This window comes from Dermacentor silvarum, chromosome 2, assembly GCF_013339745.2.
Source record: "Dermacentor silvarum isolate Dsil-2018 chromosome 2, BIME_Dsil_1.4, whole genome shotgun sequence".
In the NCBI taxonomy this organism is placed as follows: Eukaryota; Metazoa; Arthropoda; class Arachnida; order Ixodida; family Ixodidae; genus Dermacentor; species Dermacentor silvarum.
Genome location: NC_051155.1, coordinates 10,357,898 through 10,429,986, shown reverse-complemented (window position 1 = coordinate 10,429,986; position 72,089 = coordinate 10,357,898).

The window sequence follows — 72,089 nt, the reverse complement described above, 5'->3', positions numbered from 1 at the left end:
TACATGCCAGTGTTCAGGTGACCGTGTGCAGTATTCTGTTATATTTCTAATTAACTGCGTTAAAGACGTAATGTATGACTGATTTTGTTTCACGTCTTTTCGATAGGCTAACGACAGTCTAAAGTCTAACAGAGAGTGCAGCGTGAGTAATTTAAGTTGTTTGAAGAAAGGTGCAGTATGATAATCTGCTGGAGCACTGAAAATAGTACGAATAACCTTTTTTGCAGCAGCAACAATCGGTTTATGTTGGTAGCAGACGTTGTACTCCACACCAGACAGCAGTAGTGTATGTGACTCAGACAGCAGTAGTGTATGTGAAGAGCCTATAAAAATGTCTGACTCTAAGTTGAAGCATTTATTCTTGGCTTGAAATAAAATAGCTTTGGTTTTGTCAGTATTAATTTTTAAGCCATTATCCTGTGACCATCTGTGTATTTTAGCAAGGACAGAATCTGCAGTTGAAGTTAAGCTTGTAATATTTTTCGACGAAAAAAGCACAGTAGTATCGTCTGCGTAGATTATATATTTTGGCTCACTATCTACGAGAACAAGGTCGTTAACATAGACGTTAAAAAAAGGGGGGCCTAATATGCTCCCTTGGGGAACTCCAACTTTTACGTGTTTGATTTGGGAGCAGACGCCATTATTTCAACAAGTTGACTCCGCTGCTTTAAATAAGATTTGACTATATCTAGATCAATACCGCGAATACCGCAATACCGCGATCAAGATGCATAAACTGAAATTGACGACTGCACTGGAAAGTTCGCAATGCCAAGTTTGGAATGCAGTCCTCAATTTCAAGTTGCATTCGCTGGCAGTTGGAAAAATCGGTTTTATCGCGCAATCGGAGTCATAATGGCGGGCCTCCGCCCGAGTGAAGCATCTGCCACCATGGTGTGTGCGTGCCATGTTCTGGGGAAGATCGTGCAGGGGGCCATTCTTGTGGCGTACGTGCGTGCTCTTCCATCTGTCTGAGAGGTGCAGTCGGGCAAGGAGACCCGACGTGGCATTTGGTTGGTAAGATGAGCTTCCTCCCGATACGTATTCACCAGGCCCAGAAGGCGCTGACCGGGAGGGCCCGCTCAATCATCTTTCGGAGGATGACCTCCTCATGCTTGCCGAGATGGAGCTCGATTCGACTAGTCACAAATGCATTGGCCAGCCGCAAGGCATCTTTGCACCCCGCGCTTGTTGGAAACCCGGCGGACCATGCGGCCCACCTTCCATAGCGTTGTGTCGGACCGGCGGTGTTGGTTGATGAAAAGTCCCAGGACTCCGGTAGTTGAGGGATTCGACCATACTCTAGAGAGAGAGCAATTTTGGACGTGCGAAGGGCGGAGATGCACGAATTCAGACTTTGGGGGGAGCATTGGAGGCCACAGGCGTGAGCATATAATAATAATAATAATAAGTTTATTTGCCATCATACATATTAGATGGGAGGACGGAGGGAAAAAAGCTGCTCACATGCAGCTTTGGCCAGCCCACAGCCCCTGATTTATTTATTTTGGCAGAAGCAGCATATCAACGCATAAAAGTATACACAAAATTGTCACAGTAAGTGAAATGTAACAAACAAGGTAATGATGGTGTCTTGAACAAAATCAGATTCTATGAACAATACAAACGTACGGTCGCCGCTTGCTGCAGGATGGCCTGCATGTCTCCCAAAGAGCCTTGCGTGGCCCAGATGGCGTCCGAGTAGAGTGCGTGTTGCACCCCGGGATGGGCAGGCAGGCTCTTCATGGCCAGATTGAACAATAGGAGGGTGTGGTGTACCTCAGGTGTGTATGGGCCGTGTCCTGTATGCGCAAGTATACGTGTCTCTGTGTTAGAAACTGTAAGACGTACTGAAAAGCATTACGGTCACAGTTGGTTTGAGAGAGATGAGTTAAGATGATTTCATGAGGGTCAAATGCTCCCTTAAGGTCCAAGGCCAGGACCACCTTCTCGTTATAGGGGCATTCGATGTGGCCTAGGATTTCCCGACTCAGTTGGAGGGGGACACCCTGTGAGGATTTGTGTGGGCGAAATCCGAACATGGGGTGTGATAGGAGATCTCTGTTTGTTTCGCGTTCTGTTCAGTTGCGGCAACGTCACTAAGCATGCAAAATTTGTGGCAACGGGAGGCAGCCAAGCGGCAAACTCCCCGGACGACAAGCGGAAAGCGTCGTTTTGGTTAATGCGCTCCTGTGATTACGTCGTCTGCTAGGAACGCGACGAGAGATGTGAATCATACAACGAAAAGACGCAACACAGGCGAAATGAAACTTTACCCGAGAAAGCATCGCAATATATCGCCAAGCCACACATCACACCACCCCAGATGAGTCAATAGGAAACGTGTGCTAGTTTAAAAAGCACCTAAAAAATTCAAACACCACTGACGTAATTTTACAGCGCCTGTGTGTCCGTGTCTCCCCTTTGTGTGGTCGTCTGTTTGCGCTGTTACCCAAAGTCTCAAGATGTACCAACTCGCCCAAAAAGAAGTATTGATGACGTATCGGTAATGCAGATATCTTTTTTTCTTCTTTTTATAGAATATGCCTGATGCATTTCTCGTGCCATCACCTCGTTGCTTCTACCCAGAATGCTCATCTTCTTAAATCTTGATTTACATTTTCAGGATTTCCAGTGCACAGGTAAATGTGCAAAGGCACGCAAAGTGTCTCGAGCGGCCAGTCGCGCGGCAATTCTGCGTGTTTCCGCGGGCTTCGTTCACACTCAGAAAAACACATTTATGTAGCACGTATTGAGCAACAGAAAGCTGTATCGGGAGTTTCTCATGTTCCTCTACAATTTTCTCATTGACACTTTGATAATTAGGACAGTACTTCTCGAGTTGGATAGTTAATTACAATTGCCTAAATAAATCTCAGTAACGAAAAAATTACTGGCGGCTACTCACCTGTACTGGAAACAATACGCACGAGGTTTGCTTCGCGTAACGCAGTTCCTCTTTTTTTAAATCGTGCTGCGTGATAGCTGGGACACCTTGTATATTTAACGCGACAAGGCGCCTGCACGCAAATGCGCGAATCGAGCTGTAAACTGAGGTCAACTGAGATTGAAGACGTCATTCCTGCGTCTGAAACATGCCTGAAACATGTGCCCATCCCCACTATTTAGCAAGCTTACATTAGTCTTTGAAAATCCGCTTTTCAGATTACGGGCACTGCAGCGACAACAGGAGGTTTTTGTTATTATAAGACGCCTGGTTAAGCTGTTCAACAATCGAGATCGTACAAGAACGTGGACGACACATAAGATAGGCGGGCGGCAGGCCACTTTTCGAGATCTTACACCCGCTTTCTCGAAGCGCGACTGAGCCTTTAAGGTGGCCGTTCCAATCCGGTGGCACGAGCCCACCGTTTTGGAGCAACCGTAGCGGCTCTTCTACTTAGGATACAAATTTGTCGTATATACCATACAAGAGCCTAATTCTTCTACATTCTAACTATATATATTATAAAAAAATTAATTGATGTGATTTAGAAATAAATGTTTACGAAGAAGCATGAGTTACATGGTTTTTGTGAAATGTGTCTTAGTTGTGACCATACTTAGAAGAAACTACCGCATTTACTGCATTGCGGCTTGCTCTGTAGCTTTAGGACATGTTTATCTATTACCTAGACGCAGCAAAATAATGTTGAATTTTTGCTTTTTGGATAATTTGCTTTTGAAGATTGCCAAATATCGCAATTCTTGTTGAAAACAGCCCAGCAACTACTCGTTCAAGAAATCTAAAGTTTCGATAAATTAGAGTTCAAGGAATTTCCATTTAGGACGCAAAATTGCATTCATGTACCTTTATTAGTTTTCCTAGTAATACGACCGAAATTAAGCAATACCTAGAATTCTGGTTCTACTTTTGCCCATTTTTGCGGGAAGGTACTAAAGCAACGAAGCTGCGGTTTAAAACTAATAAAGGTGCATGAATTAAATTTTGCGTCGGAATGGAAATTCCTTGAACTGTAAATTATCCAAAATATAGCTTCTGCCGGGCTGTTTACAACAGAATATTGAGATATTTGGCAAACTTCAATAGCAAATTATGCAAAAATAAAAAATTCAACATTATTTTGCTGCGTCTAGGTAATAGATAAACATGTCCTAAAGCTACAGAGCAAGCCGCAATGCAGTAAATGCGGTAGTTTCTTCTAAGTATGGTCACAACTAAGACGCATTTCACAAAAACCATGTAACTCATGCTTGTTCGTGAACATTTATTTCTAAATCACATCAATTAATTTCTTTATATTATATATAGTTGGAATCTACAAGAATTAAGCTTTTTCATGGTGTATACGACAACTTTATATCCTAAGTAGAAGAGCCGCCACGGTTGCTCCAAAAGTACTGAAAACGGGGGGCTCGTCCCACCGGAGTGGAACCACCACCTTAAACGCCTATCAATTGCAGCAAAACTGATGATTCAAAGTCGACTAGCCGGCCGCTCGTCTTCTACGAGCGGCCGATATCAGATCAGTCGCGCTCGGTGGTGAAAGCTGTTGGCGTTGCTGGCTTTTTTAGGTTATTATTATTATTTGTGTTATGTTTTCGTCCAGTAAACTCCGTGTGTCATCGTGCGAATTTTGCATCATGGAGGTCCGTGCGCCCCGTGGTGTAAAAGCTGTGAACTAAAGACGATGTCCGGAATTGCTGGCGTTGTATTATATTATACGCTGCTGAAACTAACGACTTTTTCCCGGTCAAGATATCTGGTCAAGGAAGAGAAGATGGTAGCACATAATGCCATGCTTGCACCGCAAACAATAATAAAAATGTGGCCGTTATGGACGCCTCTCCTACTGTTTTAGTTTTTATAAGTTAATACAGTTAGCGCGGGTTAAGTCGTAGGCTCGGTTTGAGCGGTGAATTAAGTTTCATGCGTAAGTGTCAAATCACCCATTGAACGAAATGCAGCTCCACTGACGTGAAACCTGGGGAGGTGCGAAGCATGCAGTGAGTGATGCACCGCTAATGGGCTCATACTGCCTTAAGCAATGGGCGCGTTAAGTTAAGGCGCTCGAGCGCGCTCTAGCCAGCAGAGCGCGCTCTTTTAAACTTAACGGCTAAAAAGCGACTTCCGGTGCGTGATTACGGAGCGCGCTCTATGCGCTCCACCCTGACTACGGCTTCCGGAAAAATGACGTGTTTCCGACTCTTTCCACTTCTGCAAGTCCGTGCTCCTTGCCCACTCGTTCCTGCGGCCGCTGCGCAGCCGGGCGTCTGCACTAAGGCATGATCGGGAACTTCGCGTGTTGACGCGGTTTGAGCTTATCACGAACCAAAAATGCCGGCCCGATCATTACTTGCCAGACGCTCAGGTACGTAACCGAACAGTCGCAGTTTGGCGCCTTCTCGTCGTTACGTTCATGTGTATGACTTCCTCAGATCCTCATGTTATCATGGACGATGTTGGGGCACTGCTCTTTGAATTGTGTGTCCGTGTATCTGGGCACAAGGTTGATCACATAATCCTGGATGCTTCGGATCATAAGGCTTTCTGTACTCTGGCGATCATCAATGAGTCATCAGTCAGCATACCGTGGAGCAGAAATAAATCATCTGAGGGGGTACCTCTGAGAACAGCACGAACAGCTTGCATGGCATACATAAGCCGCTGCTGCTGCGTCCGTCGCCGCGCGTCAAGTTCTTCTAGCTCTTCATCGTCTATCAAGAACTGCAGGAGGGTGTTTATCGGCGGCGCCATCTTCAAAAAGCGCGCGCAATGCGATAGCGGTCGCGGAAGCAACATAACATTCGCGAGACGGCGCGTTCGTGCGCCCAAAAGCAGTCGTCGAAAATCGCCGTTAAGCTCCGAAGGCGTCGCACTCGAAAGCACTCGAGCGTGCTCCTTTGGAGTGCGCTAACTTAACGCGCCCAATGGTTCATAACCCCGTAAACGCGGCTGCCCCATTACGACGACAGAATAGAAGTGAAATTCTACGGAGACAGACGTGACTCCACATCGCTCTGTCCATTTCGCCCTATTTATGCCGCAAATCGGCAGGATTGCCACCGAAGTTTGTTTGCAGAGACTCCCTTACATCTGGAGACCAAGTGGATCAAGTCTGAAGCCAGCCGGGCTGCCAAAACCATTTCTCCGGCAAGGTTTCACCTGAACTACCTGTGTTAACCCTGACGAAGAACAGAGAACGCTGCGACGTTCTTGCGAGCGCGGTCCCGACGCGCGCCGCGTCGATACAGCATGGCTCCTAAACTCGTCAAAGACGCCCACTGCTGGATCTCCAAGGCCCCGCGCACACCCAAGGGTAAGCCTAACCCCGAGAATTTCCTTACTTAGGGTAAGCCTAACCCCTTAATTTCCTTAAATCCTGCCAGCAGCAGGATTTAACTTAGCGGTCGTCCGTCCACAAGATCTGCACGCTAGTCTGGCTCTATCGGCAGGCCTCACGAATTCTGAAGCAAGCTCGACCACTCTCAGAATACGCAACTAGAAGAACTTGGGCGTGATAGAATGTGCCGATGTAGCCGCAGCCAGGAAGTTGCAAAACGCTGAATCATTCACCTACGACAATCAAACGTACCCTTCGAGGATCTATGCCATGCCGCCACCTGATTCATGCAAGGGAATTGTACGCAATATCGAACCCAACACATCATCGGTGAATCTAATGGAAGGACTCCGGGCTCCCAACTACGAAGTACCTAGTGCATGCATGATGGGTGCCACCGCAACGGTCCTCGTCACGTTTCGAGGCACGTACATCCCATATGAAGTTATCTACAGAGTGGGCATCCTCCGCGGTGTTCCAAACCAACCCCGAGCCCAATTTTGCACCGCCTGCTTAGCTTTCGGCCACAGACTGGATGTCTGCCCCAACAGCAATGTTAACCGTTGCAAGATTTGTGGGCACACAACGATCGACTCGAACAGCCCACACGACTGCCAACCTGGCTGTCCCAACTGCGGAAAGGACCATGCGGCAGATGATCCAGATTGCGAGACCCGCAAGACCAAGCGGTGAGCCGAGCAGCCTACCTCAAGCGACTAAGACATAGACAACATGCCAACCCAGATATACATATTCAAGGTGACACACCACCTGCGCCTACCCACAATGTCGTCATTCTTCGAGAGGAAAGCCAGAGCCCAGAACACAACAGGAACCGCCGCAACAGGAGCCGCAACACGAGCCCCAGTAGCAGCCGCAGTAGAAGCCGCAGCAGAACCGGCCCCACTGTCCAGGGACCCATAGTGCGTAACACCTCTATAGCCTCTGTGAAGGCCCTCTCTGGAGCCCCAGTACAACAAGGAAAGCTAAGGTGTGTCAGCCACTCGACACCCCTCCTTCCCAAGGCCCCTTTTCAACCCGTACTGTTAAATCACTGACAAAGCAAGCAACACTCGACTATCGTCGCGCTCCCATGAAAACGGAAGTCGCACCGCCACACCCTAATACACAAGACGCACGAGCTTTATCCAACACAGCGGACACGCCATCAGACAGCATGGACACAACAAATACAGACAACGCGACAAATTCTACTGCCGAAACTGCACTGCCTGCTCAAGCGGTTGATGTAGATACACAATCGCCGGCACCAAAACCAGCACGATACCAAGCTACAACGATTCAGACACTCGAACAGCGCCTTGAACAGTTCGACGCCATGATAGTTGCTAAGATAACAGCAGCCTTAGAAGAGTTGATGACGCGCCTTATGCCAAAGATCAAATCCCTCATCGGCACCATTATAACCAGGAAGTTAGGTACTCTAGTCATGCCGCAGCAGCAAACTGAAACGCTACGACGAAGCAGAACTTACTAGGTCGCGTAGGCAAAAAAAATGTCACAGCTTCGCCCTAAGGGCGAAGCAATGAATGCGACAGCAACACAGCAATGTCATACGAAGTAAGGTGAGCGGCTTTGCTGGCAATATGAATTGTAGTAAACATGAGCTGATTAAGTAAGCAGGTGTGCTGCGGCGTAAGTAGACCGACATGAAGAGAGACTCGATGACCACAAGAAGGCGCGTGTGAAACGGTGGTGTTGATGAGAAGCGCTTCCCGTGGGCAGCGCGTGCGAAGGGACACACCTGTAGCGCTGCACTGCCGATCCGGGCAGCATTGCATGTGTAGCGTGCGTTGGAAAATGTGGCCCGACTATTACTAACTGAATAAACAAGCGTGGTGTGAGCGCGCACAAACAAACATGAATAGATCACACTGAATGACTGCAGACAACGACCGTCAAAACTCTGGCAGCAAGCGGATACGCCGCAGCGGCGAAGGTATGTGCGGTCTATCGCTTCAACGGAAACTGAGCGGCGAATGCACGGCGCATAGAGGTCAGAGCCGTGTGGAGATAAGAGACGGTGCGAGCGAGCGACGAGCGCGGTTGTTGGCAGAGTGGAAGTGCGCCCCCCCCCCTCCCCCCGCTCCCTCCGGAGCTGGCTTCCCGCTTCCTTGCTTGCGCGTGGGAGATTGAGTGCGTTCGCTCTCCGTGATAGCGCGCGTCCCCGCACGCTTCCGCTCGGGCATACGGCACGCGGCGAAGATTTTATCTATAGGGAACCTCATGGCGACGGCGACGACGACAGCGACGACGACGGCGACGCCGACGGCAGAAATCCGGTTGAAGTGTCCATATAATTGCTATCGCAATAAAAGTCACAGTTTCGCCCTAAGGGCGAAGCAATGAATGCGATAGCAACACAGCAATGTCATACGAAGTAAGGTGAGCGGCTTTGGTAGCAATATGAATTGTAGTAAACATGAGCTGATTAAGTAAGCAGGTGTGCTGCGGCGTAAGTAGACCGACATGAAGAGAGACTCGATGACCACGAGAAGGCGCGTGTGAAACGGTGGTGTTGATGAGAAGCGCTTCCCGTGGGCAGCGCGTGCGAAGGGACACACGTGTAGCGCTGCACTGTCGATCCGGGCAGCATTGCATGTGTAGCGTGCGTTGCAAAATGTGACCCGACTATTACTAACTGAATGAACAAGCGTGATGTGAGCGCGCACAAACAAACACGAATAGATCACACTGAATGACTGCAGACAACGACTGTCAAAACGCTGGCAGCAAGCATACGCCGCAGCGGCGGAAGGTACGTGCGGTCTATCGCTTCAACGGAAATTGAGCGGCGAATGCACGGCGCATAAAGGTCAGAGCCATGTGGAGATAAGAGACGGTGCGGACGAGCGACGAGCGCGGTTGTTGGCGGAGTAGAAGTGCGCCCCCCCCCCCCCCCCCCGCTCTTTCCGGCGCTGGCTTCCTGCTTCCTTGCTTGCGCGTGGGAGATTGCGGGCGTTCGCTCTCCGTGATAGCGCGCGTCCCCGCACGCTTCCGCTCGGGCATACGGCGCGCGGCGAAGATTTTATCTATAGGGAACCTCACGGCGACGGCGACGCCGACGGCAGAAATTCGGTTGAAGTGTCCATATAATTGCTATCGCAATAAAAGGGCTGCGCGCACCACCCCATACCCCTCACCAAATGCAATCCAAAATGAGTGAAAGCACCATGGCCGACGATGTCATTGTGTGGAACTGCAGGGGCTTCTCTAAGAAGCGAGGCTTGCTCACGCAGTACATTGCCCCACAGGATCGTCGCCCAGACGTTTTACTCAGTCACCCAACTTATCAGGCTACAGAATTTTGTGCACCCACAAAGAAAATGCGCCGATCGCTATCATGGTTCGTAAAGACCTCTCGGCAGCAGATGTTCATGACACACCGCAAAGCCTAAGCATTAGGATATATCCCACACAAACAAATAAGCCAAGTAGCTCTCATCACCTGTACATAACAAATGTGTACAGTTCACCAAAAAAGAAAGCAGATTTTCTCGCGTAACACATATGCGCCCTGCAAGACATTTCACACATTTAATTTCTGGAGATTTTAACGCGGCCCATGCGTCTTGGGGGTAGTCAAAAAATACCCAAAAAGGCACCTACGTCAAACGGATCATACAACAGGAAAACTTCACGTTGCTAAACGATGTCGACTCACCCACGCGACACGGAAACTCTGTCGAGCGCGACACCACCCCTGACCTAACACTACTTAAAGGCCCCATAAATGCATCGCGGATCAATACACACGACACACTTTCCAGTGACCATACCCTGATAAAAATAGTACTGCACACATGATGTTATAAACGAAGAACGCGCAAGTGCCGCTTAACAGACTGGACTAGCTTTAGAAAAGAACAATTGGGAGATATAACGGAGCATACACTACTGTCATGGAGCGGGTCTCTAAAGAAGCGCGTGAAAGCACATACCACAGAAATTAGTCAAACAGAACGCACACCCTACTTAGATACGCATCTTCTTCACATGTGGGAGGCGAGACAGAGCCTGATAAAAAGATGGAAAAGAAAATGAATAGGCGACTCCGAAGGCGCATAGGTCTACTAAATGAAGAGATTGCTGCGTATTCAGACAATCACACCCTCGAAAGCTGGCATGCTACATGTGACAATCTGAGCAATCTTAGACACCTGGGGTCGGCTTGGCACCTCTTTTAGACCCAGCACAGACTAAAACCGAAACAACAAGCTCACTCCGCAAACTGCTTGATGGCTACCAAACACCGGAAGATCTATTCCAAGAACTACATGATGAGCACATAGCCACAGCATGTAAACCTCAGTATGCCAATTACACAAGCCAGGAGCCCACAAACCCTAACCTTAGTTGCGAAATGACACTTGAGGAGCTCAAGCAAGCTATAGCTGAGACAAAATTCAATAAAACTCCCGGGCCCGATCAAATCACAACATCGCAGCTTCGAAATCTCACCAATGACGACTATGAATTCCTCCTTCAACAAATGAACAAAGCATGGGATACAGGTCAGCTCCCACAGGAATGGAAGATGGCTAGGATAGTGTTCATACCGAAACCGGGAAAACCCCTAGCGGTTGAAAATCTCAGACCAATTTCTCTTACCTCTTGTGTGGGGAAACTATTAGAGCGTATAATACTCAATAGGCTCTGTACACATCTAGATAGAAGGGCATATTTGCCACACTCCCTTATAGGATACCGGCAGCACATATCTACACAGGACGTGTTGCTCCAACTACAGGAAGATATCACCCGAGAACCCAGCATGGCCCAACTAAGAGCCATCCTTTCAATAGATCTTAGAAAGGCTTTCGATTATGTGACACACGACAGCATGCTACAGGAACTTGCAGCTACTGAATGTGGCACAAAACTATACAATTACGTCCGTAGCTTTCTGAAGGAGCACACCTTCACGATAAGCGTAGGTAGCATGACGTCAAAGGCTTACCCGCACCCTCAGAAAGGCATACCGCAAGGATCAGTCATATCCCCCACGTTGTTGAACCTCGCCATGTGTAGAATACACAGGACACTACAACAAGTTCCAGGCATCAAATACACAATTTATACCGATGACATCACGATCTGGATAAAAAGAGGATCCCCAGGTCTCATACCCTTGTATGAGACCAGACCAAGACACAGGCTTTCAACAACGTTCAGACTGCGGCGGCACGAATTGTACTTCGATGTGCTCCGGAAAAATGTGGACTTCTAGTGCACAACCCCAGGTAGAATGCATCACAATTATGTGTGATAACACACCCATACCTCAGCCCAAATGTCTGAGGATTCTAGGGCTCCTTGTACAGAAAGACGGTGGTGCCGCCGCAACTATACAACACTTGCTTAGACAAGGAGAGCAAGTTCTTCACGTGATGCGAAGGGTATCTAATAGAAACCGGGGACTAAAAGACGCGCTACTGATATCCCGACTTCGATACCGTTTGCCTGACACCAATCTCCGCAAACAAGATACGGCACGCATCGATGCGTTAATTCGCAAGGCTACCAAGCTAGCATTGGGACTCCCCGTCAGCACGAGCACACAACTGCTTACCGACGCGGGATGTCACAATACCATCACCGAAATAATCACCATTCACAAACAGAGGCAAGAACTCTGACTCCAACAGACTGCGCAGGGTAGACACATACTTCAAAGTGTGGGCTTTCAACCATCACCCACACCCATGCCAGCCACACTGTCACTTCCACCGCAAGCTAGGTCACTGCTCAAGATGGCACCACTCCCCAGACACATGCACCCCGTGATTAATAAGGCTAGGCGGACACAGCGAGTGGCACACTTCAAAAGATATATAGGACGCAACCCGCACGGCACATATTACTATACAGATGCTAGTGTTCAAGACAAAGGCACTGCTATAGCGGTGGTAGATCACACACTTCGGACGGTACACAGTGAAATAATTTCAAACACTGATACGACCACGGCAGAACTACAAGCGGTAGTAGCAGCGATACATCTGCCAGTAACACTCATCACTACACCCATCACATTTACTGATTCAATGTCAGCATGCAGAAAACTCATACATGACGACACACCCAAACATATCACACAACAGTTACAAGAATGTCTCCATCGGCAGGTAGAGATTGTCTGGATTCCTGGTCATGAGGGGATGTTGAGGAATGAACGAGCTAATCTGCTTGCCCGCGATATGATACTCCTGGCTCCCAGCATCCCCCGACCAAATCTATTCATCTCACCAACGCCTCCACCACAACTGCACCCATTTAAGGACGAGCGCAGGATATACCCTAAGCTTACAAGCACGCAGGGCACACTCATCCGACAAGCCCAGATGAACACCCTGCTCACTCCAGCACGGAAACACCTCCTCCAAGGCATACTTACTGAAGACCTCCCTCGCTGTAGCCACTTTGGTGCCTATCCTCCCAACACATCACATATCCTATGGCAATGCCATCCAAAATGATCACCCTTACCCAAACCTTCATCCCTCCCATCTACCCCTTCCTCCGAGTGACTGACCGCCACGACCAACGATTCCTTGCGGACTTGATCGGCCTAACGCTTAATGACGCCGCAAGCGACGCCCTGGACTGTCGATGCATTTTTTAAATCGCAGAATAAAGTGATTTCTCTCTCTCTACGTTGGAATGATGAGCGGCAACGCAGCCAGCTGTGGAAGACGACGACGAACGCGAGAGCAGTGGCACGAGCCGGGACGACGACGACAGGAGACGCCGCTTCGCACCTAAAAGAAGCGAACCTTTGGCTTTATGGCTGAGAACAAATACGTTAGAATTAAACATTATTTTTCGACCACGAAACCGTTGTGTTCTCCGCAATACGCTGCTCACATTTAGAGGAGCTTTGATTGAATGCGTTTAAACTCAAAAGTTACTAGGCGTTATCTTTCACGAAACATTGAGTTGGTCTAATCAGATAGATAAACTTAGCACCCACATATCGCGGTCCATTGGTATAATTTGAAAAATCAGACGCTTATTGCCCCTTTGGGTGACAACGCAGCTTTACTACACTTAAGTTTACTCGCGCATACATTATAATGCCTATTAATGTGGGGCTCAACAGCAAAAACAAATATAGTATTCGCAGGCTGCAAAAAGGATTGTTACGTATAATCGAAAATGTTGCGCGCCGAACAGCTTCTGCACCACTTTTTCATTAGCTTAAAATTCGAAAATATGTTTTATGTAAAAACTAGTGACAGTCATCTACGATCTAATTAAATTGAACACCGATACATTTAAGGATGCTTACTCCCGGAAGACCCAAGCACGTATAATTTTAGAAAAACCACCTATTACAGCGAATGGATTTGGGCCAACTACGCCAGGCCAAAACTAACACAGCTTATTCCTTTGTTTCTAAACAGCATGGCCGTGAACATAGTGAATGAAAGCCGGTCAGTAGCAATTAAAAAAAAATATATATATATATATATATATATATATATATATATATATATATATATATATATATACATGCTTATCTACTCGCGCTTTAAACACGACATCTTTTTTCTCTTCTGTGCATGCTTATCTTGTATATTTTTTTCGGAAATGTATTGTATTTTCGGAAATATATTCACGGCTACAATTCAGCCGTGAAAAATTTCTTTGGATGAGCTCTTCATATCAAGTATGTTCTAGTTGACTTGTCCAAATCATTTGCTTAGTTTTTTTTCCCTGCATTTATGCATTAGAGCACCGGCGGGCTGAATGTTCTGCAATATGTTTGTTTGATTTTTCACTGCATTTATGTATTACATAGAGAGACATGCTGAGTGTTGTGCAATATCGTGGACTGGGCGGGGATTGTCTGGCATTCAGTTGCCTTTTCGCTACCCCTTCCCTCTGAACTACTGGATATCTATGCTCGAATCGAATAAATAAACTTCCAAACCCTCCAAAGATCGGAGCCCAAATGGCGAGGTATAACAACATGCCACTTTCGACCATCCGGCTGATAGTTTCGGTGGTACAACATGGCGTCCCGGAGCGCATAATGAGGTACTTGGCGACGAAGGGCGCGAGGGACCAGCCGCGGGACTGGTGTCGTCGAAGGCTTAGAGAGAACGTGGATCAGCGAGGCTATCCAGGGATCCTTGCGCTGTTCTGAAGGCATGTCAGTGATGTTAGCGCAGGATGTCGCGGAAAGGGAAACAGGCGCAACGTCACAAGGCACGGGCGAGCGTGAAGTGCGTCCTGAGCGGTAAAGAACGCGAATATAGAATTCTTGTGAACGTATCGCCCAGCTTTCAAGTCGCCCCGACAGATTATTCAGTGAAGCCAGCCAGCAGAGCGAATGGTGATCGGTGACTACATCAAACGAATGGCCGTACAAGTAAGCGCTAAATTTCTGCAACGCCCCAAAAATGGCAAAAAAATTCCTTCTCGGTAACCGAGTACTTGCACTCTGCCTTGGTGAGGGCACGACTCGCATATGCAGCTACGTACTCAGATAAGCCCGGCTTTCGTTGGGCAAGGACAGTGCCAAGTCCGATCCCACAAGCATTTGTATGTACCTCGGTCGGAGCAGTAGGGTCGAAGTGACGTAGAACGAGCGGTAAAGTCAAGAGACGATGTAATGTTGCGAAAGCCTCATCACACGCCGGCGACCAACCAGACAGATAGCTATCACCGGTGAGCAGCGTGCTATTATAGAAGCGAAGTCTTTCACGAAGCGGCGAAAGTATGAGCACAGACCAAGGAAGCTGCGAAGCGCTTTTATGGTGGTAGGCTTCGGGAATTCAGCAAGAGCACGAAGTTTCTGCGCATGGGGAAGGACGCCGTCCTTAGAGACTACGTGGCCCAGCATGGTGAGTTTGCGAGCTCCGAATCGGCACGTCTTGATGGTAAACTGAAGTCCTGCGCCCGTCAAACAGCTCAGTACCTCGTAAAGACGACGGAGATGACTGTCGAAATCAGAGGAGAAAACGGCGAAGTCATCCAGGTAGCACAGGCATGTCTTTCATTTTAAACGCATGGAAGACACTGTCCGTCATCCTTTCGAATGTTGCTGGTGAATTACAGAGGCTGAAGAGCACAACATTCAATTCATACAGCCCATCGGGAGTTACGAATGCAGTTTTCGGGAGATCGCATGGTGCCATAGGGTCCTGCCAATAACCGAACCTTAAGTCTAGTGATGAAAAGAATTCGGCTCCGCGCAAGCAACCCAGGGTATTATCGATGCGTGGCAGTGGATGCACGTCCTTGCGCGTAACTTTGTTTAACCGGCGGGAATCGACGCAGAAGTGGATCGGGCGGTTTTTTTTTTTTTTGTGGCAAGAACAACAAGCGGCGACCAGAAACTGCAGGACGGCTGAATGATGCCGCGCTATAGCATGTCATCGACTTGTTCGGAGATCACACGACGCTCAGCAGGGGATGCGCACTAAGGGCGCTGTTGCAGAGGCGCTTGTAAGCCGGTGTAATCGGATGGAGAACAATGTGCGTGTGGCCTAATGTCGTTTTCTGGCAATCAAACGAGCCATGAAACTGGTGCAGAAGTGCACGAAGTTTCTCGCGGTCGCCGCTGCAAGTTCGTCGTCGATGGCGGACGCAAACATACTTAAACGTGGTCGATCAGGTGCACCAGCAGAAGGTGTCAGTTGCAAGTGGTCCGCGTCGTCAAGGCAGAAGATGGAGGATACGTTGAATGCCTGAATTGTGCCTATACAATCTCCACGCAGTAAGGTTGAGGGAACTGGCAATGTATTCGTAACCAACGAGGATATGTAGCGTCGTTGGACATGTCGAGAACGCCAAATGGCAACGTGGGACGGCGTTGAACGTTCTCAGAGGGTGTGAATAAAACTGTGGACTCACGAACAGCGGCGCAGGACACGGGCTGTACTACTGGGTGGTATGTTCGTAGCGTCGACCACAAACAATTTTTCCAACGTAGGTGCAGACGACGCGGAACACAACGCAGAAAATGACACCTCGGCACGAGAACAGGCAATGACAGCATGACGGCGAGAGAGAAAATTGTAACGGAGGATGACATGCGAACAAGAAACTCAATGGGATACACAACATCTTGAGTTACGACGTGGGCTGTGCAGGCAGCTGACGGCTGAATATGGAGTGCGCTGGCGCTACGGAGGGACTATCCCTTTGACGTCGTAGTAACCTTCCTAAACAAGCGGCAAAGCTTTATATCTATCACTGAAACGGCAGCACCAGTTTCCACAAGCGCAAGGGTACGAAAGCCATCCACAAAATCTTCGATGAGGTTTACTGGATAAATTCTAGGACTTGAATGTTTCGACGACGACGCAGTTCGTGCCTCGGGAACTGCGCCATCTAGTTTTCCGCGTCAGAAGGACAGGGTCAACGGCGCATAGGTCGACGTCGGGGTGATGGAGATAAGTGGGTAGCTGAGGGCAGGCGCTCGGGCGAAGAGGATTCCTCTAGCCGCGCTGTGCCATCAAAGCTTCCAGGATCGTAGGCAGACGGTCGCATGACATCTATTGGCACAGAAGCGTGCAACATGTCCTGCATAACCGCAAGAATAAACGCCGGCAGATACCACGCCCTGTGGGAATCGATGTGATTTGAAGCAGTGTGCAGGGAGCATACAAAGTTAACGAAGTGACCATGAGAGCACCAAGACGTAGGCGGCTCTTTCATGACCTACATGACACGCATGTCATGACATTTTTGTCATGAATCCTCAGGAGTCCCTTTAGCTACACATAAGAGATCTTAAGGCAAAAACCTTAGTCATGCTCCTAACTATGACTTTGACCATTAGCCTTTTCCTTCACTTAGTATCACCATACAGTTTCTCACTATAACACCTAGAGGGTAAAGTGGCGCCACCGTCTATGCGAGTTACTTAAAGGGCGCCATGCCCTCATGGGAATGACGGGATATGTGTCTGCGAGGCTTGTGTTGGCTGGTGTTGAACGAGGCTTCGTCTAAAACGTGGATATGGCTACACAAATAATGCATTCTTAAACTAAAATCTACATAAAAGGCTTTCATTCACCCACATTACATCTCTCAATAAAGTTTACTCACCTACAATGCAGGATCAAACGAAGAAAAGCAACAACAGACAACAAGTTGTTCCAAAGCGAGCTATAATCTTGTCGTCTGCCCTCCAACTTTAGCGGCCAGCTGATACTTTTTACGTTTCATATAATTGTGCATCCTATAGTAAGTCCTCAAAATTAAACAAAACGATGTTTTTGTGTAATAATAAAGCTAAAACAGTTTTTTACGTGCTGTTTTAGCAGGAAATGAATCATTGTGACAGACAGAACGGTGCTAGCCAGGCGCGTCTTCAAGGCGTTCTGGCTCCCCAGAACGATGCAATCCGAAGTCACAATATACCGGCATTCCAAAGGACACCACAGCGCAGCAGCGCCAGTTTTCCCTCTAGGTAATATAATGAGAAACTCTAGGAGTTCCACATCCGAACCCATTCCATTGGTTTTTGAGTGTGAATCTTTTTTCGCAGAGTCATTCTCATTTTTGGCGAGTCATGGTCATGACTATGACTTATACCACAATCCTTTAGTGTTTCCTTCACTTAGTGCCCACGTCCGACCCGATTTCAGTGGTTTTTCAGTATTACTCTTTTTTTCGCTAAGTCATTGTCATTTTTGCTCAGTCATGATCACGACTATGCCTTCTACCATCTTCCTTTAGTGTTGTCTTAACTTAGTACCCACGTCAGAACCCACTTCAGTGGCTTTTGAGTGTTAATCTTTTTCGTTGAATCATTGCCATTACCTACGTGACACGCATGTCATGACATTTATGCCGTGACCTGTCACTTATGTTCGTCATACACTCCTCTCATATGCCAATTTTGGTACCTACCAAGTTAACGAAACGACCATCAGAGCACCAAGACGTAGGCGGCTGTTTCATGACCTACAATACACGCATGTCATGACATTCATGTCATCACATATCATTTATGTTCGTCGTATAGTTTTGTCATAGTATGCCAGTTTTGGTACGTACCAAGTTAACGAAACGACCATGACAGCACAAAGACGTAGGCGGCTATATAGATAGTGGATAAGATCAAGAACCAAGCCATTACACGACATGAAATGTTTCATGGTGGCCTGAAACGGTGTTTATCGGCAATATGGTAGACACTTCCCGCAATGGAAGCAACCGACAATCAGTGTGACGTTATGACGAGGCGCGCACTTTTGCGAAACCCTTCCGTTCGCTACAAGTTGGAATTTAAACCATCCTTTACAGTGCCAATTGGAATGCCTATAACGTACTCGAGGTACCAGAGTGCAGATTCGGCTGCTTGGAAGTCCCGCTTCATAAAGAAGACACTATATATATGCAAGCCTCATATGAATTCACTTGAGCCTCCTTGAACCTCCTTCGGTGTGTTCCATAAACTGAAGAATCAAGCTTCGGCTTCTTGCTGGATGCAGCTATTTGGTCTAAAACGTATATTTCGCCCAAAAAGTTGCGCCGATCAGTTTCGCCACGCAGATCGGTCAGAATGGTTCCCGAAGCAACAAGCAGAGCTAAATTGTTGAACTGAGCAGAGCGTGTAGCACCGAAAAGAGAATAAATATTGGTCCATGCCTTTTTGTGTGCGTCGAATAGCTTAAATGCTCAATTACCTTTACTTAAAATTATCGCCGCTTAAAATTAACTGGTCTTAATTTTGAGAAGCAGTTCGAAAAGCAAATGGTACTGGTAGAATCTATGCTGATGTGTTGTTTAGTCCTCGCGCTACTGCCGAACATTTCTGTGAATAAATGCAAAAATTCGATATTTTTCCGATGAACAGCTCGTCGTGAGCAAACAAGACTTAGCGGAAAATCAAGATAAATATTGTAGAAGTCATATACATTTATAGCCATCATTTGTTATGTGCTTGTTGCAACGTTGCAAGTATGGTCACTTAACTAGATTGTTCTATTTTATGTTTTAGCATTTATGCTTTCATAATCCACGTGAGCCACCACTGCAAAGTGTATAACTGCGCATGTAAAACCCACACCGCTCCGTTTGCCGGCACTGTTACGTTGCCTTTGAGAAATATATTGTTGTCTAGAAAATGAGCTCTTTCAAGAAATTTTGACGAACGAAGACATCGTCAAAATATATTTGAGACGACGGGTGGTAGTGGTGAAACTTTATTAATAGAGAAAGCTATGCTCGGTTTATTCCTGGGTGGTTCCCTCTGACAGGGCTCCACTGGCAATCGCGGCTCGCCGGGCCTGGTCGAGGGTCGCCAGTTGGCCTCCCAGGTCCAGTTCGGAGAGTCTTGCCTCCCAAGACCACGTAGTGAGCGTGTGTCCGGTCTGTCTGTGCATTCGTGTGTTATGTGCGCGAGTGTCGCTGTGTGTGGGCTACACCAGGGACATGTCCGGGACGTATATCTGTCTGGGGAGATGGCGTGTAGGCGGGACAAGTGTGAGTATGTGTTTGTTTGCAGGCTGCGCCAGTCCCTAGCCTGGAGTCTATCGAGAGCTTTGTGCGGGGGGGGGGGGGGGGGGGGGCGTATTGTCTTCTTACGAGACGTTGGTCCTCCAGTATTTGTTGACTCGTGGTTAACTCATGGATCGCTACTCGGTCTGTCGGGGGCTGTAGGACGGTGTGGTCTGCCGCTCGGCCCGTGAGACCTCGAGCTGCGCAGTCCGCCTCTTCGTTGCCCCGCAGGCCTTCGTGCCCGGGGCACCAGACGATCCCGTGAGTCCCCTCTAGTGAGCGGCCCAGGATTCGAATGGCTCGTATAGGGAGTGTTCCATTCAGGTATAAACGACACAGCGCTTGTGAGCCCGTAATCACCCGAGCGGATCTTTGCTTGCTCTCGGCGTCACGAAGTACGAGAGCGATAGCTGCTGATTCTGCTGCTGCGCTGCATGTGGCGCGGATGGAGGCCGAGGAAACGAGGTTCCCCTGATTGACGACGGTGATTGTGTATTTCGTCTCGCGTCGTGGCGACGAGGGATACGGGCTAGCGTCCGTGTAGTATGCATCTGGGTCTCTGAAACAGCGTTTGTGCAACATGCGGGCGCGCGCTGCTCTCCTGCCTTGATTGTGAATTGGGTGCATGTTCTTGGGGATAGGGTCTACTATAATGTTTGCTCTAATTTGGTTAGGGAGGAATTGTGTTTTTTCTTCGCAGTACTGGGGTGTTAGCGGGCACCCTAGGCGTTGAAGAAGGCGCCTTCCCTGTTTCATCTTGCTGAGGCGCTCCCTCTGAGCTATATGAGTGTGGCGTTTGCCAGCTCCTCGAAGGTGTTGTATACTCCTAGGGCTAGTAATTTCTTTGTGCTTGTGCTGTACGCTAGCTTTAAAGCCGTCTTGTATGCCGTTCTTATAAGAGTGTCCATGCGCTCAGTTTAGGTTAGCACGAAGAATTTTTTCTCCTCCTTACCAAAACCTCAAAAAAGCACAGGCCGTCACTTACAGACAAGTTGCAGACTACGACATACATCACACCAACAACACTAAGCGGGATCAATCCTGACCTTCCTACTGCATGCCCGCACTGCGGCCACGAATACAACTTCGAACACATGCACTGGCTGTGCCCTGCCAACGCGGGCAGGGACTTTCCTGACCACTCCTCCTGGGACTCGGCACTCAGAAGCACAGAGCTCATCGCTCAGCTCAAGGCTGTCCAGAGGACCCGGGCCGTCGCCGAAGGACTCTGTCTACCGGCCGACCTGGGTGGAGCCACCGGATTGATTGGCGGGGCCCCGCTTTAATTCTTTCTCCTCAGGGCCTCAATAAAGTTCGTACTCACTCACTCGCCAACGCGTTCGGCGTCGGCAAGCGACAGTGTTCTTTGCACTGTACCAAACTTGGTTAGCTTGCCTGCGTTAGTGGCATGCCAGGAGCCCTGTCGCTCGTAGGCGCCGACACGTCCAGCGCTAGTCACGCGAAATGTCGCGAACGGGAAGCTACCTCCGAAAATGATCGCTCGACTCGAGAATACCTTCCTACGTGCGTAGTTAAGTTAAACCAAGTTAAGACCTAGCTGCAACCAAGTTAATACCTAGCAGTAGCTGCCAGTAAGTTTCGCTGTGCCTAAGCTTTGCGCGACCGTGTGCAAACTTGCCTTTTTTTTTTCGGTGAGAGCATAACTCGTTGCTGCGGGGCGAAATGCACCTACAGTGTTTTGTATAGGGCACGGGTTAAGCCTGCCTCATGATCTCATTCACACGCACATAGCAAAGAATCATGGGTTTGTTTACGAATCTTTATTGGGATAGCAATTATATGGACACACATTTCTGCTGTCGCCGTCCGTATAAACTCCAAGCACGATAACATCCTCGCTGCGCGCCGTATGTTGTATGTGCGAGTGAAAGCTTGCGAGGGTCAGCCAACGGCTCATTCTCGAGCGCGCAAGGGAGGAAAGCGGGGAGGAAGCGCGTCGTCTTCCGTTGCGCGCGAGGCCCCGGGGGGAGGGGGGAAGGCCAGGGTAGGAGCGTTCTACTCAGACGGCTGCTGCGTACGGCGCGGCCGCGCGGACGATGCATCTTGAAAGCCACAAAATACGTGGTCGCGCGGGCTTCATCGTCAAAGCGATGTGTGATCTTGACAAAGTTTCCCGAGTGCCGGTAGCTTCGTATGCGCTGTGCTTTCGACGCTTAGTTCGCGTTGAAGCGAGAGGAAGTACGAAGTTCAAGCCCCACTCACTCCCTGCAGCGTTTTCACAGTGACTTTCCGCGGTCATCGAGTGAGATGTGTACATGTTTACCTGTGCGCGCGTGACCCCACGCTTATTAACTTAGTTTGTAAGAGAATGTTTGCAAGTTTATACGGCCGATAAAACTAATATCCTTACTCGGTATACACTATTTTACGGAAGCGTTTAGATGCCGCCATATTGTCTTTTCTGTCTTTAACAACCAAGTTTACGGTACTACCGTCGATTCGCAAGCATGGAAACAGTTTATAAATGCGTTCAGCGTTTCATGACCATGTTACGTGACTTGTCATAAAACTAAGAAATTCTTTCTGCAAGAGCCCCCCCAAGTCGGCGGCCCCCATGAATCGAATATAAAATCGTCTATTAGTGTCTACTAATTTGCCATTGCAACCGATGCTTCCGACTTTCGGGCGAGACTGCAGCATTTCTAACCAGCCAGTTTCATCTTCAGTCAGTGCTCGTCCTTAGCTTTCGTTGCGTCCGCATGCCACGCGGCAGTGACTGCGTGTTTGGCGACACTGCGTCATTAGAGCTCCGGCTGTTGGCGCGAAAACGGCGTCGGAAAGTAAGCGCGAATGAATGAGACGAGGGCAGCCTCTATGGACAAGACGCATGGCGAGTGCTCGTCTGCTCCATGTGACAATCTATGTGCGCTTAGTTTTCCCGTGCATATGTCAGACCAAGTAGCCCAACCTTGTGGTAAACAAACCGCCTAGTCGTTACAGAGCGGTGACGATTATCGGTGTCGAAAAAGCGCCAGGAACGCCCCAAGTTAAACTACAAGAAAACACTTGCAAGCTCTGCCATCTTTCCTACTCCTATAATTGTCCAAGCTGCAGTCACATTTTCTACGGAATAACTCAGTGATAAAGCAAGTGGTGCCCAAATATTCTCGTTGCGATACACGTCATGAAGAGCGCAATCCATTAGACAGAGTCCGTCCTAACCACGCTGGTGCTCTCTGCGCAGAGTGGGGCCTGCCCCTGGCTTTGGCTGCCAGGCACGTGGTGCCGCTGTGGATGGCGGGCACGGCTGCCTTCCTGGCCGTGGTGCTGGCGCACTCGCCGCTGTCGCCGCTGCCCGTGCCGCCCCTGCCGCACGCTCCCGTCGGACGATTCCCGCCCAAGCAGACGGTGCTCAAGGTACACCGCCGAACATGCACGTTTCAAGGAGAACAGAGCCACAGGCCCGTCAAACATGAATCTGTTCCAGTTCCTTAAGATGAAGCTTGCGCTCAGGGCCAACTATAATTTGCCTAGACACGTTAAACGGCCAAAAGCTTTTGGGACAACCGCTCGACCTATCGAATAAAACTGGTTGTTTTCGGAAGAGAGCGATCTACTCTAGTGACTGTTGGAAGCTAAATCTTGATTCAAGGCCTGTGACTTTTCTCTAAAACTTTCGCACACTGGTAAGTTACAATGAAATAGCAGCATCACGTTAAGAAATCCGTACCTCTCAACTAAAAGGAGATATAAAAGTTCTGTAAACTGGATCTTTTGGAAAATTTTAAACGGACAAATTTGATACATAAATATAAAGCTTAGGTGAATTCATTACAATGTTTAGAAGCGTTTTGGAAAATTTTGGAGAACAGTTTAGTGGTGCACTTTAGTCCTGTATAATATTTGAATTTGGTTGACTTTAGCTGTATTTGTGAGTACATAATACAGAATTGCAATGTCCTCTTTTACTGCTGAGTTACAAAGTTGTAAACTTGATACATAGATTCTTTTTTTGTTTTTGATTGTCTTGTTTTTTACAGTGCAGCTGTGTATGACTAGGTTTTCTGGCGGACCGCGTCCGCGGACAAAACGATGCGTAGAACAAGAAAGTAGGCCGATCCTGGTGATGGTGCAGAGAGGGTCGAATGGCACATGCCTCCGTAGGCTCGGGGACCTGTTGAACTACCCTTGTCCGACGTGGGACCCAAAGAGACGAAAACCATACGCCGGAGCGATGAACGCTGTTGCCCACACGCTAGTCTATGACGATGCGTGTCGAAACGTCAGTGACAAAACGTAATGGTCTACCAACCAATAGCTTGGGCTCATTCTCTCTTGACATTTCCCTAGACAGTTTACGAGTTCTAGCCGATGCAAGATGCATCCACTTTATAAAATTATTCGGTGCGACGTGCCAGATTACGAGGCACGCCGTAGTGCCCCGAAATAATTTGGGTCTCCTGAGGTGCACCTAAGAAGAACACGAGTGTTTTCACCCCCATCTAAATGCGGCCGCCGTGGCCGGGATCCCGCGTCCTCGTGCAGCCCAACGCCATAGCCATTAAGCAAAACCATGGTGGGAGTATCCATTTAAAATGAATCTCCAGGATGACATCAGTTTTGAGATATTATTTCTCATAATCTGGGATGAAATACATGGGCGTTCCAGTTACTTTTGTGTTTCCATGCATGAAAGAGCGCCTCGTCAAAGAAGTGCAACAACAGCGCATTTTACGGCGATCTTGATGGCGCATATCTTCAAACTGGTGTCATTCTAGAAATTTCTTCCAAGTGGACACACAAACGCACTGGCAGAAATTCGTAAATTGCAATGTCTGCCGTAAATTCATTAGAAAGTTCATTTGTGCATTTTTTAACCGTTGAATATGTGTTTCGTTTTATCGTGCAAGTAAAGTGCGGCTCTCTGAATATTCCAGCTCAAGGACAAGGATTATGTTAGCTGCAATAGACGGTTTTTAGAAAATTGCGGAAAACTTTAAAATGGTCACCCCGAATTTGTGCATCATCATTCCTGTGGCTGTTTTTCATTGCAAGGTACTTTTCCCATTCACAGTCATGTTTTACGACGCTGAGATTGTAGAATGCGCTGTGTAAGATTTGTTTTGGTCATAAATAGATGAATAAACTTTATTGTTTGGCCATAAATGGCACGCGAATATTCTTTCCACGCATTATGTGGAAAAGCAGGAAGCACTGGTGACGTGCTCTTCTCGTCTCTAGTCGCATCTGGTAACAAATAACGAGAGTTTTTCAACACTTTTCCATACCTCATGGATCTTCCGCTTTCTCAATTTTTAATAGCTCTTTCATAGCAGGGCTACAAACCATAATTGATATCTTCGCATGATAATTAGCAAAGTATTTGTTAAGACTCACGTTGCTCTTACACTCGAGATATGGGAATACGCCTTATTTTACTGTAACATGCGTATAATAATAAATTAGGAAACTGGGACATCGTGAACCTGTAAATAGCGGGAGGAAGCATAGAGAGCGGACGCTTTTTATAATGAAAGTTTTATACACAAAAAACACATGACTTTATTCTTTATTTATTTGTTATTCATCAATTACCCCGCAGCGCCCAAAGGCGTTACAGCAGGGGGGTTGCAACATGGAATAAACTACATCTTCATTCACACAATTCACTTGCTTTTCACTCAACCTATTCCACTGTTTAATTGTTCGAACAAAAAAAAATTGTTAGCATACATGTTCGTCTTGGCAGGGTACTCGAGGGTTTTGCAACTATGATGAGTTCATTTTGAAATGTAATGAGGTTTTCGTGGGTAAATTTCCCTATTAATTCCACTTTTATTATAGTAAATAGAATATCAAAATTTTAATCTCAGCTTATTGCGGCGAGCAGAAAGAGATCCTAGCTCAGACTTCATTGCAGTGACGCTCCCTCCGTGCCGCCCCAAGACGAACCTGGCAGCACGGTTTTGTGTTTGTTTTATAGCGGCAGTGAAGGTTACCTCGGTGGGGTCCCACACAACAGAGCCATATTCTAAGATTGGTCGAACACAAGTTGTATATGCCATACGTTTTAAATTCGCATGTGAACATCGTAGGTTTCTCTGAATGAAATTCAATGCTTTACTTGCTTTGGTTATGATACAGTCTACCTGAGGTTTCCACGAACATTCAGACGACAGTAGCACACCTAGATATTTGTATGTACTGCCTTGCATAGTACATTGTTCAGATGATACCGTGACTGAATTGGTTTCTTCTTTTAGTAAATGAGATATGTACACACTTTGCTATGTTGAAAGTCATTTTCCATTTAGTACACCAGTCATGAAGAAGTGATAAGTCGTTCTGAAGTCCAATTGTATCATTGTGATCGGCAATCTTTTTGTACACAACACAGTCATCCACAAACAACCGTATAGAAGATGAAATTCCGGAAGAAATGTCATTAATATAAATTAACAATAATATCGGACCCAGAACTGAGCCCTGTTGGACTCCTGACGTAACATCTGCATATTCGGAGCATTTACCATTCAGTATTACACATGGCCTTCTTTGGGAAAGGTAATTTTCAATCCATTTAAAAACAGTTGCATCAATGTTTAGGGTATTAAGCTTAAACAATAAGAGTGAATGTGATACCGTGTCGAAGGCTTTCTGAAAATCCAGGAACACACCGTCTACCTGTCCTCCTGCGTCGACGCTCGATGTTATGTCATGATAAAATTCAACTAGTTGTGTTGTGCAAGATAGTCCCCTACGAAAGCCATGCTGCTCGTTAATTAGTACCTTATGCTCAATTAAATGATTTATTATTTCTTTATATAAGATATGTTCAATTATTTTACACGAGATAGACGTAAGTGATATTGGCCTATAGTTACCAACGTATTTTTTAGACCCACCTTTATGTATCGGGACAACGTGCGCAATTTTCCAGTCATGTGGCAAAATACCTGTCGATAAAGATCTTTCAAAAATTAAATAAAGGTACATAGAAATTGGCCCCGCGCAACGTTTGAGTACACGTGGAGAAATTCCATCCGGACCACTAGATTTACCCTCATCAACATCCTTCAATAGTTTTTCGATTCCATTAACACTAAGCTCAACAGGAAGCATAGGCGAAATATTCATTGTAGGCGGATGAGTATGACAGGTGTGGTTGGGTAAGAAAACCGAATCAAAAAAAGTTGTTTAGGCACGCAGCTTTATCCTTGTCTTCCGTAATTATCGTACCATTATAGTTTTTAACTCCTGTATTCCGAAGGAATCTGAACCACACGCTTTCAAGTACTTCCAAAACATTTCAGGGTTTGATTTCATTTTGTTGCTCAGCTCGGTGAAGTAGTCATCTTTAGCTTATATTCGCGTGCAATCGTATGTAGTTTTGCAAAATGAGCAGCTGACTTGCTTTTCTTGAATGCGTTAAAGGCCCTCATTCTTTTCTTGATAAGCTTTAGTATATATATGCCTTGTTGGCTGCTTGTGCTTTTTAAGCCGTGAAGAATCAACATTGGGGACATGTGCACTTACCAGCTCGAGTAACGTATTTTTAAAGTTGTCTCACATATCGTGCACATTACGCTCCTCAGATAAGCACTCAAAAACAGAAAAGAAATTACCAGGTTTCTTAGAAATTGCATCGTAGTCACCCTTCTCATAAAAGTAGATCCTTTTACTCGTAGATAACTTCGCATGGTTTTCTTTCTTTTCGAATACCGGCAACAACATCAAGATGGTCGCTAATTCCCCGGGTGACAGTCGCATTTCTTAAGAAATCAGGCGAGTTACAAAACAGTAAGCCTAACACAGCGTCATTGCGAATACGATCGGTAACGTACTGCGTCAGACCAAACATGTCCACGATAATTTTCATCGCAAGGTTCATGCGCCCGCCAGAACATATACACGTATCATTGCACCAAGATAACCCAGGCAGATTAAAATCACCCCCAAGAAGCATCGTCTGAGCTGAGGCCTCAGTGAGAATTTCATATAATGTTTGAGCTGGGCGAGCGATAACGTCTGCGATTTATGTACGGGTTTTCTCGAGGATACTGAAATTTGCTCATCCGCGAGCGTTGTATCGCTAATCTTCAAAGAAACAGCTTCAGCCCCTCTACGTCGGCAAGACTGAGTACCGCTCTTTAAACAATGATAACAGGAGTAGCGCCACTTCCTCTCATAGTAGGTTTGACGCACGGTATCTACACCCATCTACCCCAGCCGGCACTGAAACTTACGCCCACTCTTTCGCCAATGTGTCAAGAATAAGTGAATAGGCGCACATTTCAATATATGTTCACTTTAGACGCACAATAAATGACGGCCTATACCGATGGCGCACGAATGGTCGAAGCTGAATGTGTTGTGACGGTCCACTAGAGTAAGCGAGTTACTAGTGATAATACATCTTTGCTACAACGTATTACAATGTGCAGAACAGCTACGTTTCTAGCCTCATGCGCAGCAAGAACAAATCTAACGAAACTGAGCACAACCGTGAGATATTAGGCAGAAAATAATCAGATAGTGACCGCGCCGAAGAACTTTACTGAGCCAGAAATATGTCGAGCCGTTGCTTCAAATTATTTGCCAAATAAAGAACGAAGCGCGAAACACACTAATCCTGATTCATTTCATGAGTGGAAAATTTGGTATTCATATTTAGCCCCGCTTTTAGTGCAAGCACCGTATACGCTGCTCGCGACGTTTGGACGTAGCTTAATCAGCTCCGAAAGCGCTTTTGCATATATGTTCCTCTCAAGCTGTGGCAAAGCTTCGTGTCGTCCACACAGTCACCGTCTACGATATCTCCCGAAACAGAAATTTGCTAAGCCGCATAGGCGTCATACACATCCATTGTGTAAGACGCCATTTCAAATATTATTTTTTTCCTCGTACAATAAACGATTGGAATAACCTTTCCAACGAAGCTGTAACCCAAAAATCTTTGGCGTCCTTTGAAGAGCGCTTATTTTAAATGTGCAGTGTCCTTCTAATACTGACTTGTTATTGTCTGTTCTTTTTTTGCCCAAGTGTATGTTTCCTACAAAATGTACCACTCTGCTATGGTCTAACTAGACCGAAGTTTTCATAAATAAATAAATAAATAAAAATTGTTAACACGGAGACAAGGGATGCAGTTGAGGCAAGCAATGGACGCGTCATCATGTGATCAAACACGGCAGCGCCCACGGGATCGCCGCGAAAAGAGTCAATAGAGTGAGACTTGTCTAGAAGGCGCGAGGAGCACTCGCGACATTAACGATAACAGGGGGGTGCCAAACCGCTGGGTTAACTTTTTCGAAATGTCTCCTCTCGGTCAGCCAATGCTCTTGCAGCAGCTTTGGACGTCAGGAGGTCTTGACCTGTGTACGTCACCAGTAAGATTCACAGTGTGTGACTGTGAGGAGGAAAACTGACAAATTCAGTTTTCTGAATTTACAAACTCTAGGAGGAAAACTGACAAATTGCTACAAAACATTTACCTCCGTACGCGAAACATATGCGCCATACTTCTTATAAGAAAGAATACGTCATTTGCAGCTGCTTCGGAAGCAAATATCAAATGTGAAAGGTTTTCGCACGTTTGTAAGAGTCTTGCGGGAATCCCGGCTGTTTTGTGACGTCCTGTAAGCAACTGTACAAAATCGTGCCGTCTTCGCCAAGGTCAATTCAGGCCGAGAGGCGCCGTTGCTAGCAGGAAGAAAACTGTCGCAGCAGTGCCACAGAATGGCTGGCCACTCTCAGTTGGCGAACCACAAAAGCCGTTGTTGCGCAGGTTCCCACCCCGGTGCACATAGTGACCGTGCATCACGCACGGCGGCGGCGAGCGGCAGCACCCCTCCTTTCTCAGCAGAAACCCGCCACGCCAGTCATCAGGTAAGTGGGATTCCAAACAATGTGCTCTGGTTCAGTACTCACGTGAGTGAGAAACTCTATGCTCATTGAATGCACGTGTACTCCAACAGCGCTTACTATAGCGTACCCCACTCAAGATTATATCTGTCTAGCCCAAACGAAAAAGCAATGGTAGTAAGGAGTATTACAGAAAGTAAGGCTCTTCTTTTATTGCGATAGCAATTATATGGACACTTCCACCGGATTTCTGCCGTCGCCGTCGCCGTGAGGTTCCGTATAGATAAAATCTTCGCCGCGCGCCGTATGCCCGAGCGGAAGCGTGCGGGGACGCACGCTGTCACGGAGAGCGAACGCACTCAATCTTCCACGCGCAAACAAGGAAGCGAGAAGCGAGCGCCGGAGGGAGTGGGGGGGGGGGGGGGGGCGCATTTCTACTCTGCCAACAACCGCGCTCGTCGCTCGCTCGCACCGTCTCTTATCTCCACACGGCTCTGACCTTTATGCGCCGTGCATTCGCCGCTCAGTTTCCGTTGAAGCGATAGACCGCACGTACCTTCGCCCGCTGCGGCGTACGGGCTCGCTGCCAGCGTTTTGACAGTCGTTGTCTGCAGTCATTCAGTGTGATCTATTCATGTTTGTTTGTGCGCGCTCACACCACGCTTGTTCATTCAGTTAGTAATAGTCGGGCCACATTTTCGAACGCACGCTACACATGCAATGCTGCCCAGATCGACAGTGCAGCACTACAGGTGTGTCCCTTCGCACGCGCTGCCCACGGGAAGCGCTTCTCATCAACACCACCGTTTCACACGCGCCTTCTCGTGATCATCGAGTCTCTCTTCATGTCGGTCTACTTACGCCGCAGCACACCTGCTTACTTAATCAGCTCATGTTTACTACAATTCATATTGCTACCAAAGCCGCTCACCTTACTTCGTATGACATTGCTGTGTTGCTATCGCATTCATTGCTTCGCCCTTAGGGCGAAACTGTGACATTTTTTTGCTACATTACAAATTGGTGCGGAAACGCGGGAACGAACCAGGGATCTTTAGATCCGACTTCTACTGGGACGTTGTAAGCGGCCAGCTATCCCGATTATCGCCTCAAGTTACTGCAGTGGAAACACGTTTTGGATGGATGGTCCAGGGAACCCTCCACAACTTTTCCCAAGGATCACCTGTACAAAGCACGTCTCTGGTCTTTGGTACTGGAGAGCCTCCCAGATACGATGCGCCGACGAAAACTCCTAATTCCAAGAAATTTCCACCTCCTACAAGGCTGTCCACTCGGAACAGACGAGGCTCAAAGTCACTGCCAACGGTGGTTGCATGTACTCCAAACGGCAATTCAACGAGGAGTACAAGCATGACAACGCGCAACTACGTCAAGACGCAGGTGTACAAGCGCCGCCCTTCTGGAATGAACGCCGGTGCACAATGGTCCAGCGAAGACCAACACCAGCGGAAGCACACCTATTTAACACATGCTACGTCAAGCCACAAGGGTGCCTGCGATGGAAGGCCACGGCCAATGCAGCAAAGAGTCGAAATGCGAATGACGACAAGCCAGCATCAGATACATTACTATGCCCAAAACATACTTTACAGCCGCAAGGAGTCGTATTTGGAAATCGCAGAGCAGAGCCTACCACAGGCAACGTCAGGACCTGACGCTGGTCATTAACACTCCAGCCAACACAAACGCTGCTACTCAGATCATCACCTCAATCGATCAACAAGTCACCACTTGTATTGCTGTTCAGGTTGTCATTGTCACATGAACTGCCCCTGCCATCAGTTGAAGCTCAGCGATCCGTGGCTACCGTCCAGTGTTTGCACTTAGGCGTGCAATAGTGTAATTGCTGCTTCTGCGCTCTGCGCACGAGGCGACACCGAAGCTACTACCACGGCTTCAAGTTGGAGACGCAGCCGTAGCCTAGTGGTAGAACGCCCGCCTCGGCTGCGGGAGGCTGTGGGTTCAATTCCCACGGCCGCCAGGCACCCACTGGTTCAAAAGGGTACAAGCGTACCCCGGCCTGGCGTTCGGCTTCCTTCAGGGGTGATACGCTTGGGAAAGGAGCCTGCGCCCTGAATTCCCGTCGAAACCAACGTGAGCACGGACGACGATTCGCACCTATCCTGTGGAAACTGGCCAGCGGGACGGAACTGCTTCCTGGTCGCCACGGCGTCTGTCGAGTGTACTGCCTGAAGGTGCCATCGGCTCCGCGATAAGGCGTCCCGTCCAAAAGTTTTAGCTTTTTGAAGCCGGCTGCCTTTAGGCAATTTTGTCGGCCGCGGGAGTGTGTTGCAAATAACGAAGAAGCTGCGCCGAGCATGCGCAGCGGTTGCTTGTTGAGTTGCTGTCCCTTGACAACCAGTCAGACGTCCGGGTCTAATCGCCGTCGCTGTTTGCAACACGCAGTACGGCCGCCGACGGTTTGGGCTAGCATCGCCGGTGTTAATCGTCCAGGATGCACGCAGACGTCTACCTTCCAGCTTGATCTAGCTAAGGCCACAACTAGTAGCCGTCTATTGTAAGTTGTTCTCTAGACCTCTTCAAGCCAGCTGGTAGCTCAGGTAATGCTCCCTCCACTTACGAGGGTTGCAATGTGGGCTTGTTGGTAACGCATCTTAGAGGGTTTATGGTAGCGCGATTGAAACAGTGGACAAAAGAAGACACACAGGGACACACACGGCGCTAACTTCTAACAATGTTTCGTATCGAAGACCAGTTCACACTTGTACACTCAGTCATCATGAGTCGCAGCCATGTCAACAGTTAAACATTCAAAGCGAAAACATTTTTCTATACAGTGATATCCTAAGGCATGCGCAAAAATTTCAGTTCTTTATCAGAGAGAGCCAGTGACGGTTTACTGATACAGGATTCTCCCAAGGCAGCAATCTGTTCAGCTTCTATTATCAGTCTAGTAAGTTCGCACTTCTACCAGTAATAGTTGTTGAACCATAGATAGGGGAGCAACGATGTTGCTTACAATGAAGGGAGAGAAATCCATCTGATGCAACTTTGTCGACCTTATTTTTATGTTCTGGCAACCTATCATTAATGCATCTGCCCGTCTGCCCGACGTAATACTTTCCACACGATATGGGTATGCGATATATAATTGAAGTCTTGCAATCTCCAAACTTTTTCCTGTGTGTTACTTGGCAGCTAAGAGCACTTTCTTTCTTCTTTGGTCTTGTTTTCCTGCACAGGCTGACAAGTTTGTTAGGTGCTGAAAAAACCACATCAGTGTTACCTCGGGCTGCATCATTTTTTTAGGTTCTGCGACAACCGGTGGATATAGGGTACAACTGTTGGCCTTTTTCTCTCTTGGCTACTGTTTTCATGTGCACGTCCAGATGTCTGCTGCGCCTGCCTCTGCAAGTGATACCAGGATAATCTGCATCGTGTAGGCGCATCCCCTTCGTCGGTGCAATGATGACACGTGCGTTAGTGAAACGCATTTTCACAATTCCTCTTTTTACCAATTTACAATTTGTCCTAGGACACCAGCATGTTAGGTCGTCACTGAAGGTAAATTTAACATCAAGAAACTTTCGTTGTATATAGGCACTTCGAAAGTAGCTTTCAGTGGATAAAGGCACTGGCGTATAACATTACTAACAGCTGAATACTCTTTGTCAAAGTTGTCTAGCTTACAATTCAATCTAGCTTACAATGTCTCGCTTACATGATTTAGAACTTTTAAATTTACACCTCAAGTCTACATTTGTGGAAAGAAATAACATTCCGTACCATCAAAAATCACCATTCCTTGGGAAGCACTGCTATAGCTGAGCATTCAATGTTCAGGCTTGTTTTAGCTTCGCAGGTGCTGTAGTTAGCTCGGCTTACCACGGTTACGATGCTGAATGGTTGAATTATTATTTTACATGTCACTACAAAAACACAAGAAGGGCAACAGTAAAATCTTCAGTTAGACTGCGGCCAATGTCTTTCTTGTGCCAACCCTTGATTTCATGTCACCGTAGTATTGCATAAATACCAAAGTGATGATCATTTCAAGAAGTAATAAATACGGTGCAAGAAAATGTTTTTGTCAATACATAGCGCCAGTACCGAAATAGTTATCCTAACGTTCACAAAGAAATGTATTTGCGCTCTATGTACTGTTCTCCCACACCTTCCTTTTAAACCGCAAGGCAACAGTTTTTGCCTAAGCTTGTGCAAGTATGAGCATACTTGCACAAGCTTCACTCACCAACTTTAATGTGTACCTAAGTTGGTAATGAAACATTATTGGAGGGCTCCATAAAAAGTCTGACGTCTGCAGCTATGCATGTGTCGCAGAAAAAAAGCAACTTTTCATTATGCCCCTTTATTTTTCAGAATTTAACATAAAACTTAAACAAGTGTTGCAGTTCAGCCTAAGAGCGCATAATACATTGTAGTCCACTTATTCTGTTCAGCCATTCGCAACGTTCGAGCCCCATGCCTGTATTACGCCACTGCTCTGTACAGTAGTTTTGTTGCTCGGTTTTATCAAATTCATTTTATTAATAAATTTCATGAAGCCTGCGCTATTTTTTCAGTTGCATATGTTTTCCAGCATACACTAACTGTTGTATATTGTCATAAATTTATATCATGTCTTTATTTCATTTGTTTGCTTTTAATTTTGTACCATTACGTTTCCCTTAAATTTTATGTTAATATTTATTGCTTATGTACTTCTTTTTATGTCATGCTGCAATCTATACTTGATATGCATAGTATTAGGTGGTCCCCCTGACAGTTTCTTAACTATGGGACCACCGAATGTAAAAACGTCACTAATGATGTTATTATGTACGCAAACAAATGTGAATAAGCTTGAACTTGAACATAAAACGTTCTGCATTTTAAGACTCAGAAAAGGATCATTGTTTCAGACCAGAAAAGTATCTTGTGACACTAGCGGATCAGTATATGTATGTCTATCTGCAATATTGCAACAAATGTACGATTCTATTTGTATTCTTTCACAGGCGACGAGTAGATCTCATTGCATGCGCATCTTATATGCCAGTAGATTTGCACAGATATGAAAATGCATGGATCCATATGCAAAAGCCAGATATGCCTTTTCCACGACCGAATACAGCCACTAAATACCACTATCGCCTCACGGAAACTGCATTCTAAAACGGTTGCATGCAGCAGAACTGAGCACAAGTGTGTAGACAGTGCATCATGAAGACAGGCCTTTCTCTACACAGACTTCCATAATGCTTAAGGGAGCAGTAAGAAATGCAGGTTATGTCATAACCAGAAACATGATTCGGTATGCTTGCTATGAATATGACAGTGGGTCCTTAGTAAATGCAACTTCTTTACAGAGAACTTAGAAATCGTGATTATCAATGCACAAAAAATTGCCCTAGTTAAAATGGCAGTAAAATGTTTATAGAACAGCTACAGGAACCAATTAGCTTTTTTGAGCGCATCAGTAAATGTAGTACCGCTTGATTTTCAAAAAGAGGGGGGAGGGGGTGTTTGTAAGCTTAAGTGGCAGCAAAGGTGCATTCACAATGCTGTTTCCAGTAACCAATGTTGAAAAAAATTTATTTTCTCCTAATTCACTCACACGCAAAACTGATTTGTGGTGCTTTCAAAAGTTACCAATTGGAATTACAACTGAACTGTGGCTAGCCTACCGTGGAGAACTCCTTGTAGGCCCTGGAGCTACGTTTTGATTAGGAGGCCCACCATTTCTGCTAAACAGAAAGGCTTGATTTTCACCCTCAAATGCAATCTTCTAGAGACAACCTAGACGACCATGCAGAAAGTTGGTCGACGAGATCACGGGTACCTTCTTCGTGCCACCTCAGGGAAAGATGCAGACACAGGGATTGGCGAGCTCAATGGTTTCTAGTATTCTACATGAGTTAAAACAAGACATCAACAGTGTAAAACAAATTGTGCATCAAAACTATTACTCTCTTTTAAGATCAATCGATGCAGCTAGGAGAAATTCATTAAGGCACGAAAATTGCATGTCGTGCTTTCCTTAGGTGGTTGCCGACTCCACAGTTATGACATGGAGCCTCCATTCCTTGAACAGTCCAAATAATTATTACACCACATTTTGTGCAGGCAGTTTAAAATGTACTCCAAGTGCAGCACTATTTTAGACGTGAAGCTGGGGACCATTCACGTCACCGAAACCATAGTTGGCATTCATGTGCGGTCACAAACAACTTACGTACGAGCCAGTTGGCTCAATGCAGCAGTTGACGGTAATATAGTGACCGTGTCACTACAAGCCGTCAAACTGACCCTTCCAATTGCGCGCTTCTTTTTAAAATGCAGGACAACTCTCTGCCCTGTTATGCTGTCGAGTGTTGAATGATCTCTGTTTTTGCACCATGGTGATAATGTGGTGTGTATGCGTCATTTGTGTCTGGTGCCATGAGACTACACTTGGCACGTGTTGAGCTGCCACACTAAATATTAGAGTTTAAATTATGTAGGTTAAAATATTGTTACGTAAAACGACACAAGGCGGGACTATTGACACTGTATTTACAGTATGGGAGAGACACAGTAGCCAAGATGGTGGACAGCCACCAGCACCAGAGAGAACCCTTCGTCGTCTGCCCCAGGCTGAATGTCTGTCTCGTAGCATTACCGCCGGCGGTGGAAGCGCCATCTCGGCGCACTTCACACATTGTCGTTAGGAGGAGGGCGGTAGGCTTTTAGTCTGCTGACCTGAACTATGTCACTGGGAGCGATCGCACGCGGTAAAGTCGGAGAGACGGGAACAATCTCGTAGGTGACGTCCGTGACCTGGCGGACGATTCGGTAAGGACCCGTGTATCGAGATAACAACTTTTCGGATAAGCCAACACGACGGAATGGACACCAGAGGAGAACTAAGGCACCGGGTGAGAAGCGAACGTCGTGATGCCGGCTGTCATAGAGGCGCTTCTGGGTCGCTTGCGAGGCCAACAGCCTAGAGCGGGCGATCTGACGCGCGTGATCGGCACGAGCGATGGCATCACGTGCATATTCGCTAGGCGGCGTGGCAGCAGCCGGTAGTAGGGTGTCCATTGGTAACGTCGGTTCATGGCCAAAGAGCATATAAAAGGGTGAATAACCGGCGGTATCGTGACGCGATGAATTGTACGCGAAGGCCACGTAAGGTAACGCCAGGTCCCAGTCACGGTGGTCAGATGAAACATACATTGAGAGCATGTCCGTGAGGGTACGATTTAGTCGCTCGGTGAGGCCATTTGTTTGGGGATGGTAGGCAGTGGTCAACTTGTGCTACGTTGAGGAGGAGCGCAAGAGATCGTCGATTACTCGTCGTGATAAAAATGCGCGGCCTCGATCTGTGAGCAATTGGCTAGGGGCGCCATGGTGCAAAATAACATCGTGGAGAAGAAATCGGCAACGTCAGTAGCAGTGCTGGTGGGGAGCGCTCGAGTGATTGCATACCTGGTCGCATAATCGATAGCAACGGCGACCCACTTGTTGCCGGATCGTGACTCAGGAAAAGGACCGAGAAGGTCCAAACCAACACGGAAGAATGGTTCGGTCGGGATGGAGAGCGGCTGAAGCAGTCCAGCAGAGGGTGCGGCAGGACGTTTCCGGTCACGTAACGTCTAACAGACCGGGCGAGACCGTGCCAAAAGAAGCGGCGCCGGACACGGTCGTACGTGCGGGACACACCAAGGTGACCAGCAGTTGGTTCGTCGTGAAGCTCACGCAGTACCGTTGAACGCAGCTGTTTAGGCACAACGAGAAGCAGCTCCGGGCCATTGGATTGGATGTTACGACGGTAAAGTGTGCCATTCACGAGGACGAACATGGGCAGTGAGGCGTCGTTAGGTGCGGATTCCAGTCGATCAATGAGCGATTGCAAAAAAGCATCACGGCGTTGTTCGTCACCAATCTGGAGAAACTGAGACATAGACATAACGCAGGGGTTAGGTTCGATGTCCGGTCCCTCTGGTTGGTCAACAGGGTAGCGGGACAAGCAGTCCGCGTCCAGAGGGAGGCGGCCAGACTTGTAGATAACTGAGTAAGAGTACTCCTGAAGGCGCAGCGCCCAACGGCCAAGTCGTCCAGTAGGGTCCTTCAGTGAAGAAAGCCAAGAGAGCGTGATGATCTGTGACAACACGGAAAGGGCGGCCATACAAGTAAGGACGGAATTTCGGAACCGCCAAGACAAGGGCAAGACATTCCCGCTCCGTAATAGAGTAATTGTGTTCAGATTTCGATAGGAGACGACTTGCGTAAGCAATAGCACGGTCAACGCCTCGTTGGTTTTTGGCTAAAACTGCACCGATGCCGTGACCACTAGCATCTGTGCGCACTTCCGTGGGAGTAGCTGGGTCAAAATGGGCAAGAATAAGTGGAGTCGTTAGGGCGGCGATGAGCTCAGAGAAGGCGTCAGCTTGTAGAGGACCCCAACAAAACGGGACGTCTTGTTTGAGAAGGTCAGTGAGTAGAAGTGCGAGCGCCGCAAAGTTTTTCACAAAATGGCGAAAGTAGGAACAAAGCCCCACGAAACTACGAACGTCATGGACAGACCGTGGAACGGGGAAGTTCGTGACAGCGCGTACCTTCGCTGGGTCCGGTCGGACACCGGAAGCGTCAGCGAGGTGGCCCAGGACAGTAATTTGACGAAGAGCGAAGTGGCACTTCGAAGAATTTAACTAGAGGCCAGCTCCTCGGAAGATTGCTAGAAAGGTCCAAAGGCCCTCCAGGTGTGTTACGAAAGTGGGGGAGAAAATTATCACGTCGTCCAGGTAACTTAAACACGTAGACCATTTAAATTCTTGAAGCAGTGTGTCCATCATTCTCTCAAACGTGGCTGGTGCGTTGCAGAGACTGAAAGGCATTACCTTCAATTGGTAAAGGCCGTCAGGGGTCACGAAGGCGGTATTCTCGCGATCCAGGTCGTCTAAAGCGATGTGCCAGTAGCCAGATCGAAGATCCAGGGATGAAAAGAAGGTGCCACCATCGAGGTAGTCGAAAGCGTCGTCAATACGTGGAAGAAGGTACACGTCCTTCTTGGTGATTTTGTTGAGGTGCCGATAATCAATGCAGAAACGCCAGGAACCTTCTTTCTTCTTTACTAATATGACGGGAGAGGCCCAAGAACTAGATGATGGTTCGATGATGTCCTTCGCAAGCATTTTAGCCACTTCTTTTTGAATCACTTGGCGCTCTGATGCGGACACACGGTAAGGTCGACGGCGAATAGGCAAAGAGTCACCAGTGTTGATTCGGTGGGCGACAATCTTATTCTGGCCCAGGGGTCGATCACGAATGTCGAAAATGTCGCTGTATGAGTCCAAAACCCGGCAAAGAGCGGCGGCCTGGTCAGGCGAAAGGTCTGATCCAATCATGTTGCGAAAAATGCTGTTGTCGGAACTTGGTGACGGGGAAACTGCAGCTTCTTCAGGTGCAGTTATGGCGACAACCTCGACGTCATGGTCTGCTATAGCGGTGAGGTGGGCAAGCGACATCTTGTGGGGCAACACTTGGGGGGTCAGACCAAAGTTTAGTAGCGGGAGGAACACACAGTTATCAGCTAATGTGGCGATGGTATGTGGCACAGTAACATTGCGCGTCAGGCGGACGTCTGTAATCGCAGAGACGATATAGTCACCGTCAGGAACGGGAGGGGTCGATGACAAACACACGTACGTGACGGCTCGCGGCGGTAGGCGAACAAAATCGGTGGGGCTTAAGCGGCTGATGGGCGTTTCGCAGGCATCTGATACAAGAGGAAGATCGAGGCAGATCGTTTCCGAAGAACAATCAATTAAGGCAGAGTGTGCCAAAAGAAAGTCAAGGCCAAGGATAAGGTCATGGGGGCAGTGAGCAAGTACGGCAACAAGGACAACAGTGTGACGAACGGCAATGCTGACGCGGGCGGTGCACATTCCGATCACTTGAACAGCACCCCCATCGGCAACACGTATTGTCTGTGTCGCAGACGGCGTCATAATCTTCTGCAGGCGGCGGCGTAAAGGGGCGCTCATAATAGACAAGTGTGCGCCAGTGTCGATGAGGGCGGCCACAGGAACATTGTCGACTTCGTCTTCTAGGAGGCTATGGTGAGTGGGGAGCGTCACTATAGGATTTGCAGGGGACGTTGGCATTGCAGCTTCACCTCCATAAGCTGCACTATCTCGTTTTCCTGCGGCGATCGTCCAGAGAATAACGGCGAAGAAAAGCGGCGAGGCTGCGAAGAGCGGGATTGGCGGCGTTGCGGCGACGGGGAGCGGGAGAAGCGGCGAACAGGAGCAGTGGCGTCAGAGGGAAGAGGCTCGTGGGAGGACGACGAGTGGTAAGTAGGGAAACCAGCGGCTGAACGCCTAGAAGGAGTAGGGTGCATGGAGATCTCGGGAGATGCGTAGGTCCAACGGCGACGGCGATAATGAGCAATGTGCCCGGCCTGATGACAGTAGAAGCAGATGGGCTGATCGTCGGGCGTTCTCCATTCCGCAGGATTGCGGAAGGAAACGGGAGAGGTGTAGGAGCGTCGAGCTGGTCCAGAGGAATAAGGCCGAGCGTCAGGACGAGTCAGTGGCATGCTGATGGAAGGCCAAGATTGGCAAACTCCTGCCTGACGACAGCTAGAATGAGGGACACCGATGGCTGCGATGGGTCACTGGCGTGGGGTGTAAACACGGGTGGTTGAATAGGTGCAGGACAGGCGGCTTCAATCTCGCGACGAACAAGGCGAGTGACGTGGACACAGGTGGGCGGCAGGCGAACTGCATCACACGATGAAGTTGCAGCCGCATTGGGCAGCCGGGTGAACCTCTGGGTAATACGGCGGCTCTTCGCGTGTTCAAACCGCCGGCACTCTTTGATGATTGTGTCGACGGTATCAACGTTGGTATAGACGAGCAGGTTAAAAGCATCATCGGCGATACCTTTGAGCACATGAGAAACCCTCTCGGACTCCGGCATGTGCTCGTCAACCTGGCGGCAAAGAGCGATAACGTCCTGAATGTACGAGACGTATGACTCGGAGGATGTCTGTGCACGAGTCGCAAGTTCATTTCGCGCAGCAAGTGGCCGACCAGTGTGTGATGTGTTTTGTCACCGATCTCGGGGGCGTGTGGGTGGTAAAAGAGATGGAGAAGGAAGACGGATGTCGACACAGCAAACGAGGATTTAATATGTACAGGGATGGTGAACTCACGCGGCACACAACACTAAAACCGAAAGTCAAAACTAAAGGCAGGCGAAACTAGACATAACTCAACAAAAAATACTTGCTCAATACAAAATACAAAACTCTGACTAAATACCAAAACTACCCGAAAATAATCTATCTCTGTCTCGGAGCCTAACTCCGTCTTAGAGTTTCTACGTCAGTCTAAGCGCTGACTCGTCAAAGTCTGACCACCTTGGTCCCGGCCTAACTGCGTCGTAAACAAAACGTGGTCGTCTCTTACGGGTCGTCGTCTTGAAGTTCTTGTTGCACACGTGTCGGGCTCGTCGGAAGCGTTGCGAGTGCCGTAGGTGCCGACGCCTCGCGTTGTCTCTTTTGTCGGCGGTGAGCTCGTCGGCTCGTCGGTGATGAGCTCGTCAGCTCGTCGGCTCGTCGGCGATGGCGCTCGGCGTTGCTTAGGCCCACCTGGGTAGGCCTAGCGTCGGGATGCGTCGCTACCTCTTCGTGAGTGCCGACGTGGCGTCCCGCGGAGAATCGAACGTGCCGGTCTGCCGCAGAAGGGGGATCCTCTCTGGGGTGCCCGGCCCTGCCGTGAGAGGCTGCAGCCAGTCCAGGAGCCTCGCTCGAACTTGCCGAGGTCGACGGCCACACCTTGGATGGCCAACGTCACGGACTCAACCAGACCCCCAAGTCTCCCGTCGCCAGAGCGGAGCTGGTGCTGCGACCTTCTTGGCCTGGAGCCACGTCGATAATCCACCGACAGCGCCGTTCATCCCCCGATCACGCCTCGGCTCACGCGCCTCGAGAGCTCGTGCCGTTCCGAACACTGTGCTTCACGTGCTCTTCTTTTTCGTGCCGCAGGCGGCCTCTTACATATGACACAGTGCTGTCACCGAAAAGGTCGCGGATCTTCTCTTTAAAAGAGTCCCAGCTGGTGATGTGCGCCTCGTGCGTCTCGAACCACACCCGCGGTGGGCCATCGAGGTAAAAAAGCAATGTATTAAAGACAATGTATTATTATCATTATTTCTTTATTAATAAACAACGAATTGAGGCTCCATAGAATAGCTACTTAGTTGACAGCTATCCATTACTGATATCAAAACGAGACTAAGATTTTGTGGTACAGTCCTAAAAAAATTAAGTACCTTCTCGTCAGTAGAAATAATGACAAACAACCTCATCATCATTGTTTTGATGTCAAATTCACATTGGAAATGGTAAAAATTTACATTAGATATACTTCAAAAGAGAAAGGCCATTTTCCTTACTGACAAATAGCACAACACAAATCCCCCTTTCCTGAAGATGACAACACTTAAATATTCGCAATTTGGCAAGCCAGAAATCAGACATATTTATAACTAAACTAAAAGTTAAAAGATTCTCCACAAATGAATGCAATAAAGCTCACTTTCATGACAAAAAACGCAGTAAGAATTCTACGTAATTAAGGTTATAAAATGCATCACATTTACCTTTGAGTCACAGATGACGCTCAAGCACCAGTTCTGTCAGCCAGTCTGCCACTGTTGTGATAGAGTGTGACAGCATATGGGCCCACGTTGGGTCGTTCCTAGCCGCCTCTGAAATTCAGCTATTGATCAGCTGACGCAGGTAGCACAAACGACAAGTTAAATTAGAATAGGAAGATAAAAGCACATTGCTTATTCACGGCCTTAAGATACACTGGCTTATGTCAAGGAAACCGCGCAAATGTGATAGCTCACTGTTCAACAAACAAAATTCACTTTGTGTTAGCCTTGTATCGTGTCTAAAATTTATTGTCATCGCGTTCTCTCTGCAGCAAAATTAACTCTGCATTACTTAAAGGTCAATGACAGCTGCGAATCACTTCATCCAAGCTTTTCCTATCGCAGTCAGAAAGGGAACCGGACTACCATTGACACAGAATGTCATATGAACATAAAACACCGAATTTCAAATGCGACCTTCAACAGGTGCTCTGAACAAAAAGAAATCATAATAAAAAAGATTGACATGCTAGCAACAACAAAAAATTGAAAAAACATGCCGAGTACATTGACTTCACACTACTGTGTGACAACACTGCAAGCAACACAGCTGTCTTGACAATCACATGGGTTAGGGGCAGCGCAGACTTCATTCAGTGAAAATAGAATGAAGGTCAAGTGATAAGGTATCATACTTAAACAATTTAAAAAATAAATTACATGTATTCAAACAAAAACACAGAAGCAAAAGGAATTTAAAATTCCAATGATTTGCGGATAGCAGGGCTCTGGTGGGAGTTTTGTCTAGGTGTTCCTCGTCTTTCGTCTCGTTTTATTCACGCTGGTCAAAGTTTGCGGATAGGTTTTTTTTTTACATTTCAGGCAGGAACATTAAAAACAGTCGCATAGTAGTAAATTTCTTAATCTTGAAATTCCAACTTTCATTTAGCCAAGGTGTTAGGTGACAGTTTCTTTGCGCTCATGATAGCAGCGCCAGTCAGACGTTTGAACCACTTTGAAGGTTCAGTGTTTATGAAATATTGCATATGTATGTTTATGAGCTGCTGAGGCTTATGTTTTACTCCCTTGTGGCTTCCTTTGAAACAGTATCATGAACTGCTGCTCTTTAACGGCATCATTGTACAAGACAGGTCACAGCTTTATGCGGCCGTCACCTTCGGGAACACTTAACGGGGCTGCGCGATAAACACGGACGAAGAAAGGTATGTACACAGGATGGGCGCAAACTTCCAGCTATATTTTCAGAACAGGAAAGCGAGTCTATATGAATACACAGCAGGTCAACACGTGCCATAGAACTGTGTTAAATATTTGACAGTGCTTCCATGATAGCCCCCCCCCCCCCCCCGTAAGCTTGTCTGCCAAGTTCATCGCGTCACTCGCATGCGCGGATACGTAAGCTAATTTAAAGCGTGAGGTTGGAACACAAACATGAAGCTATGGTACAACGAAACACTGTGTGTCAGCTAAACCATTCCATCTAAAAATTGCAGCTCCTTTGCAAGTAAATTCCCAGAAGGCATGCTTGCGCATTTGTCTGTATTCTCAGCAATCAAGTAAGCTACAATCTTTCCAGTTTGTCCTTCGATGTGGACAGGAAGACTGTGTCTTGGAAAATGGGCTTGCAACCACGACAGTGCCTGCAATGAATATCGAGGTGACCACCAGTTTTGCTGCGTACAGACAAGCATGCTCTCGGGCGCTTTCATTAAAACAGCGTCCCGTCTGCCCTCTTCCACGGGAGACGGGAACATTGTAAAGGACACCGGACCCCGTAAAGCGTCTGGCGTGCATTTTTAGGTGGATTGGTTTAGCTGACGCACAGTTTTTCGTTGTATTGTACCTTCCTGTTTGTTTTCCAGCCGCACGCGTTAGATTTGTTTACGTATCCGCGCAAGTGCGTGACGCGATTCATTTGGTAGACAACGAGGGGAGGGGGGTCTCTGATAGGGTTCTCATGGAAGCAATTTAAAATCTTTATCAGAGATGTATGGCACGTGTTCACTTGCTGTGTATTCATATAGGCTCGCTTTCCTGTTCTGAAAATATAGTTGGAAGTTTGCCCCCCATCCTGTGTACATACCTTTCTTCGTCCGTCTTTTTTCGCGCTGCCCCGTTATGTGTTCTAGAATGCACCAACTAGCCCAGACAAGAGCTTTACTTTCAGCGACCACACATGTTTGCTGCCTGCCGTTGGTATCATTTGCATTGCGTTCATACCTAATACTAGAGTGGATATACATTAGGAGCTAGATGTGGGGTCGTTAGCAGTGTTTTTTACCGATTTGCAAGGCCAACGAAAAGTGTTGAGACAACTTTCATGCGATTTCTTGTGGTTTCGCTTATATTTCGTCTGTAGTCGAAGCCTGCGAGTGTTATTTACGCGATCATGTTTTAATACAGTGCATACTGATGAATAATAGTGTCGCAGCTGTTTAACATCGACCACCGCATGTAGAGTCTGAACTACGCAGCTCCCCTCGTAGCCTCAGTACCACGTTGCATATAGGCAAATGCTGCTACCAAACAAAAAAACTTGCAATCTGAAACAGGCCCCCTCAATACAACAACCCGAAAGTTAACCGACGTTCGTGCCGTTCAAATCGTGCAACATGATTTATAGCAGAGGAGGAACCCTTCAATCATATAATAAAATCACTTACCAAACCGAAATGAAGCTGTGTTGTTGCTGCCGTTGTTGCAAACACGATCCGAAGTTCTCCACTCAAAAAAGTTGTCGCTGTTTCACCTGAAAGGCGAAGCATCGATTGCGATAGAAAATTTGAAGAGAGCTGTACGGAGTAATGATAGCAGCTTTATCAGCTGTATAAACTTGGACATGCAGCACCACCGGCAACACGCAGAACTGTTGTCGACGCCGTCGGCGTTTTGCCCGCGTTCGCTCAAAATGTGTGCGGCGTTGGTGACTGTTGCCGGAACCTCTGATATAAATAGGCACTTGGTGCCGCAGCTAAACGTCGCCTCCCTTCCCTCCCCCTACCCCCCTCCCCCACGGCCTTTCGCGCGTCGGAAGAAGGCACGTTTGCTCTACATATATGGTGATTGTAGAGGAGGAAAGAGACGCCTACTTCTGCAGCCCTTAAGGGAGCACGGCACAGAACGCGCGTTTGTTCTCCGCCGTGCGTTCACTCCCCGTGAAAGCGCGCGTGCCCTCGCGCCCTTTCACTCACACATACAGCGTTCGGCGCGCGGCGACGATTTCATCTCCATTGACGTCATACGGAACCTCACGGCGACGACGACGGCGACGCCGACGGCAGAAATCTGCTTTTGAGTGTCCATATAATTGCTATCGCAATAAAACTCTTAACTTTAAGGAAGCGATTGCACGAACAAACCGCCGCCACGGCTGCCGAAAGTTTCAAAATCGGCAAAAAGAACGTGCGAAAAGGCACCGTTGCATGCGGCGCCACCTGCGCTACCAGCGTAGCACTTGAATAATGCTACCGAATCTTGTCTCAAGCTTATATATTTTCACTTTACAATAACTTTATTGCGCAGCATATGCATTATTTTTATTTGTTCTTTATCCACATTTTAAATTGCGTGTCCCCTTTGCGAGCTGCAAGTCGCAGCATTCCATCACCGTGATGCCAGAGTTTAACTGGCAGACGTGCGCATTTCAAAACTTGCGCAGCAAATCTATTAAGAATTGGTTTCCGCGCGCTCCGTTGGGGGAGACGCTACAAGGGGCTGCATATGCCCTGTCAACGCCCCTAAGATTCCTTAATCGTGCCGGCAACTACTTCCGTGCCTACAAAATTTATCGTCTCGACCCACCGCCCACCGCTCGGTCTATGTTTTGGCGAGCCGCACCCCCCCCCCTCCATTTTTTTGAGGCTGCCCTGGATCCTTCCTGACATTGCCTTCGAAATTTTTACTTTTTTCTAATTAATTATCTGCAGAATGGATCGGCTTGGAGTGGCTTCAAAATGTTTATTGCGATTGCAATTATACGGGCACTACAGGCGCATTCCTTCCGACGCCGTGAGGTTCTGTGTAAAGGGATCGCGTGCCGGATGAATCTGGCACGCGCAAAAGGGAGGAAAGCGCGGGGGTTTTCCATTACGCGCGAGGCACCCAACGTTGCAAGCTACCGGGGCATTTTACTCGGCATTTTACTCCGGCTGCAACTGCTTATGTGGCGAACGGAGCGAATGGCATGGCCTTCGCCAAAATCAAGATCAATGCATCCAACACCATGAGACTTTTGAAGCGGGTCTCGAACCACCGGGGGGTATGAAAGAGGAGAATCTCCTCCAATTATTTCAGTCATTCGTAATTTGCCACATCACCGACTTTGCTGCGTATCTAAACTGGTACAAGGCTGAACAAACCAAACTCAACATCCTCCTACGCGGTGTCTATAAACAAGCCTTCGGCCTCCCCGGTTACATCAGCACTGACCTCCTCCTTCAGCTAGGCTTCCATAACAGATTGGACGAGCTCATCGAGGTCCAACGCCACTCTCAGCTGGAGGGACTCCCTCTCACAGGGACGGGCCGCCACATCCTCACCTCGCTCGGTATCACCTACCACCATCAACACGGCCATAAACACTAGATCCCCTCCACCATACGAGCCTGGATTCAAGTCGAGCCTATCCCCAGAAGCATGCACCCCGTGGCCAGCAAGGGCTTTGGTGAGAGCCGCGCACGCCACACAGCACGTGCCACGGCTCTCACCAAAGCCCTTGCTCGCCACGACGGTGTGAGTTTCGTCGACGACGCCGAATATCCCTACGGTACCCGCTTTGCAGCCGTCACCACGCGTGAAGGTTCTCTCCACCATGCTATCAGCCTAGTAACCCCATACGCTGAGGAAACTGAACAAGTACCCATCGCGCTAGCCACACTAGACCCAACGTGCCCTACTCCCGCTCCGCCATTATCAACTACATCAACGGCCGTATCTCCCACCAAGCCTTGCGCATATTGCAGCAAGCACCCCACTCAACCGACCATCACTCGTCTGGTTGCCAGCTCATCTAGGCACCGTCCACCCGCACTTCCCCAGCCTCAACGAGGTTACCCACTAGCTAGCGCGAGGGCTCGTTAACCGCGCGGGAGACGGGGAGGCTACCACCACGGGTAGGGACCGCCTGACACGCTACAATGATCTTGTAAAATTCTTCTACTTAGAGCGTAGAACTTTCCCCGGCCCACACAAGAAACTATCCCGAGCGCAGGCTACAACTTTCAGCCTGCTACAAACCACTACCTACCCCTCGTTACACCGTTACAACAGGATCTACCCAGACCCCAATCCGACGTGCCATATCGGCAAGACACAGCCAGCCACACCTGCACACATGCTTTGGGACACAACAATACCCCGACACTAACCCCAAGACCCTCTCGTCGAGATGGCACGCCGCTCTGCGTAGCTCCAACCTCGACGACCAACTCTGGGCGACCCAGCAAGCCTGCGAGGCGGCGAAGAGGCAACACCTCGACGTCCCCACATGGGAGGCCTAGGCTCAGCACCACCTCTTGCTGGTTTCAATAAAGTTTATTCAGTCAGTCAGTCAGTGAGTAAGTCAGTCATTCAGTCAGTCAGTCAAACGCCACCTAAATGGGTTCTGACTTGGGTACTAAGCGAATGAAGCACTAAAGGATGATGGTAGAAGTCTAAGTCATGAACATGACGCAGCCAAAATGACAATGACTAAGCGAAAGAACATTAACACTCAGAAGCCACTGTAATGGGTTCTGACGTGGGTACTAAGTGAAGGAAACACTAAAGAATGATGGTAGAAGCCAGTGTCATGACTAGAGATCGCATCTTTAGGCATTAAACAGCGTGTTTTAGGCGCCAAAAATAGGCAGGCAAAACAACGTTTTAGGCCTCCAATGTCGTAAATATAGGCACAATAAATGTTACCATAAATGCATATAATTTCAAAAGAAGACGTGCGCGACCTTTATCTACGACTGGAAAACAAAAAATGTTATTGTTTATGATGGCACAAATGCGCCAGCTGTTGAACATAGCCGTGCAATTGTCCCATAAGTCTGCTGGACTAAGGGCGTTCAATTGGCTTAATTCTACAAGCACACTGCTCATATTCCTGTTCGATGGCCACTGTATTCGAGTGTCTCATATAGTGAAACAGGCATGAAAAAGAATACTTGAGAGCTGGGATGATGATGATGAAATAAACTAATTTTTGAGACAGTGTTCCAGAGCGTTTGAGCTGTGGATCAATCTAGTTGGGAGGGCCCCTCATTCCAGGATTCCTCTGGCCGCGATTAGCATCCCGGGCTCTGGCGACAAGATGTCGTTGGTCGTCCAGGGCCGGGGTGGCCGGAGTGGGTCTTCGGGGCGCCACGGGCACTCGAGTAGTAAATGAGCCAGAGTGTCTGGCACGACGCAGATCGGGCAGTTGTAGGTGTGTAGTGTCGGGTGGATGCGATGCAGGAGGATCCCATGAGTGTACGTGGTGCTCTGCAGTCTTCGGAATGCGGTGCTTTCCTCTTTGGTCAGTTTTGTGTGAGGTGGCGGGCGCACCCTGCGTCCTAGTCGGTAGTGTTGGAGGATGGCGTTATACGTGGTCTCCACTTCCGCTGCGTCATCAGGCGGTCGGGGTTCTCGCGAGGCGGCGAGAGAGGCCCGGTTGACGTGATCGCGGGCCGCGGCGTGTGCCGCTTCGTTTCCCTCAAGCCCCTCGTGCCCTGGTACCCACGTGAGGCATTCGTAGCTTTGCGGATGATGACATGATGATGATGGATGTGGATGATGATGGGACTACTGGTTAAAAAAGCACTGCTTTATTTCTGCCTTACGCAATTAAATTAAGATACCAAAACACACAAATAATAAATGCAAGAGAGACTACGATTTATTAAGAAATTAACACGTTCTTACATTAGGACTCTTAGGTACAACTCTTGCAATTTTCTCATATACAATGACATTATCCTTATTGTATAGGCAACACGTCCCAACACTGTTAAATGCACTTGCGCCAATTTGAAGTGCATATGTTTGAAGAAGTCTGTTCGAAGAGCACGCGGAACATAGTCTGAGAATCAGTGTGAAGATTGTGGAAACAATAGCAAACTACCACCATCTCCAGATTCAACATTGTGCCTCTTGTCACTTGGCATCTTGTACGCTGAGAAGGAACGCTCGATGGCGGTGAACACCTTACAAAGTAAATTACAAACAAAACAATGCACATCACATTCTTCGTTTGCTCTTCACCTTCCCCTCACGACCCTCCGCGGTTTCGCATTCGCCAACCGTTCGCGCCATGTCAGCGCAGCGGCGTATACTGGCCGGCGCGTCCTATTTCACGGCTGCTAGTGGTTGTTTCCCGGGAGTTGGTTGAACTAGAGTACTAGGTTGAACGCCATAGAGTTCTCAATAATGTTGCCCGGTAGCATGAATAACGATCTCTAACTGCACTCTCAAGCGAAACTTGAGGCTCAATCGTGTTCATATAGGCGCCGATATTTAAAATAGGCATTTATAGGCGTTTATAGGCATTTAGGCAAAAACGCCAAAATAGGCCTTTATAGGCACTATAAAAACACTATAAAGGCCCTCCTTAACCTCTCATTCATGCTCATATACCAAAATGGGGTGATAGGAGTGCAAGGAACAAAACAGACATTTGCCTAAAATCCGGTCTGTAGTCATGACCATGACTGAGCAAAAATGGGAATGACTCAGCGAGAAAAAAATTAACATTCAAAAACGAATGGAATGTGTTCGAATGTGGTACTAACTGAAGGAAAAGGTTAAAAGTTGATGGTCAAAGTCATAGTCAGGAGCATGACTAAGGCTTTCGCCCTAAGATCTCTTAGGTGTAGCTAAAGGGACTCCTGAGGACTCATGACAAGAACGTCATGATATGCGTGTCATGTAGGTCATGAAAGTGCCGCCTACGTCTTGGTGCTCTCATGGTCGTTTCGTTAATTTGGTAGGCTCCCAGCACAGTGCTTCGCATAATATCGATTCCTACAGGGCGGGGGATCTGCCTTCTTTTTTTTTCGCTGAGTCATTGCCAGTTTTCCTGAGTCATGCTCATGACTATGATTTCTACCAGCATCCTTTCTTAGTGTTTCCTTCACTTGGTGGTACCCACGTCCGAACCCATTTCAGTGGTTTTTGAGTGGTAATCTTTTTCGCTGGGTCATCGGCATGCGCTACATGACCCGCATTTCATGACGTGCATGTCATGGCTTATCACTTATATTCTTCATACACTCCTGTCATGCTATGCCAATTTTGGTACCTACCAAGTTAACGAAACGACAATGAGAGCACCAAGACGCAGGCGGCTGTTTCATGACCTACATGACACGCATGTCATGACATTCATGTCATGACCATTCATGGTCGTCTTATATTCTTGTCATAGTATGCCACTTTTGGTACATACCAAGTTTACGAAATGACCATGAGAGCACAAAGACGTAGGTGGCTAGATAGATAGATAGATAGATAGATAGATAGATAGATAGATAGATAGATAGATAGATAGATAGATAGATAGATAGATAGATAGATAGATAGATAGATAGATAGATAGATACTGTCAAAGTAGGAAATGTTCACCAAGAAATGTTTCGCATTTAATAAGCACTTAGAATGCAAACACAAAGCGTCCTTCCGCGCGCATAATACCACTTCAGATGAACGACGTGGAAAATGTCTCGTCGCGTGCGGCGTCTCTGGGATGTTGTCATTACGTCAGGGATGACTTCATAGTCCAGTTCACCTAGTCGACGAAGGATCTTGTATGGACCGAAACTCCGGCGCTAGAGTTTTTCACTTAGTCCACGGCGGTGAATGGACGTCACCGGGTTTGTAGTCCGCGTCGTGTCTTCGTAGTTTGTAGTGTGTGGCGAGGGTGAGCTGCTCGTCTTTGATCGGTAGCCGGGCAAGTCGTCGGGCACGCTGCAAATAGGCGGCGAGGACGCGATTGGTCTCGTCGGTGACGCATGGCGTCGAGCATAGTCGTGGCCTCCCTTCCATGGATGAGTCTGAACGATGTCATCTGGGTTCGATGTCATCCTGGACTTCGGTGTTGTAGGCGAACAGCACGTAAGGCAGAATGACGTTCCAGGTCTTGGGCTGTGCGCCTACGTACATTGCAAGCATGTCAGCGATGCGCTTGTTCAGGCGTTCGGCGAGGCCGTTTGTCTGCGGATGGTATGCAGTTGTTTTCCGGTGGCTTGTATGACTGTAGTGCTGGATGAATTAGCTCCGCCTTGAACGTTCCCTTGTCCGTTATGATTACCTCGGGGGCGTCGTGTCTCAAGATATTAAATTCGACGAAGAATTTGGCGACTTCTGCTGCTGGCCTTTGCGTCGGCATATCGGGTGAGATAATTCGTCGCCACTATAATCTATCTGTTACCTGACGTCGACGTTGGGAACGCACTGATTTGCTGTGAAGGTCTCGACGGCGGTTGAATTGGCTGCAGGAATCCTGCTGGTCTTTTTGGCGGCGTTTTCGTTCACGACAACCTATAAGGTAGTGTGCGACATCAGCGGATAGAAGAGGCCAGTAATACCCGTGTTGAATTCTGCAGAGGGTACAAGTAAGACCGAGGTCTGTTCGTCGTGCGAAGCCTGTAGAATTTCTTCTCGAAGGCTGTTTAGGACGACGAGAAGGTAAGCGGCCTTGTTGGGTGCGAAGTTCTTCGTCACGACGATTCCGTGTTGCAGACATAAGGATGATAACCCACGCTTGAATGCTGCTGGGGGTGAAGAAGTCTTGCCTTCCAGGTAATCGAGTAGGCGCTGAAGGTCTGGGTCTGAGCGCTGCTGTTGTGCGAAGTCGCTGGCACTTAGCGGTCTGAGGAAGGCATTGTCATCATCATCTTTTGGTGGCGCGTCGATAGGGTCTCGTGACAGGCAGTCAAACGGAGTGCTTCCGCCCAGACCTGTAGACTACGCTGACGTCGAACTCCTGGAGACGCAAGCGCCATCGAGCGAGACGGCCGGAGGGGTCCTTCAAATTAGCGAGCCAGCACAGTGTGTGGTGACCACTGACAACCTTGAACGGGCGTCCACACAGGTATGGGCGGAACTTCGATGTAGCCCAGACGATGGCGAGGCACTCCTTCTCAGTCTTTGAATAGCTTGCTTCGTCTTTTGACAAGAAACGACTTGCGTACGCTATTACTTTTTCCAGTCCGTCGTTTTTCTGAACGAGCACGGCGCGTCTTGAGTCGTTATGAATTTCGGTTTCGGCGTTCTTGTCAAAGCGCCCAACTACCGGAGGGGACTGTAAACGGCGCTGAAGTTCCTTGAAGACTTCCGCTTGCGCCGACTCGCATTTTAATGGTACGTCTGCCCTTGTGAACTTGGTAAGACGTCCGGCGATGCGCGAAAAATTATCGACAAAGCGTCTGTAAAAAGCACGTAATCCCAGAAACCTGCGGACGGCTTTCTTGTCGTGAGTCTGCGGGAACTGGGCAAAAGCGGTTGTCTTCTGCAGGTCCTTTCGCACGCCGTCCTTACAGATGATGTAACTTAAAAATAGCAGCTTGTGGTAGGCGAACCGGCACTCCTAAGCGTCAGAGTAAGTCCGGAAGACTTGATTGCGTCTAGCGCTGCCTTTAGCCTCTGCTGATGTTCATCGAAGCTCGCCAGAAAAACTACAACGTCGTCTGGATAAACGAGACAGGTTTGCGACTTGGTGTTCATTACACGCTGTAAAGTTGCTGGTGCGGAACAAAGCCTAAATGGCGTGACCTTGAACACGTTTAGGCCATCCGGCGTGATGAAGACTGCCTTTCGCTGTCTATTTCGTCGACCTTAATCTGCCAGCACCCACTCTTAAGATCCATCGTCGAGAAGCACTTGCCATGGCAGAGTCGGTCCAGAGTATCGTCGATCCTTGGGAGGGGATAGACGTGCTTCTTTGTTCAGTCACCTTTAATCGACGCAGAATCGAAGTCTTTGTTTCTCACCAGAACAGCCGGTGCCACCCAGGGGCTCTTCGACGGCTGAATGACGTCGTCGTGAAGCATTTCTTCCACTTGGTCCCGGATGGCTTGTCGTTCTCGCGGCGACATACCGTAGGGGCTTTGGCGGAGAAGTCGAGTGTGTTCGTCGGTTAGGATGCAATATTTTGCGATTTGGGTTTGTCGCACTTTTGATGACTATGAGAAACACTCGCTGTAACCTGGAAGAAGACTACTGATTTTGTCTTGCTGGTTCCGGGGCAATGCTTAGTTGATCTCGAAGGTGGGCGTGTGGTCTTGCAGGAAGGTCCGTCGGAGATGGCGAAGGCAAGTCGGTTACTTCGTCCAAGAACGCAATCATCGTGTCGCTGTGGAGGTGTCAGTATTCGCGGAAGTTCGTCGCCAGTGCCGTAAACGAGCGATGCCTCTTGCGACGCCAAGTCCTCTGTCTAAGAGCAACTGCGTCTTTCCCTCGATGATTCCTTCGGTGTTCTCAAAATTTCTGGTGCACACGGGGACGATGACGTTGGACCGAGGTGGGATGCTTACTTGTGCATCGAGGACACTCAGTGCCGCGTGGTGCTCTAGAGTTGTCTCCGAAGGTATGGATGGCTTCGACCTCCGAAAGCGTGATGGACTTAGACTCGAGGTCGATGACCAGTCGATGTCGTGTCAAGAAATCCATTCCTAGATTGAATGCATTGCGACGAAACTGCCGGATATGTGCGTCCGTTGACTCTTGCAGTACACCGTCCTGACTGGGTGATGAGGTGGCTTCCTGCTGTGCGTATCTGCGGGCCGTCCCAACCCGTCGTCACTTTTTTTTATGCTGCGCGGCGAAGGGTCCACTTAACACGGAATAGTCCGCACCCGTGTCAACTAGAGCAGTAACATTGTGGCCGTCGATATTTACCGCCAGGTCTGAAGTTGTTGCTCTCGCGAGGAACACTTTTGATGCTGCGCGAAACGTAACAGGACACAAGTAAAAAAACGACACACAGCGCTTTGTGTGCCTTCTTGTGTCCGGTTACGTTTCGCGCTGCATCAAAAGTGTTCCTCCTGAATCGCTACCCTTGCACGCAACTTCCGGCGTACGATCACGGCATGGTCGGTCATTGTGAGTGAGGTTGCAGGGGCTGTCATTTCAATCGGAGGTCTGGTGTCCTTGCGGTTGCGTCATGTCGTCGTTGGCGGCGTCGTTGAGCGTTGTCGTCGGTAGAGGGTCGTTTCGACGTGAAGCAGCCTCACCTCCATAGGTTGGTGCTTTCAGTTTCCCCCCACCTTGCTCGCACAGCAACTCTGTAGCTGCGGCGCGGAGCATGCGGATGACGTCGTATGACTGGAGACAACCAACAACCACCAGGGGAACGTGCATAGACCTTGTCTTTGCCAACTTCAGGCTAGATCCGATCAAAGAAACATTGGCTCTACATTTCACGGATCACAAAGCAGTGATAATGAAGGGAAAACTGAATCCCGAACTCAAGACGACATATAAGTTATGCCAAATAAAACATTGTATATACTGTACCAACGCCTCCTATAAAGACATCTTTATAGGAGGCGTTGATTGTACACACGCGATGTCACTCATTTACATGCGCGAGTGGGCAATGTCACGGGTGATATCCGGTAAGAACGATCCCCAGTGCTTCGCCCACTCGTCATGATTCACTTCGTGGAGATGCATGGATTTTTTTCGCTATGTTATTGTCATGACCTACATGGCGCGCATGTCATGGCATTTATGTCATGACCTACCACTTATGCTCGTCATACACTCCTGTCATACTATGCCAATTTTGGCACCTACAAAGTTAACGAAACGTAGGCGGCTGTTTCATGACCTACATGATAGCTCAGCTGAATATAACGTTGGTGAATATGACTCAGAGCAAGCTCGGCTGAGTATAACTTTGGTGAATATGACTCGGAGCAAGCTCGGCTGAGTAATGATGACACTGATATAGGGTATACGAATACACGCAGTAATACCTGTAATTGCAAACTCATTAGCAACATTGCCTCCATCTTCTTCGCCACGGCCTCCTGATGCGTCTGCACACTTCACGAGCTGTGGACATGCAAGAACCACCCACACTTGAAAAGATATTATCATTCACAGGAAGGAATGCAACCGGTGGACTGCACTGCACAATTTTAACAAGATAGCGTTAAGGACCCCGTGTCGCAGAAAATCTGGCGCCGGCGTCGGCATGGATGTCGGCGTCCATGGCGGAGAAAATCATCCCCAACCACCCTAACCGCGCACGCTCTCCGCATGGCGCAAGGTGCTAGCGCAGGAGAAAATCATCCCGAACCACCCCGACCGTGCAGGCCCTCCACATTGTGCAAGGTTTTGGTGAAAGAAAATTCAATTTCTCACAGTGAAATATGTCAGAAAAATGGTAATGTACGGCTTAACCACAACCTACTGACATGGTAGCGTCGGATTGTAATTTGAATGTACAAGAAAACATTATTCTGTTACTGAGGAAACTCAAACACACACCCCTTTTCCAGCATTTCTGAATACCATACCAACAGCGGCGTGCTTGGGTAGTTTACTTGCGAAAATGCTATCCAGATGGCGCTCGCATCCTCGGCAGGTCAAATTGGGACTTCGCCTGCCTAATTTGTTTGGACACGCGCGCTCGTCGGGGCAACCGCAAACAATTATTAAAATAATAAAAAAACGTGCTAGGAACTTCACATTTTATTATAAAACCACTTATATTGCTCCTGGAAAAAGATTTCCCAGCAATGCATTTGTGTTTAAAAGTGAAGCCGACTTTAAGGGGATAAGTGTAAGCTTGGTCTTTGTAAGCTGGCTTTCCGACCTTCTCTGTTGCAGTCAAGCCTACTGAAAGAAAATTGCGATGCGAACGGGGCCCGATAACGCTATCGTGTTGCACTCTCAAAGGCGAAGCATAAGCGTCCTCTAATTTTTCATCTGCTTTTGTTTATTGCGTTATCTACTGCTTATATTGTCGCGATACACAAAGCTCAGTGGCTTTATTATATAAGCACCGCGCCGTACTAGGGATAAGGAACCAGAGAGGGCGCCAACAACAAGAATCTCTTCTTCTCTAGATGCCTTCCGGAATCTCGAGCAGCCCGGTCGTCGTCTTTGTCGGCGCCAGGGCGCACTTGTGCACGAATACCGACGCGGCATTACCCTCCCTCCGGAGCGAGCATCGTCCCGATGCTGTTCAAATCGTGGCGGATACACTCGTAGTGGATAGCTTGGCGGTGTCCACTTCACTCGGAATGATATGGCTTCATGCGCACTACGTGCACTACCTCAGGAACCTGTTCACGGCGTTTCGAGCAGCATGAACCATCACCAACCACCTCGTAGGTCACGTCGCTAATATGCATAGAACCTTGTATGGTCCGAAGTACCGGCGTAGAAGTTTCTCTGAGAGCCCTCGGCGTCGGACGGGAGACCAAATCCACACTCTTTCCCCGGGCGTATAAGCGGCAAATTGGTGGCGGAGATTGTAGCGTCGTGCGTCGCGTTCTTGCTGACTAGTTATCCGGAGGCGGGCGAGCTGTCGTGCTTCCTCGGCGCGTTCAGTGAAATCTGCGACATCTGCATCTGAACCATTGCAGTCATGAGGCAGCATAGCGTCAAGCATTGTAGTGACTTCTCGACCATGGACCAGAGCGAACGGCGTCATTTTCGTTGTTTCTTGGCGTGCCGTATTGTATGTGAATGTGACGTATGGTAAGATTGTGTCCCAGTCTTGTGCTCCACATCGACATACATGCAAAGCATGTCTGTGATGGTCTTGTTGAGGCGCTCGGTAAGCCGGTTTGTGGATGATATGCCGTCGTCTTCCTATGGGCTGTGCCACTCAGCGGGAGCACAATGCGCAGAAGCTCAGCTGTGAATGCGGCTCCTTTGTCAGTTATGATGATCGCTGGAGCACCGTGTCTGAGGAAATGTTCTCGATAAAGAATCGTGCTGCTTCAGCTGCCGTGGCGCTCGGAATTGCCTTGGTTTCCGCATATCGGGTTAGATAGTCCGTCGCGACTATGACCCATCTGTTGCCGCTGTCAGATAGTGAAAATGGGCCCAGGAGGTCTATGCCAATTTGAGAAAACGGCGTTTCCGGTACCGGAACGGGGTGCAATAGCCCAGCGGGTTTAGTGGGTGGTGCTTTGCGTCGCTGACACTCAAGGCATGTCCTCACGTAGTGCTTCACCTCTTCTGCGAGCCTAGGCCAGTAGTAGTTTTCTTTGATTCGTGCTAGTGTTCGCGTGTAACCAAGGTGGCCCGAGGTGGCTTCGTCGTGGCAGGCTTGCAAGATTTCACGACGGAGAACTTCGGGAACTACTAGCAGATGGCTCTTCCCTGTTGGAGAGAAATTCTTCCTATAGAGAACGCCATCGCGCAAACAGAAGGAAGGTAGTCTCTGTGAAAATAATCTCGATACCTTCGTAGCTCGCCCTTCCAAGAACTCGATCAAGGTGTTGAGCTCTCGGTCGGCTTGCTGTTGTCGAGAGATGGCGGCCGCATCAACAATCCCTAAAAAGCCTGCGCATTCATCCGCATCTGTGCTCGGTGATTCAATAGGTGATCTGGAGAGGCAGTCGGCATCGAGGTGCTGTCTTCCCGATTTGTACACCACTGTCATATCGTACTCTTGAAGCCGTAAGCTCCAGCGTGCCAAACGTCCGTACGGGTCTTTCATATTGGTCAGCCAGCAAAGTGAATGATGGTCGCTTAATACTTGAATTAAGGCGCGACCGAATAAATACGGGCGAAACTTCGCAACTCCCATACGACCGCCAGACATTCCTTCTCCGAGGTTGAGTAGTTGGACTCGGCACGTGACAATGTTGGACTTGCATAAGCAACTACTCTCTCGGCACCGTCCTGCCACTGAACAAGGACAGCTCCAATGCCCACGTTGCTGGCATCGGTGTGGATCGCAGTTGACGCATCCTCGTGAAAGTGAGCGAGTACTGGCGGAGTTAGTAGACGCTGCCGTAACTCGTTGAACGCCGCTCCTTGCTCCTCTCCCCATACAAACGCAACGTCGTCTCTTGTGAGGCGGGTGAGTGGAGAGGCGAGATGCGCAAAATTGGCAATAAATCGTCGCTAATAAGTGCAGAGACCCATGAAGCGTCTGACCGCCTTCTTATCCGTAGGCCGAGGGAACTTTGCGACTGCCGCAGTTTTATCGCGGTCAGGCTTAACTCCTTCTTGACTGACTACATGACCTATAAACTGAGCTCTTCAAACCCGAAGTTACATTTTTCAGGTTTCAATGTGAGTCCCGCGGACCGTATGGCTTGAAGAACTGACAGCAGCCGACTTAGATGTTCTTCGAAAGTGGCGGAAAAAACAATCGCATCGTCGAGGTACACCAGGCATTTCTTCCACTTCAGACCGGATAAGACAGTATCCATGAGCCTTTGAAACGTGGCTGGGACCGAGCATAAGCCGATAGGCAGAACCTTGAATTCATAAAGCCCATCAGGCGTCACGAATGCAGTCTTCTCTCGATCACGCTCATCTACCTCTATTTGCCAGTATCCACTCTTAAGGTCCATAGAGGAGAAGTAGCGCGCATGCTGTAGCCTGTCTAAAGAGTCGTCAATCCACGGCAGCGGATACACATCTTTCTTTGTAATATGATTCAGCTTGCGATAATCAATGCAGAACCGCAAGCTAGCATCTTTCTTTTTGACAAGCACCACAGGTGATGCCCATGGGCTGTTCGACGGCTGGATGACATCATCCTGTAGCATCTTTTCAACCTACTGCTGTATCGCCTCGCGTTCTTTCTGAGCTACACGATACGGCTTCTGTCGGATGGGTCTTGCTGTCTTTTCCCTGATGATGCGATGCTTTGTCAGCGGCGTTTGACCAACTCGCGCCCTAGACGAGAAGCAGTCCTTAAACTGTTCAAGCAGTTCCATAAGCCGGTGTCGATCTGCAGGTGTTAAGCTCGGTTCAATGTCGACGGCGGGTGTACATGGCGTTGTAGGAGCCTTGGCTTCTCCTTGCATAGCAAAACAGTCTTCAGTGTGGTCGATTTCATCGAGATACGCGACAGCGGTGCCTTTACTGATATACCGACTGTAGTGGCGCGCCCTAAGCGCGCTCCCGATTGCAGCGCCAACACAGCGTTGCGCAAGACGCGCGAAATAAACACAGATTGCATCTCTGCGTTCGTTGTGTGCTGACGTGCGTCCCGCCGCTCATATACAGGCGGCGTTCTATAGGCGTCGTATATCGCGACAACTATAGCCTGGTGACCCGGACGCGTATTTCCATTTGCTAGTAGGTACAGCGTTTGACCGCTGGCGCCACGCTGCGCCGCTCGCGCGTACCATGTTTCGAGCCGCCGCCGTTGGAACGGAGGAGGCGTTGACGGAGAAAACGCTGGACTCGTGGTGACTTAGCCTGCTGTTGGGATCGGTGGTATTATAAACGCATCACTGTTTTGATGATCCAAATATAATCTCACTATCACGGAGGGAGCAGTCTACCTGACTGGAGCAGTATTTTTTTTTATTTGGGGTGTTGCGGAGCGCAGCGTAGCAACACCCCAACGACCACCGCTTCGCGTCGGCGCCCGGCACCACGGCTGCCGCCGTGGCGCCGGGGTTCAAGCGACCGCGCTGTCAAACAGTGAGAGAAAAAAAGGGAAAAGCGTGATAAAAAAAGTAGCCAGAGCGGGTTTCGAACCCGCGCACGCAAGATCCCGAAGCGAGCACCGTAACCACTCAGCCATACAGCCACACTTCCAAGGCTTGAATTCGTGCGAACCATATCATTGCGTTCGAGCGCCCTCGGTGAACGGAACCATCTAGAAACGCGGTACGTGCGAGCGGCGCTGCGTGGCGCCAGCGGTCAAACGCTGTACCTACTAGCAAATGTAGTGTTGCGACCCGGACGTACGTATACGTGATTCGGCTACGGCGCTCACTGACCACGGCGCTCAGCAGGCCACGGCGCTCCCCCAGGTCACGGTACGAGCACGCCGGCCACGGTACGAGCACGCCGGCCACGGTACGAGCACGCTGGCCACGGTACGAGTACGCCGGCCACGGTACGAATACACCAGCCACGATGCGACACCGCTTCGGTGTGACACCGGCCTGGGTGCGACACCGGCCACGGTACGACAGCGTGATTCGTATCGTTCAGACTCCCGACTTTCGCCGGGGGCCCAACAGCACCAGTAACTGTTGTCGACGCCGTCGGCGTTTTGGCCACGTTCGCACCGAACGCGCGCGGCGTTCGTGATTTTTGCCGGTGCCTCTGGCGGCGGCTCGGAGGTTTTCTTCCAGATGAGAATCGCTCGCAACGCCCGAACTTCATGGGTTGACAAACATCCCCTTCGCCTGCCCGGTGAATTTTTCGCCCCGGCTCCTGCCCCTGACCTGTCTTCCATGGGGGGGGGGGAACCTTGTAGGGGCGCGCCCTAAGCGCGCTCCCGATTGCAGCGCCAACACAGCGTTGCGCAAGACGCGCGAACTAAACACAGATTGCATCTCTGCGTTCGTTGTGTGCTGACGTGCGTCCCGCCGCTCGTATACAGGCTGCGTCCTATAGGCGTCGTATATCGCGACCACTATACCGACATTCGTTTGTGAAATTTGTCAATGGAACCTCGGTACGCCCGTCGACTAAGGAGACGATGCCACGGGCGATGGCGACTCCTTGGCGGAAGAGAAGGGCGGTTGAATCTTCCGCGACCGCTTCTTCGGTGAGCTGTGTGCCACAACTGACTGAAACCAGGCTGCAAGACAGTGGCGGGATGCCGACGTCCTGGTCGTTAATACGTAAGGTGCGGCGTTGTCGCTCTGTTCCATTGGTCGTGTCGTTAGCAGGGGAAAACGTTACTACGCCGTCGCGTATGTTGACAACGGCGCCATACCCATTAAGAAGTCCATGCCTAAAATGAGTGATTTGCAGCACTACGGCAGAATCACGAATGTGGCGACAAAAGCTGCGTTCCCGATCGTGAGCCTTGCAGTACATTTGCCTGTAGGAGTCATATCTGGCCGCCAGCATTGCGAATATAAGGGCCCGCCCATTTTGTGCTGACTTTCTTGAGTTTGTCTGCCAGCGGCTCGCTCATATTTGAAAAGTCCGCGCCAGTGTCCACTAAGGCCGTCATTTCGTGCCCGTCAATCGTAACAGCGAGGTCGGCAGTCACAGTTTTGTCGGGATTATTTACGTTTTGATCGGCGTCTTCCTTTCTCGGCAACAAGGGGGATTTTCGGCAATGTTAGGACTTGCAACCTTTCCCCTTGGGGTCACTGCTTTCAGTTTCCCCGCCGTGGGCTGGGAGAACGACCTCTCACGACGTCAGCAAAAGTGCGGCTGTTCAGCGAGGCGAAACGTGCTGGAGACGGTGAGCGCGACCGGAGAATTGGAGTTCACTTGCCGGCCAGTGCGGCTGTCGTCGAAGGGGACATGGTTTTCATTAAAGTCCCTAAAAAAACTAAAGTAGCGCCATTCGTGTCGCCCATGCAGGCTCCTCCTCTCCCGCGTGTCTTGCAGATTGTAAATGGAGCCAGTTGAGGGGTGGCATGGCTGTTGGCCGAAAAGATGGGCTTGTTCAAATCTTTCCGCTAAACGGACTAGAGCGCTGCGGTCTAAAGCGATTCATTGGAAGAGTGTTCGAGAGATAAATACGGCAAGTATCATGCTTTGTAGACCAGTGAAATAATAAAAACGCTTGCACTGCAAAAAACATCACCTCAAGCAAGCAATACTCGATGCGAGAGCCGACCGTTTGCTTGTGGACGCGCTCGGCGCTGACGCTCTCGATGGCAGCGCCACTGTCGCCGTGTAATCTCAGCGGCGCTAAGAATCTGCAAGCATGACGCACTAGCTTTTCTGAAGGTAGTGAAGGCGCCATTTTGTCTGTCCACTGCGTTGTTTATTTTGGCACGCGATGCCGACCCGAAGAGCCCCGAAACGAGCGCGCGTTCCACAGACGACACCGGCGTACCGTTCGCCGAGCGGCTGCCCGAGCGCGGCCGCGCGCCGCTTTCGCTTTCGCGTCCGTAGTTTCCTCCTGGACGCTGTAGGGGCGCTGCTGCAGCTACTGAGAGAGGAGGCAGAGGCGAAGGGGCGCGGTTGGCGCTACTTTTTTTTTTAGGGACTTTAGGTTTTCATCAGCCAGGCGACGCGTAGTGGCATATGAGCCGCCCTGGTAGCCAGCTGGGCGATGAGGGCAGAAACGATAGATGTGTCCTGGTTCGCCACAATTGTAGCACAATGGTCGCCGATCTTCAGTGCGCCATATATCGGTCCTACGGAGCTGGGGCCGTCTGACAGGTTCCCGTTGGGCCCAGGCTGCGACAGGAGGCCGTTGACGGTATTGTGGCGCCGGCAGGGAAGACACGGGACGGTAAACAGCGTCTGTATGGCTATAAGTGTTCGGCTGGTACGGCGGTTCAGACGGCGACGGACGGCGGACCGCGTCTGCGTAGCTGAATGCATTTGGCTGGTATGACAGCTCGGTACGGATCTCGGAAGGGGCAAGCACCTGTCGGAGTTCCTGTCGTACCACTTCAGCGACTGAGGCAACCGAGAACTTCTGCGGTGGTGCGAGCCTAGCGTTCTCCTTCGCAATTTCCTCGCGCACAATCTGCCGTATCAACTGGCGCACGCAGGTTTCATCGTCCGTAACCAGTACTGCGGCTCCTGTCGGTGCCCAGGCAATCAGACGATCGTACTGTTGGTACCGCTGCTGCAGCGCCCGCTCGATTGCTGTGGCCTCTTTAATGAACTTGTCCACTGTTGTCGGCGGATTGCGCACAAGGCCAGCTAACAGCTGCTCCTTGACACCACGCATGAGATGGCTGAGCTTTTTAGCCTCCGGCATGTTGGGATCAGCGCGGCGAAACAAACGCGCCATGTCTTCGGCAAACATGGCGACACCTTCATTTGGCTTTTGGATGCGCGTATCGAGAAGGCGCAGTGCGTTTTCACGTCGATTCGTGTCCCCGAATGTGTCGAGAAACCGACGCGAAAAGTCCTCCCACGTTCTCAGACTTCCCTCGCGGTTTTCAAACCACGTCTTTGAACTTTTTTCGAGGGCGAAATAGACGTTGAAAAGCTTCTGGTCGGGGCGCCAGTGATTCGATCTCGTCACCCGCTCATACTTCTCCAGCCAGTCCACCGCGTCTTCATGCGCGTCACCGTGAAATGGTTCAGGAATCCGAAGGTTTTGAACTGTTACCTGAGTTGGGCTGCTTGGAACTGCCATTGCTGGAGCTGGGGTGGCAGCCGTTGATGAAGACGATGTTTGCAAGACACCAAATTCGGGGCTCAAACGTTGCAGGCGGCGGCTCGTGCGGTGAACAGGCATCTCGACGCGTGGGTGTCTTGTGGGGCTAGATGCAGTGCTGCTCGTAGGAGTGTCGAACATGAGGCGACGGTACTCAGCACCTCCACCAGTGTCGCGATACACAAAGCTCAGTGGCTTTATTGTATAAGCACCGCGCCGTACTCGGGAGAACATACCAAAGCGGCGTCAACAACAAGAATTTCTTCTTCTTCCCTTGATGCCTTCTCAAGCAGCCCGGTCGTCATCTTTGTCGGCGCCAGGGCGCACTTGTGCATGAATACCGACGCGGCAATATAACAAGGTGTTCGCGTGCTTTTTACATTGTTGCATGTGTTTTACAGGAAGTAGAGAGAAGGAAGCAAGGAAAGGCAAGGATGTTTATGGCGAAGTAGTTTCTTCTGCGATATGTTACGACCAGCATAAACAAAAGAAAATTGATGCCCTGAAGTGAGCGCAATGTGCAATTACCTTTTACTGCGAGGGTTAATACAGGTGCAGTAATGATACAAAGTCTGCAACACATTGAAGGTTTATTGGTTTTTGTTAAGGATAAAAATAATACATGAGAAAAATGAGAGCAAGCGTTTTAAATAAGGCTCCGAAAACAAATTGACGATGCTGTTTATTCCCAGTCAAAGTGGCAAATATGCTATTGTAGAACATTAATTGCGATATATAGTTAGCACGTTCGCTTTGCGTGCTGGATAAGCAGTCGCGTCTCGCAGCGGAAGTAATAGAACCTTCAACTGAGATAATTCATTGGGGAAAATGCGCTTCAAAGCCCAAACCAACCGACTGCAACTAAATGGCCGCGCGTATAGCGGGACCATTGGACCGCAGCACTTGTCCGTATTTGCAAATTATTTAAATTGTTCCGTCCGTACCGCGCTGCAACAGTGGCGTTTTCGTATATCGCGAGTAGCTTGTACAACCAGAAAATTGGGAACACATCCGAAGGCCATGTCTTCCAGTGATGGACACCACGTAGTATTTACCAACTCGCAACGCGTGTGAATAACGGAAAAACAAACAAAATTAAGTACTATCAGCACCTGAAGCCACCGTAAAAAAAAACTGTCAGCCCCTTCCACTTGAGTGGAAAGGCAAGACCAGCGAAGCTGTACTATGGTGGAAATTATGTATTTCCAATTATGACTATTAAGATCTCATGGTGTGATTGGTTATTTGAACAATTAAAAATGAGAAATATATATGATGCGGTAGTTTTCATTTATTTAGTGACCACAGGGACCATGGCCTTATGCTCGCTACGGTACACCGCCATAGGGTGTACGGCAAAGGTTGGCACGTTCTCCACAAACACGTCACCAACACCGCGCGCGTTCGGTGCGAACGCGGGCAAAACGCCGCCGCCGTCGACAGCAGTTGTGCGCGTTTGTGTGACCGCGCACAACCGCTGTGAAAACGCTGGCTACGTGACGGAATGGCTAGACGCCGTTGTCGACACTGTTAGGGGAGAGGCTGGCGAGAGACCAGAAATAGTCGGCGGCACAGGCGGCAGAGGCCGGCAGGGCTGCGCGCATGCGCCGCAGTGGGAGAGCGGGCACGCACACGCACAGTCTAGGGTGCATCGATGCCCTCCTCGCCCACCGCTCCCCTTAGACTGGGAAGTCGCGTTTGCTCTCCGCCGTGCGTTCGCTCCCCGTGAAAGCGCGCGTCCCTCGCCCGCTTTCACTCGCACATACAGCACACGGCCTATGAGAGTTTCTTTATATTGCCGAACGCGACCATCGAAGAGTGAGCCCTTCACAGCTTCGCTGTAAAGAAAGGCCTGCGCGGCACATGCATTACAGTCACAGCGTAAGCTGGTGGAGCGGCTCAAGAGTAGCTCCAATTTCAGCACCACACACACTAGGGTCCTCGCGACAAAGTGTCTTCGCCTCGTTTTGACGAGAACGATCTGAATTGCCAGCCCGGCGTCGATGGCGAGCTGCGGCTTGTAATGCTCTCTGCAAAGCAGTTAGCCGAGCCCGGTGATGCCTGGCAGCGCAGGCCTGTGACGTTTGCAGACACCTCGTCCGAATGGGATGCCGTCGTCTGCGCATGCGCCTGAACTAGATGGCGCCACCATATTGACGGAGGCTCGGATCGTCTGCGCCTGCGTTTAAAGCGCATTTTTCCGGTGCCCAATAGCAAGGTCTTACGTGGCTCCGTGGTAGAGTATCTGGCTCCCACGCAGTGGGCGCGGTTCTATCCTGGCGGGAACCAGGTGCTTTTTTTGTAGCGTTAGCTACACTGGCCTAGCCAAGCCCGTTTCGCGCGACACATCAAGAGCCGTGCTGCGCATGCGCAAGGATCAGTGATGTCACACGGCTTGCGCACCGGAGCCACCGGAGCCGGCACCTCTCGCGCACTCCGCCGCCGCCGCGCGCGACTCACCCCCGCCGGTCTGCGCATTCCAGAGGAGTGACGTCGTAGCCGTGGTAGACGCACTGGCGCCGGCGCGCGCTCGCTGTGCCGTCGCCGTCTGACACTGCGCTGGAGCCGCTGCGCTTCCGACTGGCGTTTGCCAGTGTGGTATAGCCATGGAGAAGGAGAGCGCAAATGCTGCTCAACAGCGCAGAAGAACGGAGAAGCTTGACTCATCGGATCCCGAAGTAGTTGCCTGGCAATTGCGGTTGAGCGCAGGAGACAACCAGGAAAGCTAAGAATAATCAGCTGAACCTTTGCTAACGCTACGTATATCCTGGCATAGCCGAGCTAAGCCACTGCAACTTTTGTCATTTCCAGCGATAGCGGTTAAGCCCGACCAACATGGAGCTATTGCGAAAAAGTGGCGAACGGCCACGTGCGGCGCCCGTCCGGCGGCCAGCGGCTGGTCGCCGTTGATCAAGGCGGGCTAGATATATGTTCGCAGGCGGTCAAACGCTCGCTGGAAGCGGCGAATGAAGGCTGTCAGCGCGGAACAATCAGGGCGCGGTCGCGTCCGACTTCCTGCCGCCGCATTTGACTCGGCTAACCAGCCAAAGCCGGCGGTGGTGGACAGTCGGGCTAGTTTCGGTATCGGCAATAAAGCGTCGCCATGACACTGGTAGCCAAAGGAAAATTCAGTAACTTATGCATATGTGGCTCTATCTTGTCAACCTGCGTAGCATAAAGTAAAGTCATGCAATTATATGGATAAATAAAATGTGTTTTGGGGTATTTTCTTTTTTACCATGCTATATCTTTATTTAGTGGCTTCACATGTTGCGCCAACGGGCGGCGCTCTCGCTCTTATCGCTTCGGCTGCCATTCCGTTCGTCTGCTCCTGTCGCTCTCTGCACCTCTCTCTCCTGTCGCTCTCTGCACCTTCCGCTTCCAAGAGAATGAAAGGTAAGCACGCTTTTTATGCAGTTGCTATATCGAATAGCCGTTAACCTTATCGAAACGGCTGTAAGACGAAAGGAAGAGTATTCCGTACGCAGTGCATTTCTCTGTGGTGTGTAAATACATTGAAGTGACCTAACGACAGCAGCTTCTGAGACGAGTGAGTGCTAGCTGAACTGCTGGCGGAAATTGCGTTTCGTTATATCTCGGCGACTGCTGTTCACTTTATGGAATTAACTGATATCTTTGCTGAAGATCCTTGAATGCTTGCTGCGAAGGGGTCAAGTTAGAGACTTGCCTGTTTTTGGTTACACATTGAGAGTCACCTAGAGCTTCACAAGGTGCGGAGACCAATTGAAGGAGCACTGTGCTAGTGCAGACAGCACTGCAAGAGCCGTTTCCTTCGCGTTCCTGCTTCGGCACCGGGTGCAATTTGCGTTGCCCCGCGAAATGAAATGTGTCGAAAAAAAGAAAAAAGTAAACGCCTGCTTCTCTGTTCTGTATCGAATATTCATCTGCGATGTGCAATGTTCGCGGTTGTTATCTGACAACTAAGCAGGCGAGCAGTTTTTGTTCAGAACGAACGAGTTTACCTTCGGGTCAAGTCGCACTGGCGCGCAATGCGTACGAAGGTGCTTACGTCGGCGCTGAGCGAGCCACGCTCTCCGGCGTTCCCGCAAATCCCCCTGTTCAAAACAAATTGGAACATTCAAAACAACTTTTGGAAGATCGTCTTCCAGTAATAGGCATTCTGCAGAACTGTAGGAAGACAAGGAGTATGCAAATAGGTTGAACAAACTGAACCGTCCGTGCCTTATTGACAAGTGAATAGGAAATTCAGTGATGAATGTAATTTAGCTGTGAGAAATTGATCGGTGTTTTCAGACAGCTGTTGAGAAAGCAGCATTACCAAACCTGTTATTGCAATATAGTAGCAGTTAAAATAAGAATTTGGGTTGTTAAATCTTTGTTCCATATTTTTAGCATAAATCCTACAACAAAAAATAATAGGAGTTGACGTACATGATTTGAGAGCACTGTTTTGTGGAAAGAGTGCTGAAATTTGTTCCTGTAATTGCGTTCTGTGGAAGCATAAGACTTATATTCCATTTTTTCCAGACCACAGCTCTAGCTCGGATAACTCTACCTCGTCTGTGTTAAGGTATGCGAAATGTGCAGCCGTCAGTCTTTCAACCGGTCTCGCTTAACGGTATTAAGCGACCTCGACGACCGGCCGCTTTCTGAGCAGACGATTTTAGAAGGCCGGCTGATACGGTCTGCACAGCAGAAGGCGACGAGGGCGCTGCTGAAGTTCCTCCGCTCACGAAACCTGTTTGGACGACTCTGACGCTCCTGAGTTCCCTTTTTGTGTGCCTGTGTTAATTTCCCTCTCTAAGTGTGAGGATTTTTCTTTATCTTTCTGTCTCCCCTTCCCCAGTGTAGTGTAGCAAACTGGATGTTTGCATTCCGGTTAACCTCCCTGCCTTTCGCATCTCGTTTATCTCTCTCTTTTCTGAATGAGTAATCACAGATAACTGCTGCGACAAACGCTTTGCGTTGTTAAGATTGCCTCATGCGAAGTAAAAAACAACAACATGAATTTTACTGTTCAGAAATTCTAAGAAGCTTTACGTATATGCATGCGCCTATAGAATTTTCAGGTTGTACTGTAGATGTCAGATACTCAGGTCTGCAATATTCTTTTGTGTATTGTATCTGTTGCTGTACAAATGTTGCTAATAAAATTGCAAAATAAAGCACATTTCACTGGCTGTTATTCTCCTGCCGAAACGCAATAGCCACACGCCATGGCATGCTGGCTCACGTATCCTGACGGAATAGGGTAAAATTTGAGCAAGCGCAGATGTGCTGCTGGCATTTATTCAATTCATGAACCACACAAGCAAAAGGAAATTGTCAATAAAAAATCACAGCATATCCACGGGGTGAATGATAATGAGTGGGCGAAGCTCCGGAGGGAATCATCGGATCTCCCGCTTAAGGGGACGCTAGCACAAACGCGTTAGAAACGTACAGTACTCTCTAGTACGGGGGAGCGGCCACAGCGTCTTACGCAGCCATTTACACATGCCGGAACGTGCACCGCGTTTGCCGACGCCATCACATGACTGCTGAGAGAGTATACCCCCCGTATTCATAAACGCTCCTCGACTTGAACTTGACTTGCCACCGCTTTGGGCAGCGCGTTCGAAACGCGTTGAAGGTAAGGCGGAGAGGCCACAGCGTCTTACACCAGCTTCTTACACGGGCCGTAACGCGCTAGCACAAACGCGTTAGAAACGCGCTAGAAACGCGGCCTTTCGTTAATGTTGGGTATTTATTGCCATCGTGGTGCGTGTGTCCATGTCCGCTTCGTGGCGTAGTGGGCTAACGCCGCGCGCTCGGAAGCGAGGGGTCCCTGGTTCGATTCCGCGCTACGGACACAACTTCGGATTTTTTTTTCCCATTTTTCTCAGACTGGTTACACACTACTACTACGACGACGGGGACGGAACGGGCGCCGCTGTAAGGAGCTTCGCCCCTAAAAAAAACAGGCTGAAAATGACAGCCGTTAGAATAATACAGACTACAGCAGCAAACGGAACTCGTGCTAGTTTCCTTTTTCGTCTGCCGAGAAAATCGCACACTCGTCTAGCGCATTGCAGATAAGTGGCATGGCCGCCTCCCCCTCGCGCATGAGCAAAACGGTTGCCATAACAGCACACTTCATTTTTTTCTTTTTTTTTTCTCAGAAGCATGGCCTACTAAGCGCCAGGGGAGAAAGTGGCGCTCGTGATGCAATTCCCGTTTACCTAGGGGGTATACCAGCTGACCTAGCCATGGGCGAGGTTACCACTTGTTCACTATTTTAAGGCTACACCCTTTCATGGAAGTTCTTCATAGAAGATTTAAGCCAGCAAGATGCTTGTACTGGCAAAAAATCATCCCCGCAAGCAAGTAGGGCCGTAAGTGAGTGCATTTGCATGTAGACGCGCTCAGCGTTGATGCTTCTGAAGGAAGCGCCACTGCGCTGCCAACGGCGATCCGGGTAATCTCGGCGGCGCTGAGAAATCGCAGGTGTTCAAACGTGACATTTTTTAGAAGGTCTCGCAAGCACCATCTTCAATGTCCACGCGCTTTTGCGTTGTTTACTTGATGCAACGCGCGCCGAGGCAACGATGGGCGACGCAGTAACGCAGCTCCCGCGCTAGCGAGCGCGCGCTAGTCGAGCCCGGCCATGGCGGGAAGAAACAGAACAGGAGAAGCCCTGACTACTGTACCCTGCCGTCACGTTTTTCAAGCCGGAAGTGCAGCCATGTTGGTGTCCCTTTGCGCCTCCAATCAGGGTTTCTGCAGCTCGCCGGAACAGATGGGCGCGAACTTTGAACTTGCATTGTTATGAGGCGCCGGAAATGTGTGCTGTCGACGCGAGTCGAAACAATGCCTAGGAAACTTCTGTAGCAGTTTTAGTGAAGAAGACGCGCTCTTGAGCTTTTCCGTGGCACGTTGAAGAAGACGACGATGACCCGTTCCGCGATTGCTTGAGTGCATCTGTTGCTGGCTTATACACTCACAATCACAGACCCAAAACACAACTTTCAAGCTTACGCACCACACCCCAAAGTCAGCATTTCTCGCGAACAAAAGGTGCTGCGAGAAAGACACCGGCGGAAAAATCTTATCTCACTTTTCGGACACCGAGAGCAGCAGCTAAAGCTTCAGGAGCGCGGTTGCTATGGCAACGTTGACATTTGGGGTACCCGTTCCAGTGCTCCTTTGCGAATAACAGCACGTGACTTCCGCCACACCTTCTCTAATACGTCCGTGCTGGCCGGGGCCTCTCCTGGGTTTCCTTCCTCCATGAGCCCGGCCGTGGTCGTCGCCCTCGCGTCTGTATTATTGCGATAGCAATTATATGGACACTTCAACCGGATTTCTGCCGTCGGCGTCGCCGTCGCCGTCGCCGTGAGGTTCCCTATAGATAAAATCTTCGCCGCGCGCCGTATGCCCGAGCGGAAGCGTGCGGGGACGCGCGCTATCACGGAGAGCGAACGCACTCAATCTCCCACGCGCAAGCAAGGAAGCGGGAAGCCAGCGCCGGAGGGAGCGGGGGGGGGGGGGGGGGGGCGCACTTCTACTCTGCCAACAACCGCGCTTGACGCTTGCTCGCACCGTCGCTTATCTCCACACAGCTCTGACCTTTATGCGCCGTGAATTCGTCGCTCAGTTTCCGTTGAAGCGATAGACCGCACGTACCTTCGTCCGTTGCTGCGGCGTATGCGCTTGCTGCCAGCGTTTTGACAGTCGTTGTCTGTAGTCATTCAGTGTGATCTATTCATGTTTGTTTGTGCGCGCTCACACCACGATTGTTCAATCAGTTGGTAATAGTCGGGCCACATTTTCCAACGCACGCTACACATGCAATGCTGCCCGGGTCGGCATTGCAGCGCTACAGGTGTGTCCCTTCGCACGCGCTGCCCACGGGAAGCGCTTCTCATCAACACCACCGTTTCACACACGCGCCTTCTCGTGGTCATCGAGTCTCTCTTCATGTCGGTCTACTTACGCCGCAGCACACCTGCTTACTTATGAGCTCATGTTTACTACAATTCATATTGCTACCAAAGCCGCTCACCTTACTTCGTATGACATTGCTGTGTTGCTATCGCATTCATTGCTTCGCCCTTAGGGCGAAATTGTGACATTTTTTCCTTGTGCACACCAAAGAGGCACTGCTCCAGCTGCTAGGAGAGGAGGCGAAGGGGCGGTGTTGCGGCTACTTTAGTGATGTTTTTTACAGCTAAGCTGTTAAGGGCTCACTCTTCAATGGTGGCGTCCGGCAATAGAAAAAAGTTGTCGCAGTTTCACCTGAAAGGCGAAGCATCAATTGCGATAGCAAACTTGTAGAGAGCTATACGGAGTAATGATAGTAGCTTTATCAGCTGTATAAACTTGGACATGCAGCAGCACCGGTAGCACGCAGAACTGTTGTCGACGCCGTTGGCATTTTGCCCGCGTTCGCACAAAATGCATGCGGCGTTGGTGAGTGTTGCCGGAGCCTCTGATATAAATAGGCACTTGGTGCCGCAGCTAAACATCACCTCCCTTACCTCCCCCTCCCCCCCACGGCTTTCGTGCGTCAGAAGAAGGCGCGTTTGCTCTACATATATGGTGATTGTAAAGGAGGAAAGAGACGCCTACTTCTGCAGCCCTTA